This window comes from Trichosurus vulpecula, chromosome 2 (genome assembly GCF_011100635.1).
Source record: "Trichosurus vulpecula isolate mTriVul1 chromosome 2, mTriVul1.pri, whole genome shotgun sequence".
Taxonomy (NCBI): domain Eukaryota; kingdom Metazoa; phylum Chordata; class Mammalia; order Diprotodontia; family Phalangeridae; genus Trichosurus; species Trichosurus vulpecula.
In genome coordinates this window covers 43,405,063-43,477,151 of record NC_050574.1, presented here as the reverse complement: position 1 = coordinate 43,477,151, position 72,089 = coordinate 43,405,063, and the positions used below count along the sequence as shown (strand labels likewise).

The 72,089-nt window shown below is 41.9% G+C and overlaps 3 protein-coding genes and 1 pseudogene across 3 annotated transcripts; all 4 read left to right on the top strand.

The window, feature by feature from the left end:
- The first annotated feature begins 18,750 nt into the window (after positions 1-18,750).
- On the top strand, positions 18,751-19,728 carry LOC118836392 (olfactory receptor 13H1-like). Its single transcript, XM_036743702.1, has one exon. The coding sequence runs from the start codon at positions 18,751-18,753 to the stop codon at positions 19,726-19,728; it is 978 nt and encodes a 325-aa protein (XP_036599597.1).
- Positions 19,729-28,504: 8,776 nt separating this feature from the next.
- Positions 28,505-29,443, top strand: LOC118835402 (olfactory receptor 13H1-like). The gene has a single exon (XM_036742593.1). The coding sequence runs from the start codon at positions 28,511-28,513 to the stop codon at positions 29,441-29,443; it is 933 nt and encodes a 310-aa protein (XP_036598488.1). The 5' UTR covers positions 28,505-28,510.
- Positions 29,444-48,378: 18,935 nt separating this feature from the next.
- On the top strand, positions 48,379-49,338 carry LOC118836390 (olfactory receptor 2G3-like). The gene has a single exon (XM_036743701.1). It carries the CDS (start codon positions 48,379-48,381, stop codon positions 49,336-49,338), a length of 960 nt encoding a protein of 319 aa, XP_036599596.1.
- Positions 49,339-55,387: 6,049 nt separating this feature from the next.
- On the top strand, positions 55,388-56,324 carry LOC118835595 (annotated as a pseudogene).
- The last annotated feature ends 15,765 nt before the right edge of the window (positions 56,325-72,089 follow it).

Genomic DNA, 72,089 nt, shown 5'->3' with positions numbered 1-72,089 from the left:
TGTAAATAGGTGTAGATTTTGTTTCATATTGGTTTCTTTCTTGCATTGAATTAAAAAATGAATAAAATTGAAGAAACCAGAAAAAAAGTAGTCTTTATCCTCACCTCTACAGGGCCATCCCTGTAAACAGAAAATTGGTAAGAAAAGATTGGGAAGGCTCAATTCCAGCTGGATATATCTCAAACTAAACATGTTCAAAATTGAACTAAATTTAGTTCTTTAAAGACATACACACACACACACACACACACACACACACACACACACACACACACATCCCTCTTTCAAACACCTTTATTCTTTTCCTGTTGATGGCATCACTATCATTCCAGGCACCCACATTCACCACCCGGAGTCCTTGGGTCTTCCTTCTCCATCACGTACCTGTCCTGTCAGCTGCCAAGTCTTGTCAATTCTATCTCCAGAACATGTTTCTCTTCTGTCACCTACCTACACAGCTTCTACTGTAGTTGATCCTCCCTACCTCTCACTTAGATTATTGCAATGGCTTCTTAGTCAGCCTCCTAGATTTCCCTTTCTTCTTTATCACTGAGATCAGAAAAAAAACTTCATATAGGAGATGGCACTGAGCTGATATTCCTGAATCACAGATCTGATCAGGGATCTGCCCTACTTAAAAAAATCCCATTGGCAAAAATCCTCAGCGCCTTTAACAATCTGGATCCCACTTACATTTTCAGTATTATTTCATGTTCCTCTTCTCCACAAACATTACATGTCATAGAACTTCACTTCATAACTCTTTCATCTCTTCCCTCCATGAATTTTCACGGCATTAACCCATGTCTGAAACCCACTCCTGTATCCCTCATGACTCTTGGGATTCTTAGCTCCCTTCAAAGAACACTGTGCTTTCACCTCCTGCATGAAGTTTCTAATTTCTGACTCTCTCAAGATATTAATAATCTGTCCCTCTTGACATTAGTCTATGTCTGGTTGCATTTACTTATTAGTGTAAATGTTGCATCTCAAAATATTTTTATTTTTTTTTATTTTTAGGGGGGAAGGCATGACAATTGGGATTAAGTGACTTGCCCAAGGTCACACAGCTAGTAAGTATGTCAAGTGTCTGAGGCCAGATTTGAACTCAGGTCCTCCTGACTCCAGGGCTGGTGCTCTACTCACTGCACCACCTAGCTGCCCTGCATCTCAAAATAAAATATAAGTTCCATGATGTCAGAAACTATTTTTTTAATACATGTCTCCATCACCTTGCACTGTGCCTTGTGGATATAGAATGTGCTTAGTAAATGTTTACATTGAACTGAATGAGCTGATCAACAAATGTTTGGAGGTGGACAACCGAGGGGCTGTAGCTTCTCTAGTTCCTGCCAAATGACAATTGTCTAAGAGAACTGAGGATGCCTAACCATTAGAAGAACAGATGTTAGGAAAATCTAAGAGTTGTCTTCAGATATGTGAATGTTAATGAGGTGGAAGAGGAGCAGGTTTCTTTTACTTTGCCCAAGCAGAAGAACTAAGACCAATAGGTAGATGTTGCCATTGATTCTGGTAGATTCTGGCTTGATATAAGAAATTTCTAACACAGCTATCCCGGTGGCAGCTTTGAAAAGTAGTGGGTTCCCTATCACAGGAATTCCTAAGGAACAATATTAGCAAAACCATGGTGAATTGAAATTTCAGAAGTGGTCTGGTAAGCCGAATTGACCAGCTTGTCTGGAGCATCTAGTCGTGGTCTCAAAATTGTGTGTGTGTACCCAAGAAGTGCATAAAATAATCCACTGGGGGGCACAAAGAGCCTAAAATGGAGAAGAGCAACAGAGATCTTCAGCATGCTTCTGCCATCACCTCCTTCTGCTGTTCTCCTTCCCCTCCTGTACCTCCCATGTGAGCCACTGAGGCCCAGGAAGTGCTGACCCATGGGCAAGCAAGCAAGCAAGCATTCAAACCTGACCCCAGTGCCATCTCTCTGCCTGTGCTTGATGCAGGCTATGCTGGGTGGTGAGTTAAGTGCACTACATCCCAGCTAGCCAGGCAGGCAGAAATGCAGTGACTACCACAGGGAGAGGCTTTTCCTTGAGTGCAGATCTAGGGCCCCACCCTTAGGGTCAGAGGTCGCTGATGGGATGTGAGCTTGTCTAGTACACAGGTTTAAACCTAGCTCAATTCTCAGCAGAGTGAAGGGAATGCTGCTCAGACATCCAGGGAAACAGGGTACATGAGATAATCATATTGTGATGCTAGGAGAAGGCATCATTCCATGACCTTAGGGGTCTGGAGGATGGATAAGATAGATGTGCCCTTCCTAGCCCCTAGGAGAGTTACAAGGCCCATTTGTTCAGATCCCAGGAGACTCTGATGGCAGCAAATGGTGACAGGAAGATTTGGCTTCTTTCCTGGTAGTCAGGGACTGTCCCAGGGCTTCACTATCAGAAGAGAATGATGGAATGATGGAAGAGACTGGATGGAAAGTGTACTGTGGATGACCCTCTGAGAATTTTGTGTATAGTCTGTATAGAAAAATGCATATATGGGATATCTAAACATACAGACCCAAGTCTTGAGTAGCGTGGATCCATGCTTTAAGGTCCAGCTTATGTTTTAGGTAAGTAGGAAGAGGGCCCTGCCTGGAATCAGCTTCTTGATAATTTGTCAGCTTTTTGCTTCATTAGACTTTGGGGTGTCTTGCCCTTTGGAGTGCCTTCTAGTTGGTGGTATTGTCCTATCCTCTGTTCATCCCTCCCTAGGCTCCACTCCTGGCTCCTTAGTTTTCTTTCTCCAACATTCTCCCATGGAGGTATCTTCTTCCTACTCCTTTCTCAGCTTCCTTAGAGGAGCTGTCTTTACCCGGTAGAATGTAAGCTTCTTGGAGGAAAGAACTGTATATTCTCAGCACTTAGCACAGTGTCTGGAACACAGTAGGTGCTCAGTATCAGTAAATGTTCATTATTGTGCATAATGGGCAGATAGGTGCAGTGGATACAGTGTCAGGCCTAGAGTCAGGAAGACTCATCTTCATGAGTTCAAATCCAGCCTCAGAAACTTACTAGCTCTGACAAGTCACTTACCCCTGTTTGCTTCAGTTTCTTAATCTGTCAAATGAGCTGGAAAAGGAAATGGCAAACCACTCCAGTATCTTTGCCAAGAAAATTCCAAATGAAGTCACAAAGACTCAGACACAACTGGAAAACAACAATATTATGGAAACCGCTGCAATATCTCTTGGGCATAATTCTTATGTTGGACAGTTTTGAGAGTTCTTAAGTATTAGAGAAAAACTTTGTTCTCCATCTTATTAGTCATGTGACCTAGTAATCAGGAATGACTTTTTTATACATCACATGCAAATTTTATACTTTCTTGTGATATCTATAGCCTTCTTGCACTAATAATTTTTTTTCTTATCATCTCCCGGACCTTTTCTTAACTCATACGCCCAAGGCCATCAAGGTATTGATATATATTGGGCACATGCTCTGGGTAAAACCAGCTGTTTCCTGTTTCCATGCTTTGGAACAAGGCATTCCAGCTCTCAGCTTTGGGCATTCTGTGGCTGACCCCCATGACTGAAATGCTCCTCTCCTCATCTCTGCTTCCTTCAAGTCACAGGTAAAATTCAACCTTCTATGGGAAGCCCTTTCCCAATCCTTCTCAATTCCAGTGCTATTGCTCTGTTGATTATCTCCTATTTATCCTGTACGTAGCTTTTTTTGTATATAGTTGTTCACACGTTGTGCCCCCCCCTCCCCCCCGCTTTAAGTTGTGAACTCCTCCTGGGCAGACACTGTCTTTATATCCCTTTATGCCCCCAAATACCTTTCTTTGAATCTCCAGCACTTGGCACAGTGTCTGGCACATAGAAAGTATTTAATAATTTCCTGCTGACTAACTACCCTATTCCACTGTATAGCTCCACCTTTTGCCATTGTCATGGAATGGAGGTGTTGTCCTGCTGACAATTTCAGATTCTGAGAATTGCTCCTTTCTGTGTTTTGTTTTGGCTTCTATTACTTGTTGTCATCCCTTATCAGTTACCTGTTCTCACTGCCTGTTATCTGCAAACAACTGTGACAATAAGGTTGGTCCAATGAAACAAACTTTGTCATTTGTCATCCTATCTGGTGTAAGTCCCAGACTCTTTGGGTGTCCTCCCACCTTATTCTGATTTCACCACAGCTCTCATTTTAGGTGATGTTTCAGACAAGGCATCCTCAACCACATCAGTCTTGCTAGGCCAGTAGAAAGACCTGAAATCCTGATTTGCCAGTGTTACCACTCAGCATCAAAGTTGGCACTGGTCAGAATATGTCAATGGATTATTGCCCTCCATACTTGGTGTTTGGATCCTTAAACATAGTCTTAGAACTCTCAGTGATAGCTTACTTCAAAGCCAAGAACTCAAGCTTGTGGACAAGATGATGAGATTCATGGCAGTCAAGCTTGTGCCTCAGCATACAAATTGGGTCTGTTGATCAATATGCTTTTGATATGGGACATCCCTCAAACTTTCCAGGATGGAGTCTGTGTGGAGAACAAAAGGTCTGCTTGTTTCTGTTTAAGCCAATACGGATGCATAGGTAAGCCAGCTGATTGATATTTCCCTGCCCATCTACCTCCAAAAGACCTTCTGGGTCTTACAACAATATTGGATAGTAATTGACAAACATAACAATAATCATCAAATCCCAGAAAATTTCTTGATTCTAGGATTTTGTAGGCTTACCAACTCATAAGCTTTTCTTGTGGGCAGCTATGTAGCACAGTCAACAGAGCGCCCAGCCTGGAATCAGGAAAACCCGAGTTCAAATCCAGCTTCAGTCACTTAACCCTGTTTGCCTCTTTTCCTTAACCGTAAAATGAGCTGGAGAAGGAAATAGCAAACCACTCTATTATCTTTGCCAAGAAAACCCGAAAAAGAGGTCACGAAGAGTCAGACACAATTGGAACAATGAGGTTTTCTACCTTTCTCTGAATCAGTGTTCACATCTTGTTGGGATATAATGTGGCTCATGTACTTAACAGAACCTCTGAAAAATTGGCATTTGTTAATTCAATGCTTTGGGTCACCTTTCCACAGCCAATCCAACACTTTCCTCGGTGTCTCCTCCTGTTCCTCCAGTATCTTATAGATAATGATATCACCAAGGTATATTAACACTTCCAGGTAATTAATATTCCCAACTACTTTCTCCAAGAGCCTTTGGAATGTTACTAGGACCCTCAGGGTCCCGTGCCTTGGAATATTTGCTCAAATTGGTAAAATTCAGCTAGAGCTGTGAAATTAGTATTTGGGCGGGGGGGAGGTCTTCTTCAGAAACAGGAATCAGTTAGTATTCATTACTGAAGCCAAAGATTGAATGCCACTTGCTGACTAGCAGACACTCCAGGGTACCTTGAATCCAAAGCCACAATGTACTTGTTGACTTTATTTCGTTTTCCAAAGTTCAGTCCTCTACACACATCTAGATCTTTCCATTCTTCCTGAATGCCGCCAAAATATGTGATGAATAAAGATGGCTGGATTCTGTGATAATGTCATTTACCAACTTTTCTTTGAGATAGTTCTGAGGGTTTCCATCATAGATACAGGAAGCTTCCCAGATCTTTTGCTGATTTGGTAGGGAATGGGCAAAATGATTCTGTGAGTTGTACCCCCAAGCAGATCCTACAGAGAGGACATTCTTTTCATTTTGCCGAATTTTAGCTCCAACCTATCCTTCCATTCTTCTGGTACTGGACAATTAGCAAAGTCCAATATCTCAGTGTCCATTTCAGGGACTGAATAGTGAAATTCTTTGTGGTGTTCACTGGGTTCTCTTGTCTCTATCATGCATAGTTAAAGTGTGCAGGAATGGGGCCCTGGTTTGTTGCTTAAAATTCTTTCTAGAATTTTGAAAAAAAAAATCTAGAATTTGTTCCAATCAGTGCTGACACTGTAGTGAGTGCTAGAGGGTGTGGACACACCAGAGTCAGTGTCCATTCTCTTGTTGACACCACCAACTTCCCTGGAGAAGCTCAAGCTCACATTTATGTATCTGGAGTATGGATGCTCTTTATAACAAGAGTTGATGAGATCTTCAGCTGGAATGGAGATGAGAACTCATCTGAAACCAGGGTAGATAGAAATATCCCACTCATGGGAGGTCCATTCTCAGTAGTCTCTACAGCTGCCCTCCCTTAAGGTCAAGAAACATGAAACATACAAATCTGTTATTTCTAAGATCTATAATCCACTATTAAAGGTTGCACCATTTAAAAAATCTCTTTTAAATACTTCCCTGGTGATACTCCCTCAGTTTGTCTGCAAGCAAAAGAATTAAGCCCTTTATAGCAAGTATACAACATCTCACTCACCATTCCCACAGTCAATCAGAATTCCTGTCTCCCTGTGTATAAGCAGCATATTGTATAATACTGTTTCTGGACGTGGGGGTGTTACATTTCTGTGTGCCTACTAATTTACATGTTGTTTCTCCCATTAGAATGTGAGATCATTAAAGGCAGGGAATGTTTTTGATCTTTCTTTGTGCCTCAGTATTTAGGACAGTACCTGGCATGTAATAAACACTCAACAAATGCCTGTTGACTGACCAGTTGGTATTCTGGGACAGAATGGGTACACAACATGGAATCATTGGGATGGGGAGCCTCATTGCTCCTTTAAAAATATTGGGAAATGTTTCCTGATGAGCCACCCTGGTTCTCCCCTCCCTCACACTCAAGAGAATAAGGGAAGCTTAGGTCAGACCCAGGAAGATCCAGAGCAAGAAGAACCAAGGAGAAGTCAACACTTCAGTAGCTACAGTGAAGGCAGGAGTGGAAGCAGGGGCAAACAGCAGCTGTGGATGGGGACTCAGGGGAACTGCCAGGACTTGGGACCCAAGTAGCCAGTGACAAAGTTTTGGCAGAACAGCAGCTCTGCTCTGAAGATGGGTCCAAACTCATCTGACATCTTAGAAGTAACTATGAAAGCTATCCATCACCAGGACACCAGGACAGACCTGGCATGCTGCCTTCTGCCCTGCCACTGCCCTCGCTTCCATCCACATCCACCTTAGAGCTTACCCCCAGAAACCTTAGACATCAGGGAAAGCAAGCATTTCCATAGTTGATGAATGGGATTTTAAATGAGTGTCATGAATTGGTGAGTGTGAACAGCAGGTGGCACTAGAGAGCTGATTAGGTAAAGTGATCCAACCTTTGAACCTTAAAATCTGGTGAGTATAATCATACCACCTGTTCCATCATGGGGATGGAGCTTACCCAACGACTCATTGCCCTTCAGGGATGCAGCTGCCCCCTTCCAAGTAACTCACCCCGCTTCCCTTCACAGGATGTGGCTCTATTTTCAAAGCCCAGACTACCAAATAGACCTCAATGGTGAAAATGCCCATGCTTGGCCTGCTTTTCTGATGGATGGCTGTCCTTACAAGCTTGGAATTTTATTTTTAGGGGCATCCAGAATCAGATTCAGTGCCACACTTTTCAGTTATATTCTCCCACTTTACCCAAGAGTGCTAGCTTGTCTCCAAGACCCCTCATACATTCTGAACCAAACTTTTTTTCCCCTAGAGAAAGGAACTTTTATCTCTGCCTAGGAGTCTCTATCTCTGTCTCCCTGGCTCCCTCTGTTTCCCTCTTTCTATTCCCCTCCATCTCCCTTCCTCTCTTCACATCCTTCCCCTCCTCTCTCTCTCTTTTCCTTCCCCTGCTCCTTCTCTCCCTCCATCCCTCTCTCCTCTCCTTCCCCCTCCCCTTCTCCACCTTATCCTCCATCCTTTTCCTCTCCTTCTCTCGTTCCCTGTCTCTCTCCATTTCTCCTTCTCTCCTCCTTTCCTTCCGCTCCCTGCCTCACCCCTCTCTGTCTCTGTCTCTCTCACCATGTTATAATCGCAATTGTTAAATAATGAATACATACAGCTTAGCATGTCTGTTGATCAACAATTAATCATATTTACAAGTTTAAGAAACTAAGTCACCAACTGCCTAGCCAGTGGGAGGGGGGGCAGGGGTAGACATTAAAGTGAGAAAATGAACAACTATCCATTCTACTGTCTCTAGGAAGAAAGAAAGGAAGGTCAGCAGTCTCAGGCTTATATATCCACTTTCCGTGGCTCACCACAAATGTCTCCTTCTTCTGATGGCATTCCTTCCCTCCTCCCCCTGCTTAATTCTTGCTTGATCTCTTGCCCTTGAGGCCCCTCTCTCCAAGATAATTATCAGTAGGACTCCGGGAAATCTTCCAATTCAATTCTGAAATGTGTTCAGAGTTTAGAAGATTCTGGGAATACAATTCTCAGCCAGAAGGAAGTCCCACAGCCCTGTGTTCTCCTTGTTTAATACTTTGGGTCAGTTGTCAAGAGGTGAATTACATTAGTAAAAACTAAAATGAACTTCTCTTATTTAGACTGAGTTGTCTTTCTAAAGTCTGTTTTTCAGCTACGAAATACATTGATACCAAATATCAAAATAAACTGAATTTAAAACCAGACCTTCAAGTCAAAATAGCACACAGCTTTCAGCCAAAATTTTCAAAGAGAATGAAGCATATTCAATCACATTCCAACCACTAAAAATATAATAATTTTAGCAAGGCGAAAATGGGTTTGGAATTGACACTTTGAACTGTGGTGCTAGGGAAGACTTTTGAGACTCCCTTAGACAGTAAGGAGATGAAATCAGTAAATACTTAAAGAAATTAATTGAGGCTATTCACTGGAAGGTCAGATACTGAAGCTGAAGCTTAAATACTTTGGCCACATAATGACAGCATGCGATTCATTGGAAAATACCCTGTTGGGACAGCTAGGTGGCCCAATGAGTTGAGTACTGACCCTGGAATCAGGGTGACCTGAGTTCAAATCTGACCTCAGATACTTGACACACTTATTAGCTGTGTGACCTTGGGCAAGTCATTTAACACCAATTGCCCTGCCTTCCCCCCTCAAAAAAAAAGAAAAAAAGGAAAAGACCCTGATGCTGGGAAAGATTGAAAGCAAAAGGAAAAGGGGATGGTGGAAGATGAGATGGATAGATAATATCATGGGAACAATGGACATGAACTTGGACAGACTTCAGAAGATACTGGAGGGTAGAAGGGCCTGGTGTGCGATGGTCCCTGGCATCACAAAGAATCAGTCATGTCTGAAGAACAACAACAATCCCTTCCTTACTAAAAATCTACAATGACAAAAGTCCAGAAGAGTCAGTATTAGAATAGTTGGCAAGAAATGACAGGATTGGGACACAGTTCCTAACTTCAAGTCTACAGCAGTATGCCATATGGGCAATTTGAGGATGATCATCCTGTCTCACTACAAATGGGAATATCTCATGTAATTTTACTCTCCAAGACATGGGCTTCATGTGTCCCACAGAAATCACAGTGGTTAGTCATTCTGCAGAAGAGTTTCAGAAACTCAAACCTCAGGGGACTTGTGCTTCAGCAAATTCCTACTTCTGGTGTCTTTTATGGGTTAAAATAACCAAGAAGCAAGGTAAAAGTAAAATTAAAAATTGGCAGATCAAAGCTGGGTGACCCTGGGAAAATCTAATTTGTCTCAATTTCTTCATCTTTAAAATGGGGGACATAAGAGCACATCCCAGGGTTGTTGAGAAGATTAAGAGAGATGATGTACATTAAGCACTTTGAAAATCTTAAAATACTATATAAATGCTCATTATTAATTCCAATATTACCAAAACTATTTGAACAAATGAGAAAATAAAGGATCCTATTAAATTCCTTCTTTGTTGCAAACATGATCTTTTTTTGGAGTGGGGAATGCAGGGCCAATTGGGCTTAAATGACTTGCCCAAGGTCACACAGTTAGGAATTGTGTCAAGTGTCTGAGGCTGGATTTGAAATCAGATCCTCCTGACTCCAGAGCCAGTGCTCTATTCACTATGCCGCCTAGCTGCCCCAGCAAACAGGATCTTGATACCTAAGCCAGGGAGACTTAGAGCAGAGAAAGAAAACTACAGATTAATATTTCTCATGAGTATTCACGCAATAATTGTAAATAAAATATTAGCAAAGAGGTTACAGAATCATATTGCAAAGACTATATACACAATCACCAGTTTGGATTAATACCAGCAATGATAGGCTGATCCATTAATAGGAAAACTATAAACATAATTGGACATATTAATAAAAAAACAACAAAAGTGATTCTATTACAGGAAAAACTTTTAACAAAATATCATAACCATTTCTGTTAAAAAAATTATAAAACCTAGGAATAAATGAACTTTTTCTAAACAAAATAAGTATTTATCTAAAACCAAGAGTCATCATTGTACGCAATAGAAATATAATAAAGTCCTCGCCAATAAGACCAGGAGTAAAGAAAAGCTGTCCATTGCCACCACTATCATTTGATATAGTGCTTCAAAATGCTACTTATATCAATAAGGGAAAACAATTGAGGAGACAAGCGTAGGTGTATAGAAAACAAAATTATCACTTTTTCTGAATGACATGGTAGGCTTAGAGAACCCTAAGGTCAATTAATATTAATTAAAACAGTAGCTCCAGAAAAGATGTAAAATTTTAAAAAATCCATAAAATCATTAGCATTTCTATACATTACTAACAAAAGCCAGCAGGAAGAGATAGAAAGAGAATTCACATTTAAAATAATGGCAGAATGTATAAGATACTTGTAAATCTATGGATCAAGACACAGACAAACTATACAAATACAACTAGAAAAAAATTCTTTATACAAATAAAGACAGACCTAAATAATTTGAGAAATAATAATCTTTCATGACCATGCCAAACTAATACATTAAGACTTGCAAACTATCTAAATTAATTTATTTAACCAGTGCTATGCCAAATAAGGCTGCCAAAGAATTCCTTTTTAGACTTAGAAAAAATATTAATGTAATTCATCTGGAGAAACAAAAGACCAAAGGGTCTCAAAGCAAATAATGAAAAAAGTAGAAACAAAGGAGGCCTTGATTTCAAATTGTACTTTTGTTCTTGTTGTTGGTTGTTCAGCCATTTCAGTTGTATCCAACTCTTTGTGACCCCCCCCCCCATTTGGGGTTTTCTTGGCAAAGATCCTGGAGCGGTTTGCCATTCCCTTCTCCAGCTCATTTTACAGATGAGGAAACTTAGGCAAACAGGGTGAAGTGACTTGCCCAGGGTCACACAGCTAGTGAGCAGCTGAGGCTGGATTTGAATTGAGGAACAGGAGTCTTCCTGACATCAGGCCTTGCACTCCATCTACTGCACATAAACTCTATTACCAAGCATCAATCAACAAAATAATATAGTACTTTGGTTTAAACAGATGATCAAATAAAAAGAAAAATAAGTCACGAAAATATACAGCATTCAGTGATCTAATTAGATTAGTGTTTGATAAACTTGAAGACCCCAGGAAAATCAACCCAGAGACCATGAGGAAACTGAGACAAACAGGGTTGAGTGACTTGCCCAGGGTCACCCAGCTAGTAAGTGTATGAGTCTGGACTTGAACTCAGGTATTCCTGATTTCAGGCCTAGCATTTTATCTCAAATGTTGAAAATTACTAGGATTTTTATGTGAATTAAAATGACATATGTTAAGTTTTCCACACTGGAAAGGTCAGTGTGGTACAGAGACAAGAACTCAGGAATCACTGTCAGGAGACCCTGGGTTCTAGGGCAGGCTCTTCCTTTCTGCATTTGCTTCCTCATCTGTAGAATGAGGAGTATAGGAAGGCCTCTCTCAAGTCTGTTTCTTCACATTCTGTGGCTTCTCTCCCTTTGGGAATCTGATGCTTGAAGTTTCCTCCAAACTTGGGCATTTTATATTCCAAGGGCCCTCTGAGCTCCATCATCCCATGTTCTGAGGTCATGCCCAGTTCTGACATTGTATCTTCTAAGGTACCTCCCAAACCTCCCAATCTAACTAACTTACAATTAAGGTTCATCCCAAACCTTAAATTCTATGAACTATGGTCCCTTTGAATGCTAATCCCTTACATCTCTAGGGCCCTTTCAGTCTCTGACATTCTGATTTAGTTTTATCCACAGATAAACTATTACGCTCTTGTAACATTGTCTCTCTGTCTCTTCTTCTCCTTCTTTTCTTCTTTCTCTCTCTTTTCTTCCTCTCTCTCTTTTCTTTTCTTCTTGTTGAGGGGGGAAGGCAGGGCAATTGGGGTTAAGTGACTTGTCAAGTATCTTAGGCCACATTTGAACTCAGGTCCTCCCGACTCCAGGGCCAATGCTCTACTCTGCACCACCTAGCTGCCCCTTCTTTTATTCTTCTTTCTCTCTTCTCTTATCCCCTCTTCTGTCCTCTTTCCTTCCCCAACCCCTCTCTCCGCCCCTCTCCTTAGCTGTCACAGGGTATTTTCTGAGCAGCTGATTTGCTTTTTCTTTGAGGTGATCTGATAACTTCATCTTCCAAAACTTCTCCCCTAATGACTCCAAGTGAGTCAGAAAGTTTACTTCCCCCTCCCAAGCCAAACAAAACAGTCTTGATTTTAATGAGGCCTTGTTCCCTCAGAGGTCTCTCCCACAGTCCCTGGAGAAAGTAAGGAGAAGTGAAGGCCAACTTTGCCTCCTTCCCCAATTATTTTCCTCCTTTCCTTCTGGCTTAATTGAAGTGCTTGCCCCTCTTTACAGAGGGATTCCTTTGCAGATGTTACAGGAAGAGAAACTAAAGGAAAAGAGGGGGCAAGAACTTGGCCTTGGGAATGTATCTAGAGGTTAGGGTCTACTTCATTCACTTTCTTCCCTATGGCAGGCTCTGAGGATGCACCCATGATGCACCGGGGGGAGATGGGTTAGTCATGCTTGAAGGAGAATTTCTGTTGGAGGTGAGTGTCCATGAGAGCCTTGACAAGGAATAGAGCTGTAGACATGTAGACATGTTTCTCTTTGCCTCTTCCTGTGTCTTTTGGACACAGGAAATTAGACATAACACAGAAGGAGTAAGGAGAGAAAGCCTTGGGAAAGAGATGCATGGAGGGCACTGACTGTACATACATGAGAGAAAACTGTGAATCAGCGTGAGAGCAGTACCTTCTTAGAGGGTTCATAGTCATAAAAGAATAAAACATCAGAGGTGGACGGGACTTTAGAACAGTAAGCATTAGAAAATAAAACATAAGATATTAGTATTGAGGGTGATTTTATAACAGAGAACAGAAGAGCTGGGAGTGCTCTTAAAACACAGAACTGTGGAACTGAGTATCTAGAATTGTAATGGACCTCAGAGGCCAATTCATCATCGGATTGGATCTAGAGCTAGAAAATAACTAAAGGCCTTCTTGACAAACGCCAGAATTTTACAGTGAGCAGACAGAGGCTCGGGGGGCTTGAATTGCTGTGAAAGCTCACACAGACAGTAAGCATTAGAGGTACCATAGGATGTGAGAAATCAATGGGACCTTCAAAGAAAGAAAAACAGAAATGGAAGTGATCTTATGACTTAAAAGCTAAGAATGGTCTTAGAAATGATCTTAGAATCTTAAATGATCTTAGAAAATGATCAGAGCTAAGAACGATCTTAGAAAATGCTGAGTTCAATTCCCTACTTTGAAGAAAAATGAAAGAGTCACAGGTAAGATAGATTAAATGCACACACAGCAAGTCAATGACCAAGCTGGGACTCATGCCCTGGCCACTGAAATAATCTCCTTTGAGGCTTACTTAAAACAACAACCCATTATCAACCCATTTTACAGATGAGGAAATTGAGGCTCAGAGAAACCAACTGATTTTCCCATAGGCACACAACTAATAAAAGTCAGAATTTACATCAGAACACAGTTGGTCCTGACTCCAAGTCTAACACTCTAGGAACAAAATTGCACCATGTCTCAAAAACAGTCAGCCTAGGGCTACGGGTCTATGCCCAATTGCTCCCCCCTTTTGGTAAGCACTATATAATTGACATATCTGTCAACCAGTCTAGAGAGGTGATGTCAACTCGAGTCGATGGACTGACTGTAAAGCGTGAGGTGGCTGGTTAGTTTGGCCCGACCTGTTTAGAATGTATTCTTTCCCCAAAGTTGCCTGATCCAATGAAATTAATTGATTCATGACAAGCCCATATAATTCTTTTTGAGGATATTATTCATTGACCTACATAGCTAGAGAGGAATGTTGAAGATGTAGTACATTCATAAGAGGGTCAAGTCATTGAGAATTTATTAAGTGATGATCATGTGCCATTATTATGTGCTAAGCACTGGAAATGGAAGGAAACTCAAGAAGAAAGGCAGCCCTGCCTTAAAGGCCTTACATTCAAAAGGGGAAGGAGGAAGGGATTTTAAGGGGGGAGGGGAGCAGAAAAGTGTCTGGGAAAGATGAGAAATTCTAAACCAAGGCGTTTGGATTGGCTAAAAGATTTGAAGATGTTGAGTCTGGAGAAGAGAAGGTTCAGGGACAGATTCACAGTCTTTCAATATCTAAAAGTCTGTCACATGGAAGACTTGTTTGATTTGTTCTGTGTGGCTCCAATGAAAGGAATAAGGAACTGGTGAAGCGGGAGGATCACTGGACATAGGGACATAAGACCTGCCCTCCTGCTTGGCTCTGACACCGAGCAGTCCCATCGCTGTGGGTTACTATACGCCTCCATTTCTTCATCAGGAAAATTAGGGGGCCACAAAAGAGGGCCCCTCTGCTCCCTTTCAGCTCTTAAAAGTTACAATTCTAGGGCAGCTAGGTGGCACAGTGAGTAGAGCACCAGCCCTGGAGTCAGGAGGACCTAAGTTCAAATCCAGCCTCTGACACTTGACACACTGTGTGACCTTGGGCAAGTCACTTAACTCCAATTGCCCTGCCTTCTCCCCCTCCAAAGGAAAAAAAAAGAATTACAAAATTACAATCCTTTAATTCTGTGTTATTGGGGGAAAAAAAAGAAATTGGCTGATTATTTTAAAAACTCAGACAGACATGCAACCAGCTTCCTCACAATGTGGTGAGCTCTTAGAGGTTTTCAAGAAAATGTTAGATAGCCATGTGCCAGGAATGCTTTTGGTATGACCATCCTGCAATCAGTGGGAAGTTGTACTAATTATGTCTACAGTGATTTCCAATTAAGTGAGAGAAAATGAATGGTCCAAACTTTTAAAGGCAAAAAATTCCAAGTTTGTGATTCTGTAAATTTATGAAGAAAGCAATGTGCACTGGAAAGGGCTCTGGATTTGTAGTCAAAGGCCAAAGAACCAAGATTTGAAACTTGAATCTACTACTTACTAATGTGACCTTGGATAAAGATACTAACATCTCTGAGCTGGGGTTTCCTCATCTAGAAAAGGAAGGAGATGGGTTAGATGAACCCTAATGTCCAGCTCTACATTGTTCCAAAGGTCTTATAATATGCCTTCTGGTGACATCATCTCCTGAGAAGTAGGCCAAGGTTGATAGCATGTGCCCCCTTCTCTGAATAGAATGTCCTCCCTCTCCTGTTTCATATAAGAAATTCCCATGCATCCAGAAATGACTCCTACTCTGAATGTGTGCTACACCTTCTCCAAATCCCTCTTGGCAGAGACCAATGGGAATCAGAAGCCAAATGGCATGGCCTAATCTAAATCAGGCTGCTGGGATGCATTTCTCTTTCTTCTATGCTTGAGCTATCTGAAGATGATTGAATCATGGGACATAATACAGGTAAATGTTTTATTTGTATTCTTTTAAAATGGTTTGTTTGCCTTTCAATGGATCTCATACAACAGCCTTGCTCTTCAAAAGTATCTTTGTTCTGATTAATAGTGCCCAGTTTTAATGATTGCTGGACAGAGAGATACCAACCAGACAGAGCCCTTTGGTCTTTATGAAGGAAGAAACATTCACCGGGCTCAGTCGGCTGGCCACTAAGTGACAGATTTCCTTTGTGTTACTTTGTCCCTCCTGTGTCTTTGGCTAAGCACCATGCAGTTGTAGCCCCCAAACCCTGAGGTATCCTGAAACATCAACGATGCTTCAGAGGATGACCGTGGTATGGGCTGGATTTGCTCTCCCCATTGGGGTGAGGATTAGCACTCCTGGATTTCCTTGAGGAACACAATGGTCTGATCATGATTTCACATTTTTGTGTGTTTTTAAAATGCTGCAAGTTTTTTCCCCTCACAACGAGACAATGAAAAAATTATTGCAATTATAATTGTCTCCATTTTACAGATGAGGCAAATGTTCCTGAAAAAAAAATGAAGAGACTTGCCCAAAGTCACAAAGCTCCTAGAAGGTTGAACTCAGGTCTTTTGGCTCCAGGTGCAATAGTCTTTCTATTTCATAGAATGCTGGATTTAACTAGGACCTTAAGACCAACCAATGCAACTCCTTTGCTTTACAGTTGAGAAATACATGGGTAAGAGAGTCTGAGTGATTAGGCTGCCATCACAAAGCTAAGAAATGGGTGGACCCGGACTCGAATGCTTGAAGTCAAATGCAGTGATGGCTTTCCCACCCCACACCTGTCATACTGCCTGCGCCAATTTTGGTTTCGGAGTTAGAGTGCCCGGATTCCAGGCACAATCCAAGTCTATAGGACCACATGATACAGAATCATTGGCATAGGAATGAGGGCTCTCAACAATCACCTCCTCCAGCCCCTTCATTCTACAAATGAGGAAACAAAGACCCTAGTAAGTTAAATGAGTTAACCCAGGGCCTACTGAGTTTATTGCAGAGTCGGAGCTAAAATCCAACTCTCATGACTTCGAATACAGGTCTCTGCTGACTAACTCCTCCAGGAAAATCCATGCTTATTTCTTGAATTTCTTGTTCCTTTCAGAAACAAACCCTCTGAGTAACACGATCTCAATGACTGTGTCTGAATTATCAACAAGACTTGAAAATCCTACATACGGGTGAAACACTTCCAGACGTAGTCAGATGTCACTAGTCAGTCAATAAACATTTATTAAGCCCTTCCTGTTTTCCAGAAACTGTACTTAGCACTGGGGATACAAAAAGAGATTAGAATCCTTGTGACAGATTTGACCTGACGTTTCATGACCCTCTCCATGACCCCCACTTTGAGTGTTAGTGGCTCTAAGCAACACTGACCCAGAAAAAATATATATAACAATAGATATTTCTATAGATTTTATTTCCCAGTATCTTATTTGAATTTTTAAATGGCCCTATGTAGTAGGACCTACAGAACATATTAGGAATGGCATTGTGATTGTGGTTTTAGAGATAAGGAAACAGGCTCAGAGAGGGTAACTGAGTTCACTCAAGATTATGGAACTAATAACAATGGGGCTGATTGTTTAGCCCCACTTCTAATTCTGTTTCCACTTCACTAGAATAGCCTTGACCTAGGGACAAAGGTCCCAGCTAAGGAGAATTTTTGAGGGTTTTTTTTCTATCTGTAATTTAGGTTGTCTCACCGTAGAAGAAGGTATTATCCTGCATGTTTGTGAATGATGTGGAAAGACGGAAAAGGCAGCAATTGCCCACTGAGGAGGATGCCATTTAAAGTTGGCATCCCAGAAATAAGCAACTCTTTAACTTGGGCCACATAAGAATATTTATAAGATATCCACTTCAAACTCCTCGGGTGCAAAATATATCCTTGCCTTAGGTACCTGACAAAGCTGTTGCAAGGTCCAACAAGATCATTTATATCATAGAATATATGACTTAAAACACACCATTCTCGTTCAACCTTAGCCAGAGAAAGAAATTGCTTTGTGGAGGGTCACAGAGCAAGTTAGTGTCAAGACTAAGATTAGAACCTAGGTGCGTGACTTCCATGCCAGAGATCCTCCTTTCACTCTCTAATGGTTCTACAATCCACTGAGACTGTAAAGGGCAGCTGAATGGGAATTGCCATGGTTATTGTTTTATCATTATTTGTCCCCACCAAATTGATCAAATCAAGGCTTGGAGCTGGAAGGGACTGAAGAGAGCACCTAGTTCAACCTTTTCATTTTGCAGATGAGAAAACTGAGACCTAAGGTGGTAAAACAACTTGCCCAAGGCCTCACATTAAATATTTGTTTTCCCCAGATAAAAATATAAGCTCCTTGAAGACAAGAACTGTTTCATTTCTGTATTTTATATCTCTTCATCCAGTATGGTGCCCGGCAGATAGGAAATACTAAAGAAATATTTATTGAATTGATTGATTGAATCATAGATGCAGTATTTAGAAAGTGGTTATCTGACATCATTGCCAATGTTCTTTATGTGATAACATTCAGCTTCCCCTATTCTTAAGGGAATACCTAATCGTATCACAGACGTCACCACAAACTCTTCACCAATGTATACTTGCAATGCCAAGTCTGGCAGATCCAAAGATATAAAATTCAGTAAAGTAAAAGCTAACGCTACATTGCTAAATCTACTTAGGGATTATCCCCAGGAATTTGGGCAACAGATTATGATTATTTCAGTTCATAACAACTCATAAATACACCCTACTATGGTATGCTGGGGTTCATGCAGTCGTAGAGACATAGGACATAGAACACCAGACTTGGAGTCAGGAAAACCAAAGTTCAAGAACTGTCTTGGTCAATTGCAGGGTGTTCCTGGGCAAATCAATAAAACTCTCTGAGCCTCAGTTTCCTCATCTAAAATTAGGGATAATAATTAGTGCCCACCTTTCACATTGTTTGAAGTATGAAATGAGATAAGTAAAACATTTTTCAAATTTGAAAGTACTATTTAAATACTAAGCTATAGTGATAATACTAGCAATGGAGATTTCTCACTAGATGGTTGAAATGGACAATAAAAACTGATCTGTCATTTAAAATTCAAAATGTCTGTTAGAACCATTTGGTGATTCAATGTTTTTCCCCCTCTTTGGTGATGTAGATAGTGAAGGAAGACTATGGATAGAAAAAAATGACACATCTGTGACCTATTTCATCCTGATTGGGCTCTCAGAGTACCCCAGAGCCCAAGCTGTGTTCTTCTGCCTGCTCCTGATATCCTATCTCATCACTTTGCTGGGAAACAGCCTCATTCTCTTCTTGATTTATTGTGATTCCCACCTCCACACTCCTATGTATTTCTTCATCAGCAACCTATCCTTCTTGGACATCTGTTATACTTCATCTAGTCTCCCTCAAGTACTAATCAATTGCTTAGTCAGGATCCCTGCCATCTCCCTGAGCCAGTGCTTGGCCCAGATGTGTGCTGGCCTCTACTTGGGGGTTGTGGAATGTCTCCTTCTAGCTGTCATGGCCTATGACCGTTGCATCGCCATTGGTGACCCACTACGCTACCCAGTGAGAATGAGTCCCCAGCTCTGTGTCCAGCTTGCAGTCGTATCCTGGGTCTCATCTTTTTTGTTCACCGTCATCCCAACATTGACCACCCCATTAGAGTTCTGTGGCCACAACCTCATCAATCACTTCTCCTGTGAGCTTTTGGCTGTCATTAAGCTTGCTTGCAATGATCTGCATTTGAATGAATTGTTTATGATGGCTAGCAGTTCCCTGACTCTTTTAGCACCCTTTGCCTTCATCCTTGCCTCCTATGGCCGTATCCTGAGAGCTGCGCTGAAAATGCGCTCCGCTGAGGGTCGAAAAAAGGCTTTCTCTACCTGCAGCTCCCATCTGACTGTGGTGATTGTCTTCTATGGTACTGCCATCTCCATGTACATGATGCCACAGGACAAAGCCAGCCGAGATTGGGATAAGATCATTTCTATATTGTATGGTGTCCTTCCACCCATGCTCAACCCCCTCATCTACAGCCTCAGAAACAAGGATGTCAAAGGAGCCTTGAGGAAACTAATGGGGGAGAAAAGTGACTCTTAAGAAGAGATATTGGTTACATTTTGAAAAAATGAGAAATAAAAGGAGTTGTTCCAAAATTTTTTTAAAAAATACTGTGAACATCTTTTTTTTTACAAATTTCTCCAATAACTAGGGTTACAAATGATCAGATAGAGTTGCAGAGAGTTGTTATTTCAGAGCAGTAGCTTAGGCTGTCACAAAAAGTCTATATGTTCTCCTCAGCCACCAGGGCTGTGCCAAACAATCAGGACATATAGGTGCCAATGATGAAGGAAAACCACAAACACAATGCCTACCTGCCCTGGCCTCCTTTCAATGGATCAGAACACTAGGAGAGATATACAGTCAATACCTAGTCAATAAACATTTAATTGCCTGTCCTAAGAATCAGGGATATTTTAAAAAAGGATAAAAGTTAGTTCCTGATCTCAAAGAGCTCACAATCTAGTGGGGGACACAAAATGTGAGGTGATGAGGACCATGCACCATGATGGTGGCAGTGTCAGAGGAAAGTAGAGAGTATATTCAAGAGAGGTGATGAATGTAAAATTGACAGGTTTAGCAACAGATTGGGAAAAAGGGAGAGTTAGAGTAAGGAGTCAAAGGTGACTTCTAAGTTATGAGCCTGGGGAACAGAAGGACCAGTTTCTTTCACAGTAATAGGGAAATTAGGAAAGGTAGAAGGTTTCAGGGGAAGGACAATGCTTTGGATAGGTTGAGTTTAGGATGTCTATATAACATCCAGCTCAACATGTCTAGTAGGCAGTTCAAGATGCAAGACGGGAGGTCAGCAGGGAGGTTAAGGATGGATAAATTGATTTGAGAATGATCAGCATAGATATTCACCTAAGGGCAGCCTTCTACAATGGAATATAACTAGATTGGAATTAGACAACTCAGGACTGAATCCTGTCTCTGTCTGCATGCATTTGGGTTAATCATATATATTCTCTAGGTCTCACTTTCCCAATCTACAAAATCATGGACTGCATTATAATACTTCTTGTAATGCTTTCTCATTTTGTTCCCCACAACAATGCTGTGAGGCACATATGATAGTTATTTTGACTTTTTCCCAGATAAGAAAGCTGAAACTGAACACAGTTAAGTGACTTGGCCATGGCCACAAAGCTGGATAGTCAGAGAGAGGATTTGAACCTGAGGAATTCTTAACTCCAAGTATAGTATTTTATCCACTAGGAAAACCTGCCATTTTAAGGTTCCTTCCATTTTTGAGTTCCTAACCCTATGACTAGAATTATTTTCTATGAAAAAACAAGCAAACATACAACAGCTCAATCTGCCAGGCATTGCCACCACATAGGCATTCTCACAAGTACTGGTCACAGTCACCAGTCTTCCCCAGATTTTGCTGATCTATACCACCCTTGCCTAATGTCATTCAGTGAAACTCATCTGATGCTAGTTAATTGATTTCTCTAGCCACAGCTTTAAAATAATTAACTTCTACTTACTCCACATTTATTCTTTATTATGCTAAAGAATACAAGTAGAAATTACCCCAGCCCTTGCACCACTGACCCCCCCCCCCACATAGTATCTTCCACTATTGTATAAGATTATCTTGTTTTTAGGACCCCCTGAATCAGAGAAAGAGACCTCTCCCAAATTCATCACTTTGGTCACCTCTGGGTAAGAGAAGACTTGTTTCTATGTAATGAAATGTGCACAAGAACTTAAACAATAAAGTCAACACTGGACAGTTCTCCACTTTTAGGATGATCATTCGGTTCTGCTCTTTCTTGATCTCTCTCAAGAATGCTGTTCAGATCATTGGGCATCCATCCCAATATTTGGCTTTTCCCCAAATCTTTTTTATCCCTCTTGGCACACAAAATTATAGACTTCAGAAATCTTCTAAGATGATCGCTATCAGAACACACATCCTCTTTAGAACAGGGTATCATAGTGGAGAGTACTAGACTTGGTGTAAGTAAGACCAGGTTTGAAATCTTGTAGCCACTTAGTATGCTGCGTGATACAGCTCAAGTCAGTTGACATCTCTGACCCTCAGTTTCCTCATCATCAAAATGATTTGTGAATCATTTTAAAAGTGAATTGGACTCAATGACCTTTAGAGCCCCTTTCAGTCCTAATGCTTTTAACAAATATAATGCTGTAATGTTGTGATCACAGCCTTTGCTAACAGGTATCCAAGAATGGAAAAAAAATACTCTCTGCTAAGGAATATTAGCACTTTAGTGTAATTCTATTACTAGGAGTTTGTCCAGTCTATTGAAATCCACCTCTCTACCACTTCCATCCATTTTTCTGAAATCTATTCTACCTTGAGGAAAATCATAAAAAGGCCAAGCACTCTACTATATGATAGCCCTTCAAATATTTGAAAATAATGACCATGACCCCAAGTCTTCTCTTTTCTGGGATAAAGATACCCAGTTGTTTCCACTAATTCTTGTGTAGCTAAACACTGATTCCCTAACCATTATAGTTTATCATCCTCTGGATTGCCTCCTCCATTTTTCAATAACCTTCTTAAAATCCATTCAGGACTGAAATACATGGTCTGATCAGTGTAGATGACAACAGGGTACTCTCATTTCCTGGAGATGCTTATCTTCTGTTCCTTATCCATTTAAATGAAAGGAAAATTGTGTAATGAGATACAGGACCTCTTCAGATTGTCCACGATGGGATACTACTCACTTAAGGCTTCCCTGTGAACATAAAGAAACATTAAGACCAACAAAGGAATCACTAGACTGTTTAAGGACAATCCTGGTGGGATTATTACTGGGTTGCTCTGTCAATAAGAAATGAAGAGCTCACTATACTTGTCACCCCATAGAATGAAGCTGATGTTTCATTTCATTCATGAAGCCATGAAGTCATCTCCATCTACTCCTCCCCGAAATCATCTCTACCTCAGCCAAACTCTTCCATTTACTCATATCCAGGGATTTGTGTGGAGATGATTAGAAAAAATGACAACCTTGCCTCCTTCTTGGAATATCATCCAACACTTTGTTTTCTCAATGAGGGTTCTTCAATAAAGAGCTGCTGAATCAAACTGATGGAAATTTTCCTTTAAAACATTTCTATATTAATCACCTTAGATAGCTTTTCTGATTGGAGATTCATTCTCATCAGTAGTGAGATACAGCCACCAAAAATGCTAATGTATGAGAGAGAGTATGCGGGAACCACACCAAGAGCCATAGTTTCTTGAAGGGGGTGGGGGAGGGGGAGGTTCTTCTTCATAAAAGCATAAAATATAAAAAGTGAAATGGACCTAAGAAAAAGTCAATGTGTATAGAGCAAACAGCATAGAAATGGGTGTCAAGAAACTAATTTAATTTCTCTCTGTCTGTTATTTGTAGTCTGGGGCCAGATTCTTCTTATATAGATCTATTTTCTCATCTAGAGAAAGAGAAGTCCCGACTACATAATCATTAAGGCCCCTCCCAGCTATAACATTCTCAGTCCTAAAAACCCTCAGAGCCCTGACCTTCCCTGTTCTAAGGCCTTTCCCAGCCCTGACCTTCCCTGTTCTAAGGGCCCTCCCAGCTCTGACATTCTAAGTCCTAAGGACCCTCCCAGCCATAACATTCTCTATTCTAAGGGCCCTCCCAACTCTGACATTCTATAATCTCAGGCCCTTTCCAAATCTGACATTCAGTGTTCTATGATAAAATGATTAGACTAAAAATACAAATGTTCTTATGTCATATGCTCCTTCTCTCTTCCTCTCCAGCTATCACAGGGAATTTTCCCAGCATCTGAAATGATTATTTTCTGATTGGATCCAAAAACTACATCTTCACAAACATCTTCTCTAATGACTACAAATGAGTCCAAAAGTTAACTCCAGATTCCCAAGTCACTCTCAGCACTTTGGAATTTAATGAACACTTGGTCCCTCAGGGGTCCCCTGCAAAGCTTCCTGAAGGCAGTGAGGAGGAGAAAAGAAGGCTCATTTTACCTCCTTCCTCAGTTATATTCCTCTTTTTACTTTGGTTCAATCCAAAGGTCAGTCACCCTTTACAAGTGGGTTCCCTATGACTGTGCCAGAGATTAGAAAGTAGACAAACAAAAGGCAGAATTTTAAAGGCTTTAGAGATCAGTCCCAAGGCCTCTATTCACAAACTTTCTTTTATTTGGAAGACTGAACTCACTGATTCCTGATATCTCCCTAAAACCACCCATGATGCATCTGGGGGAGATGAGCTGTACATCCTCAGAGAATGTTTAAGTGTGTCTTCATGGAGACCTGACTGAATAGAGAGAGCTGTGGAAGGGGAGAGGATACGGAAATAGGGACAGCTTCCAATCTGTCTCATCCTTCCTTTTGTCTCCTTCCTTTTGTACAACTGGGTATGTAACAGATGAGTAATGAGAGACAATTGGGGGAGGGGCATGGAGGGAAGCGAAAGGATGTATGAGAGAGAGAGAGAGAGAGTATATATGAGCCAAACTGGGAGCTATAGCTTCTTGGGGGTGGAGAGAGAAGGAACTCTTTTCTCAATCATCAAGTGGATTATCTATCAAAGGTTGGAACCCAGAAAGGTCGGGTCAAATGGTTTTCGAATATACAATGTTAAAGCTTGAAGGACTGTTAGAACACTGAATTGGAGAAACACACATCTAGAGACATTAAGTTACTCTCAAGGTAACACAGGAAGAATTTATCAGGGATGAGATGGCATGGCAGAGGTGTCAGATCTGGAATGGACCTGCGTGATACAGCTGAGAGGGAACTTAGGGAATGATTAATCCAATCCCCTCCTTTCAAATAAACTAAAACATGAGCCCAAAGAGAAGGCACAGATAAACTGACCCCACAGCCAGGAAGCGATCAAGCTGGAAATCATGGTCGGGCCACATACATTGTTTCATCACATCCTCATAATAACACTATGAGGTAAGTCCTACAATTATTATTATTATCTGATTTTACGAAGGAGGGAACCGAAGCCAAGGATCCTAAGTGACTTCTCTTGATCATGCATCCAGTAAGAGTCAGAGGCAAGATTAGAACACACATTTTCCTAACACCAAGTCTAATCTTCAAGCATACTACACTACACTGTCTTTCAGAGATAGTTTCCCTGAGGCTACAGGACTATACTCAACTGCTTTTACTTTTTGAAATCAGCCTAAAATTTCCAGGTCCAATAGATAGTCTGAATATGTGAAGTTGATGGACTGATGACCATTATTGAAAAGGCTGGCTGGCTTGGTCCAACAGTATTACAGTGTATTCTTTTCTCATCCCTTGCCCCATGGAATTATTTATTTGACTGAATCAGATGTTAATAATAATTTGTTTAGAACAAATCCATAAAACTGTTGACCCCTTTTCCTACATATATATGGACAAGGAGAAGAAGTAGTACATTGAAAGGAGGGTGGTCAAGAGGAAGAGGAAATTCTAAACCAGGGCATATTTGGCATAGTGGAAGGAGGCTCTTAGCCCTGTGACTTTTGGTAAGTAGTCAGAATTCTTTAGACTCCAGTTTCCCCTAACTTCCCTTCCAGATCTCAAGGACCACACGTTTGAATAGAGCAGTTATGGCAAAATAAATACTGGCTCAATAGAAAAAATGGACTCTCAAGTAGGTTGCCTTACAAGGAAGCGAATATTCCAACAAGAGTTTTCCAAGAAGATGCTGGATGAGTATATTCCATACATCATATAGGCATGACCAATACACAATCGGTGGAAATTTGGAATATGTGACCTTTAAAGTTCTTTCCAAATGTGTGAGATAAATTAGATATTTCTCTGTAAAGATAAAGTTTCCAATTTGTGCTTCTCTAACTTTCTAGCATAGGGCATAGTATACTAGAAAGGGCTCTGGCTTTGTAATAAGACAATCGGATTGGAACCCTTCACTTTCCACTAAACTATATGACCCTAAATAAATCACTTCCCAACTCTGCATCTCAATCTCTTTACCTGTGAAATGAAAAAGATAGACTAGATAATCTATAAGGTCTGTTCCAGCTCTGATTATGATCCTCTAATCTTTGGTGCTGTGAGGTCATCTCCCGGAAAAGAGAGTCATGCCTGAAACATCTTCCCTCCTCTTTTCCATTTGTGAAACTCCCATACACCCTGAAATCTCTCCAATGGATTGCTATACCCTCTCCAAATTCCTGATAACATAGGGGTAGATTCAGCAAAGAATTCAACTAACAAATCCATTATTATTGTTTTATCATGAGCCAGGCTCCCTAGTCAAATTTCTTCCATCCTGTCCTTCGTAATATATCTTCAGGTGGAGGGATTGTAGGGGTTTCCCAGGGCAAAGTTTCTGAATTTCTTCTTTTGAAGTGATTATTTTTTCTCTTTTCAGTGTTCTAAGGGAATGGCTTCTCTATCCAGGAATATGCAAATTCCAAATGATGGTGACAGTTTACTGACTGCTAAACAAAGAGATGACATCCAAACAATGGCTTTTGGTTCTCAGAAATGAAAAGCAGACCATCAGGTACAATCTGCTGGCCAGTAAATATCCTGCTTCCTTTGCATTTCTTTTCTATACCAATACCTTTGGACAAACACCAGTCAGCTGCAAACCCCAAAGTCTTCAATTTGCTGAAGTACCTCTGATGACTTCATAAGATGTTGAGGGTAGGGACAACCATTGGCCTCTTGGGGCTGGGGCCTAGACCGAGGAATATTGCCCTTGCCTCTAATCTGAGGGCAATGTGGCCCAGTAAAAGCTGCCTCTGTTTTCTGTATATTTTAAAGGCTATGACTTGCTTTCTTCACAACCTACATTTTAGGAATGTAATGCAATGTTACCATATGAGAAGATCTTGCCTTGGAGAGGTACAGAGATTTGCCCAAGTCACAATTACTAAATGGGAGGTTTGGCGCTTGAACCCAAGTTTACTCCAAACGCAATAGCTTTTTTTTCTATTTGATAGAATGGTAGTATTGGAGGAAACTTTACATATCATATAAGTCAAATAATTGGCCTTAAAGATCAGAAAAGTGCGATCCAGAGATGTAAAGCAATTAGGCTGACATCACCTAGCCAATAAACAGTAGTGTCTAAAAATAAACTAATGTCTTTTAAGGCCAAGTCCACTGGCCATTCCATTGTCCCACACTCCGCACACTGCTTTCAGAGCTGGTTTAGTGTCTGTATTTCTATCTCATTTGATTTCACAGGATCAGAGACTACAAGATCTTAGACAAAAGTGAGAGGGTCCTGATCAGTCATCTAGTTCAGCCCCTTTATTGATAGATGAAGAGCTGAGGTCTGGACATGTTATTTCTCCAAAAATCCCACAGAGTTTAAGCTAGAACCCAATTCAAATGACTTCTAGTCCACTGAAGTATTTTAAACCCATGTACTTCTCGTGAATTCCATACTCTTTTCAGAACCAAATTCACTCTAAGCAATGCCGTAGCAGTAACAATATTCTAATATCAATAAGATCTGAAAAATACTGCAGGTGGCTCCTAGAGAGAAATCATACTTAATGTAGCCAGAGACTTCAGTACTAGCAAAAAAAAAATAGGGTCAGGTTTGTCCTGCCAACATATGGCCAAGAGGGCCATGATTTCTCTCTCAGACTAGGGCCATCAGTCATGTTTTTTTTGTTGTTGTTCAGTCATGTCTAACCCTTTGTAGCCCCATTGACTTATCCACAGGGTTTTGTTAGCAGTGGGTCATTTCCTTCTCCAGTGGATCACTTTTTGTGGAACTCTTTTGTCATATAAACAGGGGTCACAGAACCAGGAAGTGTCTGAGGCTGTATTTGAACTCAGGTCATCCTTAGTTCAGGCCCAATGCTCTATCCACCGAGCCACCAGCTGCCTCAGTGAGGTTCAGATAAAATTATTTAAGTAAGAGTTTCAGAACTAAAGTGATAATTGATTCAAACCCCAGACAAGTAATGGAAAGTGTTTTAGCCAAGCCCATACCATACATAAGTCAGTGACAGATCAGGGATTAGAATCTGCCCTTCCCATGATGCCCTGATTTCTCTTAGCTCATTGGCATTGTAAAGACTTGTTTATAAAATGAGCTGTTTTTATTGCCTTATAATTTCTTTTCTCCACTAAATCCATACAACCATAAATTTAGAGCCGGTAGGAACCTGAGAGAATATGTAACTCAACCTCTTTATTATGTGGGTAAGAAAACTGAGGCTACTGGTGGGGGTGGGATGGTTAAGTCACTTGTCCAAGGTCACACGGTCAGGCAATATTTGTCTCCCCTGGGTAGAATAATAAGAAAGTGTTTCATCGCTGTTTTTGTGCCTCAGAACCTAGTAAACCTGACACATAGTAGGCACTTAACAGATGATCATTGATCGATATGTTTCATTTTCAAAGGTCAGAGTTGAAACCAGGTGCTCTACTACCATGGCCCCAGGGATACTTCTGCTATATCATGATGCATTCTTTAATCATGCATGAAGACTTCATCATTTCAAAGGGGTTACCATGAACCATTGACCATGGTGTACTTGCCATACACAGTGTGGCAGAGTCTACCAATACAAAAAATTTCCAAGTAGGTGCCCAACAATGGAGTAGGGATCTGTTATCTCAGGACCAGCTTTGTTAAGTGCAGAGAGGGTCCTCATCAGAAAATGATGAACTGACCTGTTCATCACAACTAGTGAAGACTTAAGTCATGGAAGATTTCTTAAAACCATAGATATTTGGCACTAGAGGACTGAAATGAAAGACTTTTGCAAACATGTCTGACATGAAAAATATAAAATGTTGGTGACTACCACATTGTCACCCCATGTGTTTCTCCTGCTTTGGTGATGCAGATAGAGAAGGAAGGCTATGGATGGAAGAAATAACACAGCCGTGACCTATTTCATCCTGGTTGGGCTCTCACAGTACCCCAGGGCTCAGGTCATCTTCTTCTGCCTGCTCCTGGTGTCCTATCTTGTCACCTTGCTGGGGAATGTCCTTATTCTCTTCTTGATCCACTATGATTCCCGTCTCCACACACCCATGTATTTCTTCCTCAGCAATCTATCCTTCCCGGACATCTGCTACACTTCAGCTAGTGTCCCTCAGATGATCGTTAACTGTTTAGTCAGAATTCCTATCATCTCCCTGGGCCAGTGCTTGGCACAGATGTGTGCTGGCCTCTACTTGGGAGTTGTGGAATGCCTCCTTCTGGCTGTTATGGCCTATGATCGTTGCATAGCTATTGGTGACCCTTTACGCTACTCAGTGAGGATGGGTCCCCAGCTCTGTGCCCAGCTGGCAGGAGCATCCTGGATCTCAGCTTTTCTTCTCACTGTAGTCCCAGTCCTGACCATGCCATTAGAGTTCTGTGGCCAGCATGTCATCAACCACTTCTCTTGTGAACTCCTGGCCATCCTTAAACTTGCTTGCAATGATCTACGGATCTATGAATTGTTGATTATAGTGACCAGTTCCCTGACTCTGCTGGCACCTTTTGCCTTCATCCTCACTTCTTATGGGCACATCCTTGGGGCTGTGCTGAAAATTCACTCAGCTGAGGGCAGAAAGAAAGCTTTCTCTACCTGTAGCTCCCACCTCACTGTGGTAATTATCTTCTATGGTACAGCAATCTCCATGTACATGATGCCCCAGGATAAAGCCAGCAGGAACAGGGACAAGATTATCTCCATGCTCTATGGCGTTGTGACACCCATGCTCAACCCCCTTATCTACAGCCTTCGAAACAAGGATGTGAACTGGGCCTTCAAGAAACTATTAGGAGAGCAGAACATCCCCTAGTAAGAGATCTTTGGATCCCTTTTCTATAGCCCAAAGACGATGAGCTCACTGTTGTTAAAACATAACTGTTGGAAAAGAAAATGACTGTGGTTATCAATACAATCATTGGTATTACACAGATTCCTCCAACAACCAGGATTGTTTTTTTCTGTGGTACTTCCTCTTGGTTTATTTGTTTGGACTGAGTCTCCCCTGTATCACCAAAGCTGAATGTGCAGCAGCCAATCAATGGTCCAATCTGACTATTGACCAGCTTTGTCATGTGCTGTTTGCAACCTCAGCTAGTTCTCTCCTCCTTAAACAGCCTGGTCAGCCCCTGTCTCTGGAGCTCATATGAGTACTGGAATTACTGTGGACACCTTAAGCAGCTTAGTTTACTGCAACTCAGAACTCCCCCAATTATTAGAAGCTGCATTACTACACTCTGCCAATGGCACTTTCAAGCACAACCTAATGTAAATGGGGCAGAGCCTTTGAAATATCAGAGGTATAGCATTAGATGTGTCAGAAAGGTCTTTTATCCCAATGATTGACAACCCCCATACCACTACACAGGTGCCAAGCATTGTCACAGTACCAAGGTGCTTCAGAGAAAGAAAAATCCAGATGTGACATACAATTTCTCCAACCTCCTTCTTATGGACCACAATAAAAAAAGACATCTAGAAGCAATGTCCAAGTTGCAGGTGCTTCCCAATTAATGAAGCCACATCTTTCTCACACATGGCATGGTGGAATTATGGTGGAAATAGCAATGGGTTTTTAATCAGAAGACCTATGGTCTGACCCTGATTATGTCAATTAACTTCTTGATTTTCTCAACCACAAAATGAGAGGTTTGAACTAGTCATCGTTAAAGCCCAAGTTCTTCTAATTCTGAATCTATGACTCTATAAGAATCATTCCCCATGAACAAATAAATACACTCAAAGCTTACACAATTGTGGACACTCTATTTACTATCAACAATAATCACCAATCTTCCTCTGCCTCAAATTAACCTGATTCATTCCACCTCTGCATGCTTATAATTACATCAAAATACCACTGGGTTATAGCCAGGCAGGTACTTTCCTTGTCTAGAGCATGCAAGAGAGGTAGCTACCATTCACTCTACCACCACCCTTGTCCAAAACACTGACAGAAGAAAAGACATCCTCCTTGTCACCACGACCTACCAAACTATTACATAAATAATATTTCCCCCTCAGATAACTTCCTCCACAGTTCTACAATGTTGGTTACTTTTCAAGGAGCTGCCAAAACAACCAGCATCACTTCTCTTAAAATCTGTACTTTATTTTTGCCTTCCCTAGAGTGCCCTCTTGAACCTTGAAGTTTCTCATGTACCGAGTCACAACCCCTGAGCTCAAGCACATCGCATAATTTGGTCAACACATCAGACAGCTCCTCATTCTTAGGGTAGACCCTGACCTTAAAGCATCTGGAAGCCATAGTTTTTCAGGACCATAGGCAGTCTTCCAAACAATAAGCTATTTTTAGAAATCCTCTACATCCCTTAATGCAGAATCATAGAATATCTGAGCTACAAGAAACATCCGAATTATTTTACTCCAACCTTTGCCTGAATGTAAACCATCTCTATGGCATTTCTAGCCACCTAGCCTCTGTTCATAAATCTTCACAAATGTGGGTAGGAGGGTGGGGTGGGGAATTACTTCTTCGCAAGCCAGTTCATTCCAATTTAGGAGAGTATTGATGTTTTAGAAGATCTTGTTACAAATATTAATCTGCATCTCCACAACTTCCACTCAAAACTCTAGTTTTTGAACTCTGGTCACAAACAGAAAATGTCAAATTTTACTTTCTTGTGATAAAGTATCAATTACTTCAACAGTGATGACATTTACCCTGTGTTATCTCTTCTCCATGGTAAATTTTCAGGACCTTCAACTAGTCCTCACGTGGCATAAAAATCTATTTTCTTCAACATTCTGGCTTCCTTCTTCGGGATATGTTCCAATTTGTCAGGACCCCTTCTGAAATAGAGCATTCAGGAGTGAAAACAATGCTCTAGGTGTGGTCTGGCCAGGGTAGAGGAGAACAAGACTATCTCTTTAAGAAGAAAGAGGATCTCTGTTCAAGGTCCATTTTGAAGTAGATGGGTGGGATGTACCATCTGTTCTGATTATTCACAAGATGGGCACTATCCACTTCAAATAAAGTTCCTTACTAAAGGGAGAAAAGTAATATGGAATCCCCCCCCCTCCCAAAATAGACTATAATCTTCAGGCAAGCTCGGTGTCTAATAGTTATAATGGTTCCTAGACATGTTAAATGAGAAATGGGGAGACACACACACACACACACACACACACACACACACACACCCTATTCATTTTCAAAGTTCAGGTCTCACCAGAACCATGAAACTATCCCCAAACATTCCAGACCACACTAATATTTCCTTCTTCTCAATGGCTACATTTACTTTTTAAGTTCTTAAAATTTAATCTTATTTTTCCCACTAACATGGAAAAACAAGTTTTATAACCTTTGCTTATTTACAATTTTGAGTTCCAAATTCTCTCCCACCACCCCTCACCTACCCTCTCACTGAGAATGCAAGGAATTTGGTGAAGGTTATACACATGCAATCATGTAAAATATATTTCCATATCAGCCATATTTTGAAAAAACAGATTTCAAAAAATCAAGAAAAATAAAGTTTAACAAAACACAAGCATTATGCCTTGATCTACATTCAGATTCCATAAGTTCTTTCTCTAGAGGTAGAGAACATGTTTTCATCATAGGTCCTTCAGAATTCTCTGGATTCTTTTTATTGTTGAGAACAACTAAGTCATTTAAGGTGACCATCATACAATATTGCAGTTACTGTATACAATGTTCTCCTGGTTCTGTTCACTTCACTTTGCATCAGTTCATATAAATCTTTCCAGGTTTTAAAAGCATCCTGCTCATCATTTCTTATAACACAACAATATTCCATGACAATCATATGCCACAACTTGTTCAGCCATTCCCCAACTGATGGGCCTTCTCCTCAATTTCTCATTCTTTGCCACCATTCAAAGAGCTGCTATAAATATTTTGTACATGTGGGTCTTTTTGCCTTTTTATGTCTTTGGGATACAGACCTAGTAGTGGTATTGCTGGATCAAAGGGTAAGCACAATTTAATTGTCCTTTGGGACTAGTACCAAATTGCTCTCCAGAATGGTTGATCAGTTCATGACTCCACCAATAATGCATTAGTGTCCCAATTTTCCCACATCTCCTCCAAAGTTTGTTATTTTCCTTTTCTGTCATGTTAGCCAATATGATTGGTACTTCAGAGTTGTTTTCATTTGGATTTCTCCAATCTATAGTGATTTAATGCATTTTGTGTGTGTGTGAAGACATTTTTACCCAAGTACAGGCCTCCACTTTCATCACTGAAACATTTATATTATTCAATGTCTTATCAATCAAAACCATTTTGGATAGTGATTCTGCTGTCCAATGTGTTCATTATTTCTTACAGCTTCATATCATCCACAAATTCAGTAATACCATCTATCACTTTGCCCTTGTAACCCATCAAGGATTTTTTTAATATAAATTTCACATTGCCTTGATTAAATTAAGGGAACATGTAAGGATCAATATTAGATCAAGTTTAAATGCCCTACTATATTTCAAAGCAATCTTATACACATATGTAATTGTGAAAGTTTCCATCCCCTTTCCAATTAATATAATCACAGAAGGCCTAGTTAGCTAGATTGAATTAATCTATCAAAGGTGGGAATTAGATTTGAATAATTCCATAATCATTTTGGTAAAAACCTTTATTATTGCATGAAAACAGATGATCCAATACAAAAAAATCTCTTTTAATTGCAGAAAGATTAAGAATATGGTCCCATATATAACATAGCAAACTAGTTTAAAATCTCACATTCCAGTAGCAAGTCAGTAGAGTTATCGTTGAATTCAATGGTGAAGTCCTCCTCAAAATAAATTGTCACTCACTCCTTCCCCACATTAAAAATTTCATGACCTTGTGAATGTTGATAGGTTAGAAGATCTGGATCTCTTATCATAGTGAATATCAGTGGCCCTGAAACAGCATGGATTGATTGACAGCACAATCATCAGGAGCAAAGAGAAATATCAAGGACAAGGGAGGCACATCGAGGAAATACAGCTTCAGGACTCTACAAAGGCACCAATTCTTGGAACTGAATAGACAGCTACACCTGAAGGAAACTTCATGAAGTACCCAAAAAGAGAGAAAAGGATGGCCAATAACCAGGAGGAGTGGGTAGACCTTTGGTCCAGATATGCCCTTTAAGTTTGAGCCAACTCTATTCAAGGACAATATGTGTGCAAGAGGAGAATGTACCCCATGCTGGAGGCACATTTCTTTAACAACTATCCTTGCTGTACCTGTTTCTCAAATACTGCCCTTTCTAAAAGCCAAATTACTCTGACTGATAATTAATGAAAAGTACACTGGTGGGAAATCAAGAGCAGCAATGCTAGAAAATAACCAAATCATGCAGGGTTATCCATAGAATCCTGGGGAAATTAAGCAGTAATATGTTATTCTTTGTGGATCCCAACTTGTAAGTACAAGATCAAGTTGAGAAAGTGGTCTCGAGGCAGGAAATGCTATATACATCATGAAAAAAAGAACTGGGCTAGTACTTGAAATTCTGTCAAATGAAAGAACCTTTCTGTTGAATGACCAAATTCATATACAATTGGCTGCAATATTATGTCATGAATAATAAATCTCTCCACTCATTCACATGGCCCAATTCTACTTTCCATGCAACTGGATTGTCTCTCCCTTTCTGCTGGTGGATTCCAAGAATCTATCACTAGAATCCACTCCATCTTCTTGCCACCACCTACCTGCCAGTATTCTCCTAAACAAATGTTGCCTTCAACATTGACAATGCTAAAAAAAATAAATGGAAAATTATCTTGTACTGCAGGATCTCCTCTATATTTCCAGCTTCACACTTTCCAGGCATCTTTATTCAATCTAAGCCCAGGAAGTTTTCTGAAAATATAACTTCATATTTCCCAAGTTAAATGAAATAGACATATGAGGCGCTGAAGCACAGTGCCTGGCCCATAGTAGGTGCTTGATAAATGTTTATTGGATTATTGAATTGGGTAGGAAAGTATGGATCTGTGATGGTGGGGTACAGATTTAATCAAATATAGTCAGAGTTAGAATTCACTTGCATGACCAAGTCCTACCAGCAAAATCAGACTCTCTCCCTCCTTCATCATTTCCTCTCCTGCCCTAGACAGTTCTACATTTATTTCACTAAATTCTTTAGCCCTCTTCTTGATATTCCTGGCTGTCTTTTACTCTGCCTGCTAACTTCCAGTTCTCTGAAAATTGATTATATCTTACTGTCCACTCTTTGTCTTCCTCTACCCACTTCCTGTATTCTCCCATCTAGTTCAGATTGTTTCAAGCTTTACTATAGGGAAAGAGATGAAAATATAAAATATGGAGATCTAGAATCCCATTGTTTAAAGAGAGTCATAGTCACAATTAAATATCACATCAAAGTCTTGTCAGCATAGTCTACCCTTTCCCTCTTCCTCTCTCCATCTGCCCACTTCTCTTCCCTGTCCAAATCTACCCCAGTTAATTATGTCTCTTCTATGTGTGATTTCAGTCTTATTTTACCAAATTCCTGTTTTCTCCCCTGACCATTCCATGCCTTTACCTTTTAATTCCCTATTATCACCTGCCCAATTAATTTCTTATCTCTTCTACTTCCTACCCTTCCCACACCCCTCATTTCTATTTCCTGTCCTCACCTGACTACTTTCTATACAAGCTAGTCTTTGGAACTCATGTGTTAAATGGAGACAGAAGCGGGGGCAAGGCCAAGATGGTGGCTAGAAAGCAGGGACTTGTGAGGGCTCCCCTCCAGGTCCCTCCGAACACCTATAAAAAATGACTCTGAACAAATTCTAGAACTGCAGATCCCACAAAATAGCAGAGGGGTCCAGGGCTCCAGCCCAGGACAGCCTGGATGGTCATGGGATAAAGTCTATCACACAGAACTGGGAGCAGAGCACAGCAGAGCCCAGTGTGAGCTGCACCTGGACCAACCAGACCAGGATCCAGGTAGAACAGGCCCTAGCACCCTGAATCAGTGAGGTGTGGCAGTTACCAGACTTCTCAACCCACAAACACCAAAGACAACAGAGAAGGTTAGTGGGAAAAGCTGCTGGGACAGAATGAAAGGAGTTCGCAGTTTGGCCACCACCCTGGGGGCAGCGGAGGTGATGAAGCTCTGAGGTTGCTTACAGAGCTACAGCTGCAGTTTTTTCCAGCCTCAGGCCCACCCGGTGGGAGGAATTAAGTGGCAGATCTGAGCAGGAGTACAGAGCCAGCTTAGATCTGAGTCCGGTCTGCATTGGTGGTTCTTGGGGGAAGAGTAGTGCTGCTGTGGCTGAGCTTGCTGTGTAGAAATAGCTCTGAAAACAACAGCACAGCCCCTCAAGCTTGGGACAACATACTCTATACTCTACAAACAGTCATACCCTGAAGAAAAACTCAAGGGTCAAGTAAGTTGGCTGGGAACACAGCCAGGAAGCGAAAAAGCACCCAGATTCAGTCTCAGACTTTGGAATCTTTCTTTGGTGACAAAGAAGACCAAAACATACAGCCAGAAGAAGTCAACAAAGTCAAAGAGCCTACATCAAAAGCCTCTAAGAAAAACTTGAACTTGTCTCAGGCCATGGAAGAGCTCAAAAAGGATTTGGAAAAGCAAGTTAGAGAAGCAGAGAAAAAATAGGGAAGAGAAATGAGAGTGATGTTAGAAAACCATGAAAAACAAGTCAATGACTGTCTAAAGGATGCCCAAAAAAAATACTGAAGAAAATAACACCTTAAAAATAGACTAACTCAAATGGCAAAAGAGCTCCAAAAAGCCAATGAAGAGAAGAATGCCTTGAAAGACAAAATTAGCCAAATGGAAAAGGAGGTCCAAAAGACCACTGAAGAAAATACTACCTTAAAAATTAGATTGGAACAAGTGGAAGCTAGTGACTTTATGAGAAATAAGATATTATAAAACAGAACCAAAGGAATGAAAAAATGGAAGACAATGTGAAATATCTCATTGGAAAAATCAGTAACCTGGAAAATAGATCCAGGAGAGATAGTTTAAAAATGATTGGACTACCTGAAAGCCGTGATCCAAAAAAGAGCCTAGATATCATCTTTCAAGAAATTATCAGGGAGAACTACCCTGATATTCTAGAACCAGAAGGTAAAATGGAAATTGAAACAATCCACCAATCGCCTCCTGAAAAAGATCCCAAACAGAAAATTCCTAGGAATATTGTCGCCAAATTCCAGAGCTCCCAGATCAAGGAGAAAATACTACAAGTTGCCAAAAAGAAACAATTTGAGTATTGTGGAAACACAATCAGGATAATACAAGATCTAGCAGCTTCTACATTAAGGGACTGAAGGGCTTGGAATACAATATTCCGGAGGTCAGTGGAGCTAGGATTAAAACCAAGAATCACCTACCCAGCAAGACTGAGTATCATGCTCCAAGGCAAAATATGGACTTTCAATAAAATAGAGGACTTTCAAGCTTTCTCAGTGAAAAGACCAGAGCTGAATAGAAAATCTGACTTTCAAACACAAGAATCAAGAGAAGCATGAAAAGGTAATCAAGAAAAAGAAATCACAAGGGACTTACTAAAGTTGAACTGTCTTGTTTACATTCCTACATGGAAAGATGATGTGCATAATTCATGAGACCTCAGTACTAGGGTAGCTGAAGGGAATATACGTATATACATATACATATATATGTATACATACACACACACGCACATATACATATATACATATATATGTATATATAGACAGAGGGCACAGGGCGAGTTGAATATGAAGGGATGATATCTAAAAATATAAAATCAAATTAAGGGATGAGAGAGGAATATATTGAGAGAGGGAGAAAGGGAGACATAGAATGGGGTAAATTATCTTGCATAAAAGTGGCAAGAAAAAGCAGTTCTGTTGGAAGGGAAGAGGGGGCAGGGGAGGGAGAATGAGTGAATCTTGCTCTCATCAGATTTGACCTGAGGAGGGAATACGATACACACTCAGTTGGGTATCTTACCCCACAGGTAAGAAGGAGGAAGGAGATAAAAAAGGGGGGATCATAGAAGGGAGGGCAGATAGGGGGAGGAGGTAATCAGAAGCAAACACTTTTGAAAAGGGACAGGGTCAAGGGAGAAAACTGAATAAAGGGGGATAGGATAGGAAGGATCAAAATATAGTCTTTCGCAACATGAGTATTGTGGAAGGGTTTTACATAATTATACACATGTGGCCTGTGTTGAATTGTTTCCTTCTTAGGGAAGGTGGGTGGGCAGGGAAGAGGAGAGAGAATTTGGAACTCAAAGTTTTAAAAACAGATGTTCAAAAAAAAAAGTTGTTGCATGCAACTAGGAAATAAGATATACAGCAATGGGGCATAGCAATTTATCTTGCCCTACAAGAAAGTAAGGGAAAAGGGGATGGGAGGGGGTGTAATCAGAATGGCCTTTGTTTTCTTTGAATGACTCAGCTTACCTCATTGAGCCTCTGGACCCTGTGGCTTGCTCTTCTGGGGCAGGAAGCCCAAAGAGCATTCCAGGAAGCAGACAACTTCCTGTGTGATGAGTCATGGGGCTGGCTGAGGGGAGCTGTTAGCTCCAGAACCTGGTCTACGCTAGGGGGAGGGGCCAAGTCAAGAACCAATCGGCCCTGGTCATTCAGGCGGTGCTTGATGATGTCAAAAACTCTATAAGAGGGGAGAGGACAGCTTGAAGCTCTCTCTTTCCTTTTCCGGTTGGTGTGGGAAGCAGCGGCAAGTAAGCGTGACTCTGGGCCAGCCCTTGCTCTCGAGCCGAGCCCAGATGTTGGTAACTATGAATTGTATTGGGTCTGTCTGTTGATACTTGTAACTTGTTTGTATTTTGGTTTTGAGGTTCGGGGTGCTGGTTTGTTTTCCCCCAAACTAAATGAATGTTTTGAACCTCAGGGTGCTGGATTTTTTTTTCCCCTGAAGTACGTGAATCTGTATTTGGTATATCTCTTGATGCTTGTCTGTATGCTCCCCTGAACTAACTGAATGCTAACTGAATGCTGGCCTTTTCCCCTGAACTAAATGAATGTTGTCTGTATGCTAACTGAATGCTGGATTAAAGTAAGCTGGTCAACCCCTTCACCGTGCTTTCCTTGTTTAAGCAGATAAAAAGAACCTGTGCTTTTCCAGTGTCCCGGCAGTGTCCTGGGTGCATCTTACGCCCCCACAGAAGCTGCTAGCTGGGTTGTTAAAACAGGGGGGAGTGGGGTGACAGAAGGGAGGGCTAACTGGGGAATGAGACAACCAGAATATATGCCATCTTGGAGTTGGGGGAGGGTATAAATGGGGAGAAAATTTGTAATTCAAACTCTTGTGAAAATCAATGCTGAAAACTAAAAATGTTAAATAAATTAAATTTAAAAAAAAGAAAATTGAAGAAAATAAAGAGAGAGAGAGAGAGAGATAAAGACATTGGCATTGTGCAAAGCACTAGGGATACAAAAAGAGGCAAAAGACAGTCCATGCCCTTCAAGAAGCTCACAATCTAATAGGGGATACAACAAATAACATATATACAAAAGTGTACGTACAAGATTGTATAAGGAGGGCAGAGTTTATAATTCCAAAGAGGATTATATATATATATGTCTGAAAGGTTCAGAACTGCTGGATATAAGAAACTCTCAAAGTAGGAGGCAGAAGAATCAAAGCATATATTTAGGCTTCACAGTAACCAACCCATGAACCAGCATCCCCATTTTGATATATTGATCAAAAGCTTCCAGGCCCAATAAGTACGCCTCACAAGAGTAACCAGGAGGCTACAGAGGAGCATTATGGTGTAAAGCAAAATCATGCTTCCCCCTCTATGGTAAAAAGATTACCCACTGGCCTCAAGTCCTTGTTCAGCTTCCTCCTGTAGGTCAGCTCTGCTACTGGCAGCTCCTGCTTTGGCTGTGGCTGCGGCTGTGGCTGTAGCAGCCTCTGGCTCCAACGGAAGCTGTTTTTAACCATCCGGCTTCTGCGGGGGTGTAAGGTACGCCGGGGAAAGCACAGGTTCTTTCAGTCTGCTTAAGCAAGGTGAAGGGGTTGACCGGGAAAACACAGGTTCTTTCGATCAGCTTAAACAAGGGAAGCAAGGTGAAGGGGCCAACAAGCTTACTCCAACCCAACATACAAACAGCATTCAGTTCAGGGGAAAAAGCCAAACTAGTCAAGGGCACTTGTTGACTAAGTGCTAAGGAGCCCATTTTTGGTTACCAACACAAAGATAAATAGGAAATAATTAAGAGAGGGAAGTCACTAGGATTAAAAGGGCTTGGGAAAGGACTTCTATAGAAGGTGGGATTTTTAAAAATTTAAAAATCAAAGGCTATGCAAGGCATGATGCCACTTTCCCCATGGAGACCTCACTGAGCATGACTTTTTAGAACTTTAGAGACATAGAGACCTCAAAACTGTTCTAGCCAACCCTGTACTGGAATTATGAAACCTAGCCTCCCTACCCACAATACCATTAGGAAATGGCCATCCAGCCTCTATGTGAAGACCTGCAGAGTTGGGGAGCAGAGCACATGCCCAGGAAGTCCATTCCACTTTGGGAGACCTCAGACTATTCAGAAGCTTTTCCTTCTGCTGAACCCAGCTCTTTCTTTCTATAATCTCTCTGATGCCTTCTGGGCCAAGTCAAATAAGTACAACCCCTCTTTGTCTGCATGAAATCTTTGAGATAGTCAAAGATATCTCCCATGTCTGTCCTGGGTCTTCTGTTCTCTGGCCTAAACACCTATATATCCTTCAACTGATTTTCATAAAGCTTAGTTTCTGGTCCTTTTATCAACTTGGTTCCCAGCCTCTTATCTGGACACATCATTTTTGGTCAAGTATGTCCTTGCTAGACTGTGCTTCCCTCTGAAACAAGCACAATATTGTAGATGTGATCTTTTTGACTGACCTCCTGAGCTTACATGGGATAACCACCCTACATATCTTTTTCATACTAAACACTCCTTCCTGGATCTGACCCTCCTGTAGACTCCCATGACAGTAATTGTTGATACCAATCATCTGAGTCGCCACAATGCTTCTTTGCTATACAATGTTACCTTCTATTGTTGACTATTTTTAAATGCCTATATACCAAATTCTGAGCTCCCCAAGGGAGATATCGTATACTTTTGTGCTTTCCATATTTCCTAGTACAGTGCCTTGCTAACAGATGCTAATGCAATGAATTATATCTGGATTGAATAATTGTTGATATGCACTCTTCAGTGCCTGAGAACCTTGAAGAAATCCTGTGGTTTAGACTGATGTGATAAAACTCTACCACTGACCACCTTCTCACTTCCCATCCCCAGAGAAGACATGGATTGGGGCCAAGGTGGCACAGCTCAAGGTCCCACTTTCCCAGCTTCATTAGCAGAGTCTCCAAGGAAGTCCCCAAGGAAGGTGACGGTGACAGCAACATCCTCTGGCCTGGTACCACCAAGGGACAGTGGGAAAGAGAAGACGTACTGCCACCTTCTTGCGTTCTTCCAAGGGAACCTGAACCATCCCTTTATCTCTCCTTTCCCTGGCACTGGGCATTACTCTTCTTTATCTACCCTGGCCTCTCACATGGTTGGAGTCCCAGCATGTAACAAGCTGATGTGGTGGCCACAAGATGCTGAGATGGGAGTTAAGCAGTTAACACTGTTGGCTAAAGAAAAACTGAGGTCTGACCCTTAAGGGCATCAGGAGGAGGTAAGTCCACCTTGGGGATGCAAAGAGACAAGTCTAGTAGGGTCAATTCTGCCAAGATGTGGATGCTATTGATGGATATAAACACAGCATGGAAGAGCTAGGAGAAACCTTAGAATAAAGAACATAGAGGTTTCCAGCTGGAAGCTGTCTTAGAACACAGGCCATAGCTTACAACATTGAGCTGAAAAAGCCCCCAGTGATCACCCAGGCCCACTTGGGCCCCACTGAGGAGGACCATTCATTAGGTCTCCACTAACCACAAATAGTCATTAATCCTCTCCCCCACCAAACAGGGTGAGCAGATACGAGTTCACTGGGACTGAGCAGGGAGCTAGGGCTAAATTGGATTGAATCCACAACAGGATATTTTAATGGGAATAGAAGCAAGGAGAAGGGCAAATCCCAAAGAGCATCCACTTCACCAGGACCTTCAGATACCCGAGGAAGAAAGGAGTAGAGGGATAGTGCATGGAGCTGAGAAAGAGCCTCATATTTGGAGCTGGAAGACTCAGGTTTAAGCCTTGCCCCTTCCCCTAGCTACTTGGGTAACCTTGGATGAATGATTTCCTCCACCCTGCCCTCTAAAACTTGGGAGCTACATTAGATTATCCTAATGGCTCCTATGATGAGCTAAGAGTGGGGAAGGAGGAGAAAAGATGTAGGAACTCTTATCCCAGTGGTAATCAGAGAAGCTACATCCAAGGAAGGGAACGTGTGTGCTCAAGATTTCTGATCTGCTGGAAAACCAGTCACTGTTGGTGACAGGACAGTAGAAGCGTGGGGGTGGAGGGGTGCCACATCTATGGGGATAAAGTATATCCCCAGATTAAAGCTGCTGCTTGGGGCCTGGGGGAGTCTGGAGCTGAGAGGCAGGGAGAAGGATTGCCCTTCTACTATACTAGGCACACTCTAAAGCTTTCACCCTAGGGCAAAGGCACAGTGGCTTCACCCAAGTTTCAGCTCTAATCCCACACATACCATACCCTTCATACCTAAGTATTCACTGTCCCATCATTTTCTCTATCCACTGCCTCCATTCGAATTTAGAGAAAGGTAATGGATACATCCTTGAATTTAGAAGGGGGCTGGGAGAGGGGGCACTGGGAGAGGTCGAATCTTGTCACCACCCAGACATTTGTCCCTACTTTGCCATTCATTCACTATGTGAGCTTCTAAAGAGTTTTTTGAGCTTGAATGTAAATGGCTGATAAATTTGGTCTGTAAGAAATGAGTTCAAGTCCTACCTTGGACACATATTAGTTGGGTGACTGAGCAAATAGCTTAACCTCTTTTACCTCAGAAAATACCCTGAGACTTATTTATAGAGTTGTAAATAGGGTTTTGCTCTGCTTTGATGGAGGGAGGTCCCACACTCAGATCCAGAGATTTCTGAAACCATAAATCCTTCCAAAGCCATCTGTAACAGCCTGCTTTCTTTCAGGCATTCTCTTCTCTGGGTGCTAGGGGTGAGGGTATATACTATGATGTAGCTATTAGGAAAGAGATCACATGGGGATAGGCAAGCTAGGCACGGCCACCACAGAATTCTCTGATGAAATGGCTAAGTCAAAATTCTCATTGCAGCTCTACCTATCAGTTAAGTCAGAGGACCTGAATGGTGAGCAGAGGCAGTCCAGGTAGAAGATGGGTATATACTTAGTATCTGTCTCAAGCTTAGGTGAAAACCAAAAATGATGAGACCAGGCCAACTCTAGCAGGGATCGGGATGGAAGTTGCTCAGATAATAGCGATGCTAGCAGATTCCAATTCTGATTTCATAACATTTAGAGCTATAAAGGACACAGAGGCCAGGTCACAGAGCTCAGGCCCCTTCTTTTATAGACAGAGAAACTGAGCAAATGAGAGAAAGAAAATAATTCACACACAAAATAGTGAATCTAGGATTTGAACTCAGATCTGTTGCTTCCAAATTAAGTGCTCTTTCGCCTGTGCCACTGGTTAGTAACAGCTAAGAAGAGATTCCTTTTATCAAATGGTCTCTGTCTCCACTGAAGTCCCTTCTGATGCTCCATCATGGCATGAAAGAAAGCTGGGCTTCTCAAAGACTGTGCTGGAGAGAACACAATCTGGCACCCCAGCCTGATGGAAGTCCTGTGAGCACAGAGCCAGGGGAAGCTGCATCTCTCATCTCAAGGTCAGCCCAGTGATCTGAGAGGCTTGAGCACCAAAAGTCTGGCCACTGGGCCAAAAAAATGGCCATAGCAACTCATAAAGACCATCAAGTACAGTGTAACTGTAACAATGAAATCAAGGGTTCCTAAGTTCATTTCATTCACAGTACCTAACACACAGTAGGCACTTAACAAATTCTTACAGAATGGATGCATGGACAGATAGGTGGATGGATGGATGGATGGATGGATGGATAGATGGGGGTAGGAGGGTATAGATTAGGGAAATAAAAATTAGAGATCACTTCATTTAATCCTATTATTTCATACATAAGGAAACTGAAGCCCAAGGAGATGAACTGATTGTCCAAGTTGCCACAGGTGTAAATAGCAAAGCCTGTGTCCTAAAACTTGAAATGCAGGGTCCTTTCCATTGCATACCACTGTGTCTCCAGCACTTCATACAATATTTCTCATGTCTTTTTGTTCTTCACTTCTTCCTATTTATGAAGATGCAATGGAATCTGACTGTGTTCACATGCCACAGTTTGTTCAGTCATTTCTCTGCCACGTAAACATGGACCGTCTACAACATTTTGTTGCTATCAAAAGCCAACAATTGTACATGCTATAGACTTCAGCCTTCTCATTATGATTAGTAAATCCTTGCTAAATGTACAACTATGATTCTGTCAGGAAGCATCAGGCTAAGAGATGCCCAACCAAAGAGACATTTAGCGTGTGGCAGAGGAAATCTGGCCATCTAGTGAGGAGTAGAATACTAAAGGGTTGTCAATATACCAGGACAGATCAGTTAAATAAAACCAAGAAGAGTGAGGTAGAGGCCAATTTTCCTGGTAAGAGGAATGAGGAAAGCAAAACAAGACTTCATGGGATTCAGTGGGAAATCAAGTGCTCCCTTATAGATCTTGGGCAACTCCCATCTCTCTGGACTGGTTTCCACTCTTAAAAAAGAGAGTTACACCAAATGAAGGCCCTTACCAGCTCTGACAGGCCACATTCTAAGAACCCTCCAAGCTCTGACATTCTACATTCTAAGGGTGACTCCTAGCTCTGACATTCTCTCTTCTGAGGTCTCTCAGAGCTCCGACCTTCTGCATTCTATTCTTGGGGTCCCCTCTGTTCCAACAGCCCATCTTCCATGTTCCAAGTGGATTTAAAACTCTGACATTCTATATGGTTCTATGGATCACTAAGCTGAGAAATCAATCCATGCTAAGATATGACCGGGCACTAAGGAGTTGATGTGTTCCTTCTCCCAGATAGCATTTGTGACATCTAAAAAAACCCTAAAAGGCTTTATTCAAAGAAGCAAATCATATACCTAGAGCATGTACATGTGTTAGAGTAAATGGTATATTTGGGATCTATGGGGATTTTGAGAAGATTAGGGGCAAGAGAAATGAGATGAGAGTCTTGCCAATTTTATCTCCAAAGTGTATCTCACTTCAAACCTCTGCTCTCCATTCACATTATCCTACTTCAGGTCCTCATTAGTTCTCATCTGGAACATTATAATAGCTTCCTGATTTATCTCCCTGACTCAATCCCTTCTCTAATCTGTCTTCCATAAGCTAGGAAATAATAGTACACAGGTCTAACCAAAGTCACTCCCCTGCCCCAAAATCCATTATCCCAGTTTTTTCTGGGATGAAATACAAACTCCTCATTCTGGCACTGAAAGTTGTCCATAAATTGGTGTCCACCTACCTTCCTAGTCTGATTTCACATTTCCATCTTTCACCCACTCCAACTATAAGCTGGGGCACAATGCTCTCACTATGCCTGCTCCTCCCTGGGCATGGCTACTCAGCTGAGTGCTTGCTATGAAGAGCCCCATGGTGACTAATGGTGATTCCTAGGGACATAGTGTCATTTAGACTTTTTTCCCACAGTCTCCCGATGTTCTCATCCCATGAGTTGCTTTGTTGGCTCCTCCTTGCTATTTAGGTCCACCAGCTTTTCAGTTCCAGTTTACCAGAAATTCTGAAGGTATCTTGGGGTTTGCGGACTAGATTTTTCCCCTACTTATTTATCTTTTTTTTTTTCAAAAAACTGGGATGCTTAACTTTTTTATCTTATGTAGTTTTTATTTTTGATTTCTTGAACTATAGCTCTGGAAAACTAGGCTTTGATAAAGTCCATTAAGATTCAAATGGAGCTACTTGACTACGTCTTTAAGCGCAAATCACTTTGGCTTTCACTGACTGGCTAATAATAGGTTACTGGCCAAGCCTCCCTTGCTCATTCCTTGGGTTTTGATGGCTCAGAATGAGTGTAAGTAGCAATTGCTTTTCTTTTGGTCCCTCCCAGATGATTCTATTTTGAAGACAATTTATTAAGTGCCTACTATGTGTGTCATTTGTCCAGGGTCATGCAGGAAGTATCAAAGGCAGATTTGAATTCAAGACCTCTAGGGACAATACTCTTCCCATTGGACAATGCCCATTAGATCTGTGCATTGGGAAGATTACTTTGGTAGTGTAGCAAGGCAGTGACCTGGACAGGGAAAGACTAAGGGACAGGAGATAATCTCGGAATCAGGAGGGACATGTCAGTGAGCAGTGAGTGCAATAAATACCTGGAAAAAAGGAGCCCATGTAAATATATTGGACAAAGGGTCATCGAGCCTTCAGCCAAATGCCTCGAGTAAGAGGGAACTCATAACACCCAAAGGTTGTAGTGTGTAAGGTGTAAAGCTCATTTTGCTTTTTTTAGAGCTCCAGCTGTTAAAAAGGGTTCTTCCTCTCTTTTTTCCCTTTACATTAAGCCTAAATTTGCCAAGTTACAACATATGCCAACTTCTGCCTAGTGAAGCTAAGGAAAAGTCTTTTCCACATAGCAGCCACTCAAATAAATGCTTGGAAATGTTGTATGATTTCTCCTCCCCCTCAAGAAAGAAAAATCTCCTTTTCTCCAGTCTAAATATCCCAAATCATTCACTCCATTCTCATACATCATGAGTTTGAGACCCTTGGTCACCCCAGATGCCCTCCTCTGCACATTCTTCACATCCTTCCTAAAACATGGCACCTAAACTGAACACAATTCTCCAGGTGGGGACTGATCAAGGAAGGTACAGCAGCAGCAGCAGGAGTACTAGCGTCAACATCTCACCAGTCTTGCATATTCCTCTTAATAAAATCTAAGATTTTTTTTTGACTATATGTCTCATGGTCACCAGGGGCAGCTAGGTGGCACAGTGGATAGAGTACTAGGCTTGGAATCTGGAAGAGTCATCTTTACCAGCTCAAAGCTGACCTCAGACATTTCTTGACTGTGTGACCCTGGTGTCACCATATAACCCCATTTGCCTCAGTTTCCTCATCTGTAAAATGATCTGGAGAAAGAATGGGCAAACCACTCCAACATCTTTGCCCAAAAAAACCCTACCTGGGGTTGTGGAGAGTTGGACACAATTGAAAAGAGACTCAACAACAACAACTTATATCCATCACACATTCAGCTTGTAGTCCACTAAATATCCCAGGGAGTTTTCAGGAAAAAAAAATTCCATTTCTAGTTGTGCCCCTCCCATAATATGCTTCCAAAGCTGATTTTTTAAGCTTTTGTTTGTTTCCTATTAAATTTCATCTTGTTAGTTTCAACCCAACATTTTAAACTTTCAAGATATTTTTTGATCCCTTCTCTTCCATCCCATATGGTAGCTATCCAACCCAACTTTGTGTCATAAGCCTGCCATATACACTTTGATCCAAGTCATTATTAAAATGTTAAACAAAGAGAGTCAAGCACAGCTTTCTCAACCACCCCTCTTCAATCCTCGTAAGCTGACATCAGATCACTAATGACAACACTAGGCCTGGTCAGTTAGAAAATGTCAGAATCCATAGCTGTATTAACATTTAGCTCACATCTGTTTTGTCCATGAAAGAGGTATAAGAGTCTTTTCCAAATGGTTTTCTAAAACAAAGCTAATCCATACCAGTACCACTTCTTTGCTCTACCTGTCTAGCAGGCCTGTCACAAGACTAAATCAGGTTAGTCTGGCACAACCTGTTCAGTCAGCCATGCAGACTTTCTGTCATCATCACTTCCTTTTCCAGGTGTTTGCTCCCCATGCCTTTAATTATAGAGTCAAGAAATTTTGCGACAAATCAAAGTTGAGCCCATAAGCCTAGAGTCTGCTGACTCCCTCCTCTTCCCTCATTTGAAAAAGGGGACAGCGTTTGGCCTTCTCCAGCCTTGCAGCCTCTCTCCCATTCTTCACATTCTTTCCAACACCATGGACAGCGGCTAAGCAGTCACATCTGCTAATATTATTTCCTAGGAATAAAGCTCCTATGGGTGTGAGGGCAGCACAATCTATATACAAAAGTGACTAAATACAGATTCTATACAAGGTACCAAGTATGCTCCACACTAGAGGGGACCAGGGATGCCTACCGCAGCAGGGCTTTGAAAAAAGCTAGGGATTTTAGGAGAGAGAGATGAAGAAGGCCCTCCCTGGTTTGCCTGTCTCCTTTGTTCTCCTCAGGCTTCTTTCTTCCTCCTCCCTCCTCTTCTTCTCTCTCTCTGCTCTCTTCTCCAACCCTATTCTCTTCAGCTCTCTGCTCCCCTTCCTGGGATCACGGGATTCCAGGCCTCTTGTGTCAAGGCCTGATGCTAAGAAGAAAGAAGGTCAGGTAGGAGAAACAGCAATGCAGGTCAGCTTAACTGGAAGAAGGACTGGCTAAAGGGAATATTTTAAACTAAGACTGGAGAGGGAGGTGGGATTCAGATTATAGAGGGCTGTAAGCACTAGGCTAAGGAGTCTCTTGTTGGTTTGGCAGCTGATTAGAGAAGGGAAAAGGGGACAGCAGGGGAAGGGAGAGCAGGGGAGGGGAGGGGAGAGGAAGAGCATGTAAATATTGGATCTCCCCTCCCTCCCCCTGACTCTAATCCCCCTTCTGTCTCCTCATCCTACTCTCCACAGGATGGGCCAAGGGAACAGGACAGCTCTGGCTGAATTTCTCCTCCTGGGCCTCTCAGCCCGCCCTGACCTCCAGCTCCTCCTCTTTGCATCTGTGCTGGCCTCCTACCTGGCCACTCTTCTGGGCAATGCCCTCCTGGTGTCCCTGATCCTCCTTGACAGCCGGCTGCATCGGCCCATGTACCGCCTGCTGACTCACTTGGCTCTGTTGGATGTGTCCTACGTGAGCACCACTCTGCCTCAGGCCCTGGCACACATGCTAGTCCAGAGGCGGTCAATTCCTTTTGCCCGCTGTGGCGCTCAACTTTATGTTGCCCTCTCTCTGGGCAGCACCGAGGCCCTCCTCCTGGCCTCCATGGCTGTTGACCGCTGCCTGGCCATCTGCCGGCCCCTTCACTATGCTGCTATCATGACTCCAGGTCTTTGTGGGGGTCTGGCAGGTGGTGCCTGGGCCCTGGGCTTCTTGCTCTCTGTGCCCAATGCAGCTGCTGCTCTACGCCTGCCTTACTGCATCGGGCACCCACCAATTGACCATTTCTTCTGTGAACTGCCAGCAGTTCTGAGGGTGGCCTGTGCTAACACGACACCAAATCGGGTCCTAGTCTCTGCCATGGGTGTCCCCATCCTTCTGGTGCCCTTTGGCTGCATTCTGGCTTCCTATGGTCTCATCTTGGCCACTGCCCTGCGCCTTCCCTCTGCCCGGAGCCGCCGCAAGGCCCTCTCCACCTGTGGAGCCCACCTGGCTGTGGTTGGCCTTTTCTATGGAACTGTGATGGCCATGTACCTGAGGCCCAAGGGACTCACCCCAGCTGGGCACCACAAGCTCACAGCAGTCTTCTACACAGTGGTCACTCCACTGCTTAACCCACTCATCTACAGTCTGCGGAACAAGGATGTCCACAGTGCTGTCAGGTACACCGTTGCTCGCGTCAAGGGGATGAGGGCAGGAGCCATAGAATCATAGACTATAAGGAAAGAGAAGGTGCCTCAGCAGGGATCTAGTCCCACATCCTTCCTCCTCACAGGAGTCCCTTCCAGGGCAACTCCAGTCTCTGCCTGAAAAAAGGGATCTCAACCTGCCCAAGCAACCCAGCCTGTTTTTGCACAGGAACAGAGGCAGACTGGGAAGCAGGCTCCAAAAGTCACCATAACAGGCACTGAGAAAGTAACATGTTGAGCAGGGTTTTTGAGTCATGGATCCTTCTGGCAGGCCAGTGAAGGGCAGGAGCCACTTTCAGAATAATATTTTTTTAATTCATAATTGAGTGAAAAGCTAAATTTTTGTTATTAGCTATTGAAAATAAAGTTTTGATTTTTCCCATCTAAGTTCATGGACTCCCTGAAACTTCTCTTATGGACCCAGGTTATGCACCCATGGGGTAGAGAAGACTGGACCTGGGTATAGCGAGGAGTCAGTCAACCTGGGTTCAAGTCTACCTCTTCATCATAGAACCAGTCACCACTCTCTGGCCCTTGGTTTCCAAGCTTTGGGAGTGATCCTCTATGTGGACCTCAGCATCAGTGTTTCAAAGACTCTCAGATGATCTAAGTCCAGCCCATACATGAGCTGGAATGGTCTCTCCAACATCCTTCCAAGTGGCCAGCCAGTTTCTGCTTGAAGGCAGAGAGATGAGGAACTCACCACCTGACTCTTTGTGGAACAGCAGAAAGAACATCCCATTTGTCAGAAGACCTGGATGTGAATCCTGGCTCCGTCGCTGACCTACCGTGTGACCTTAGGGCTCTGACACTGTCCCTGTGTGACCTTAGGGAAGTCAAGTCATGTCTTTGGGGCTTATCTGGAAAATGAGGGATTTGGCTTAGATACCTTCTAAGGTGCTTCCAGCATATATCTAGGATCCTTGGAAACTGCAAAGCAGGCCCTTCCCCATCTGGATAGTCCTCATCGTTAGAAGGTTTAGTTTGGTTTATTCCCAGAAATCAAGTTGAAATCTGCCTCTACAATTTCCACCACCTGCTCCTGCTTCTTGCCCTCTGGAGCCACGTAGAAATCTAAAATCTGTTCTACACAACGGCCTTTCCAATGCTAGAAGACAGTTATTATGTCCTCAGGAAGTCTTCTTTTCTTCAGTCTTAAATATCCCCAGTTTCTGAAGCCAGGCCTCATAGAGAATGGTCTCATATCCCCTCAACATCCTGGCTGCTAGGTTTGGAAGCACTCCTGCCCAAAAACATTGTTTGTGTAGCAAAGAATATGTGTGCATGCTCTAAGGACCAAAAGGAGACAAGGATGTCTGAAACCAGGCAGGGGGTGTCCATGCCTGCTCCTAGAACTCAAACCAAGCAGAGATGTCCATGCCTACTCCTAGGCCTGAAACCTGGCCGGGAGTGTCCATGTTCACTCCTAAGACTGAAACCAAGCAGGGGGTTTCTGTGCCCACTCCTAGAACTGAAACCAGGCAGGGATGTCCGCGTCTACTCCCTGGACTGAAACCTGGCAGGGGGTGTCTGTTCTGGCTCCTAGGCCTGAAACCTGGCAGGGGGTGTCTGTGCCTGCTCCTAGGCCTGAAACCAGGCAGGAATGTCTGTGCCTGCTCCTAGGACTGCCCTCCCCACCATCACATCGCTAAAATGATGCATCCAGCACTAAATACATGGAGGCCTGATGCTGAACCTCAAAAAGAGACCTCAGCATATCATCACAGGAAGGGCTGCAAATGTAAATGTGCTCTCTCCTCCTGGGCAGTCCCTTGGAGACGGTGCCTTGGCACCAACACGGAAGATTCACAGCATTGCTCCCCACAGACATAACCGAGATCCTTCATGCCTCAGTCACCTTTACCATATCCACCAAAGTCCTGTGGAGCTGCTCTGAGCACCATCTACTCTCTGATCCCGCTTTTGCTTTACTAGGGCAAACCTCCCCAGTTCTTTTCATGGGATGTTTCTATGGTCCCCTTTCTGGCGCCTCACATTGCTGCCTGTCCTCTTCTGGACAAACCTCAAACTAGCTATAATGCTCCAGACGGGATGTGATGGGGGCTAAAGGTGATCCCTCTTGCAGCAAATGAAGACACCAACAGACACAGCTCAGTAGACCATTTCTGCATTCCATGGTTGCAGCGCCCTCCGGCGCCCTCCGACTGAACAACCTCATAGGTCACCCAGTCCAGCTCCCAAATTTTTTTAACTTGATGAGGAAAGTGAGATCCAGAGAGGGCATGTGACTTGTTCTAGGTCACACAGTAAGTGGCAGAGCCAGGCCTCAGACCCACGTCCTCTTGACTCTTCTCACTATTCTCAAGCCCTGGGTTTGTCGTTGTCATTTAGTCATGTCTGACTCTTCGTGACCCCATTTGAGGTTTTCTTGACAGAGATGCTAGAGTGGTTTGCCATTTTCTGCTCCAGCTCATTTTACAGATGAGGAAACTGAGGCCAATAGGGTAAAGTGACTTAGCCAGGGTCACATACCTAGCAAGTATCTGAGTCTGGATTTGAATTCAGGTCATCCTGACTCCAAGCCTGGCATTTTATCTACTGCACCACCTAGCAGCCCAAGTCCTGGGTACTTTCTACCATTACCAATCTTTTCTTGAGGAATAAACAAAACCCAGATCCTGAGACTGAGGTAGACTAAGCAGGAACAGATACTCAGGCAGAAGATGAGATACCTCCAGTTTTGAAGTTCAAGATGAAAAAGAGGAGGGACAGACAGGGGCGTCTATTAGGGGCCTACTATATGCCAGTCACAGTGCTAAGCACTAGGAGTAGTTCTTGAGAGGATTCCTTTTCAGTGTGAGCATTTGCCCTTTCAAATCTGGACTTGATTTACTGTTTGGTTGATTTCTGGACTTGAAAAAACATTGATCATTCAACTTTAAATTGTGCTGTGCTTTTTAGAGACCCAGTTGTTAAACATTTAACAGCACACTCCTAGGGCCACAAAAGGCCAAAGCATAGCCCAAATATGAAGAGAGTAGATTTCAGAGAAGCAATAGTTAGCATCTTTTAGCCTAAGATTCTTCAGGGAAAGTTGTTGAAAGAGGACCTGGAGGCACTCAGGAATGAAATTCGTGACACAAAATAAGCATTCCTCTTGAGGAAGAAAAGGGGAAGCTGGCTTAAGCCCTGTTCAGCGAATCAGAGAGCTTACTGGCCAACACAGATCTTTAAGAGAAGCTTGAAGAAGTCAGAACTAAGAAATGGTATCTGAGGACAATTACAAAGGATTGATCTGGTTCTTAACTGATATGGGGACCCACGAACCCAGAATGCTAAGGGCAATCTACAAAACTTTTTGGGCTATCCTCAAAGAAAAGAGATGCCCAAGGAAGGGGTTAGTGCTCTGCTGGGTTAGAGAGGATGGTGATAACTCATGACAAAGAGTACTCAAATCCAGCATAAATTTGTTTGCTTTCAATTTCTCCACCAAAAGTCCTCACACTAAAAAATAGGACATAGCATACATTTATCAAGCCCCTCTTGGGTGCATCACATTCACAGTTATGATCCCAAGCTAACATTTGATTGCCAGGGAGATAGAATGCAGAATTTAGATAGAACATAGTCTTTTCCCAAATGAGCCTAGAGTCTAATAAGCAGCACCAACACATATCCTAAATGAGCAATATTACATACATGTGTTAGATGGGTTGTCAAGGGTTGTCATTTGGAAGGACCAGGGAAAGTTTCTAAAAGAAGCCTCTACTTGGAGGTTGTAGAATGCCACCTTCTGGCCATCATGGCCTATGACTGGTACATGGCCACTGGTGATCCACTGTGCTCCTGACTGGAAATGCCATCCTTTTACAGGAATTCCACACACCTTTCAGAACCAAGCTTACTCTCAGTCAGTTAGCCAGTCAATAAACATTTATTAAATGCTTACTATGTGTCAGACACTGTGCTAAGTGATGGGGAGACAAATAAAGGTAAAGAACAATTCCTGACCTCGGCTCATGGTCTCATAGGGGAGACAACATTCAATGGCCATGTACAAACAAGCTAAAGAAAGGACAAAATGGTGGCAAACAGCAGAGGGAAGGCAGGAGAATTAAGAGGGATGGGGAAACTCTTCCTGTGGAAGGTGGGCTTCTAGCTGGGCATTGAAGGAAGCCAGGGAAGCCGGGAGGCAAAGATGAGGAGTCCCATCTCAATGGTCCAGCTTGGGGAGAGTTAAGATCTTTAAGACTTGGGGATGGCCCACCCACCAGGTGAAATCACTTGTAAGGAACAGAGAGGGTGCAGAGATCCTGGGGACAGGTTTGCCCCACTCCATGGACTTCTTGATGACCCACCCCAACTATAAAGGTAAGGGGCCATGAGTGAGATTACACCAAATAAAAATCATTCTTCATATTTCTATAGCATGAGATGCTAAGGATAAGATGTATTTCATTGCATGGGGTTGAGATGGGGTAGGAGGTTCTGCTACCCCCATTTCCTCACAGAAGTAAAGAAACTGAGGCACAGAATGAGTTGGCTACTTGACTAAAGGTCATTCAATCAGCAACTACCAGACCTAAGTCTCCACCTCAGATCCTACAGCTCTAGTCCTGGGAGTGGCCCTGACCTTGGAGCAAAGATATGTGACTGGGGGATTATTTAGTTTCTTCCTATTTAGATTTTAAGGTATCTCAAGATGGAGGAGGGACTTGACCTGTACATATGTGAGTTAAGTGGAAAGGGTAAAAAGGAAACAATAGCCAGAGACAGAGGCCTGAGAAGAAAGATAGACACCAAGACTTGCTTTCCAGTACAGAATGACTCTCTAATTTAGTTCACATGAACACATGCGCAAAATGTCAACCTCAGTCTTCCCATCTGCAAAAGGGGTATAACATTTGTATTGCCTACCTGACAAGGCTATTGGAAGGATAAATAAAATCTTTTGTAGGATTATAGGAATATATATGTATATATACACATGTGTATATATACATATATATATATGTTTAATCATTCAGGGGCAGCTGGGTTGCTCAGTGGATAGAACAATGGACCTAGAGTCAGGGAGACTCAGGCACTTAATAGCTGAGTGACCCTGGATGAGTCACTTTAACCCCTATTTGGCAAAGTACCCCATCTGCAAAATGGGGACACACTGAAGAAGGAAGTGACAAACCACTCCAGTATCTTTGCCAAGAAACCCCATGGACATAGTCTATGGGGTCGTGAGGAGCTGGACACAACCGAATGACCAAACAACAAAGAGACAATAAACCATATGTGGTAATAAAGTGGCACCTGAATGGTGCAGTGGATAGAGAGCTAGGCTTGGACTCAGGAAGACCCGAGTTCAAATCCAACCTCAGACACGTATTAGCTGTATGACCCTGGGTGAATCACTTAACCCTGTTTGCCTCAGTTTCCTTATCTGTAAAAGGAGCTGAAGAAGGAGTAGCAAACTGATCCAGTGTCTTCACTAAGAAAACCCCAGACCGTGACGGAGACTCGGACACGACTGAAATGACTGATCAAAAACTAGGATCACAGCCTTGGAGCTGGCAGGGATCTTAGAAACAACCACACACATTTTACAAATGAGAACACTAAGACCCAAGGAGGCTAAGGGACTTGCCCAGAGACACACCACCAGTAACAGGCAGGATTGGAAACTGGGTCTTTCTGAGTCCCTGATGAATGCCCTATCCACTGGGTCACCTCATGGACTCCAAACAGCACCAATATAGACAAAATAATTCAAAAAATGCCATAGAAACCAAAGCAAGTCCAGAAGCGCATAATAGAGAAAGGAGTCCCAAGAGTCAGAAGCAAGACCAGAAGGGACAAAAGGAGGAGACTTGGCTGACCTGGGCCATCACTTAAAATGACCAATCAACCAAGGAACTGACCAATCAAAGGAAAGTGCTCAGAGAGACAGGGACCTTCCAGGAGGGGATCTAAAGATTTAGCACTAGATGGTTCAAACAGCCCATGTAAGCTTGCCAATCAGGAGGAATGTAAAAGTCCACTTTATGACTCTGTGTGTGTGTGTGTGTGTGTGTGTGTGTGTGTGTGTGTTAATTTTCCTCCTTAGGAGTTGAAGACAGTGAAGGAAAGCTATGGATGGAAGGAACAACAGAGCCGTGATTTGTTTCATCCTGGTTGGGCTCTCACAGCACCCCAAGGTTCAGGTCATTTTCTTCTGCCTGTTCCTGGTGTCCTATCTTGTCATATTGCTTGGAAACAGCCTCATCCTCATCTTGATTCACTATGATTCCAGGCTCCACACACCCATGTATTTCTTTCTCAGCAATCTGTCCTTCCTGGACATCTGCTACACTTCATCAAGTGTGCCCCAGATGATCATCAACCACTTAGCAAAAATTCCCACCATCTCCCTGGGTGAATGCCTGGCCCTGTACTGGCCTTTACTTGAGGGTTGTGGAATGCCTCCTGCTGTCCATCATGGCCTGTGACTAGTGTGTGGCCATCGGTGACCCACTGTGCTACCCGGTGAGGATGCGTCCCCAGCTCTGTGCTTTGTTGGCAGTAGGTACCTGGGTTACAGCTTTTCTGCTTACCGTAGTACCAACCATGACTTTACCCCTGGAGTTCTGTGGCCATCACATCATCAACCACTTCTTCTGTGAGGTCCTTGCCATCATCAAGTTTGCCTGCAATGATCTACAATTCAATAAATTACTGATGATGGCCACCAGCTCCCTGACTCTCCTGGCAACCTTCACCTTCATCCTTGCCTCCTATGGGGTCATCCTTGGGGCTGTGTTGAAAACTTGCTCAACTGAGGGCAGAAAGAAGACTTGTCCACCTGTAGCTCCCACCTCACTGTGATAGTCACCTTCTATGGCACAGCTATTACCATGTACATGATCCCCCAGGACAAGGCCAGTGGGGAGGTGACCAAGTTTGCCTCCCTCTTATATGGTGACATGACCCCCATGCTTAATCCCCTCATCTAGTCATTGGAACAAGGACGTGAAGGGGGCCTTACAAAAACTCTACGGGGAGAAGAATGCTTCCTAGGCATCTTTTGATGCCTTTTCCCATGTCCAAAGGAGAGAAGATAGCTAACGCACACCACTAGCCTTTAACAAGACAGAACCAGGCACAGCTAGGTCATGCAGTGAGTAGAGCACCGACGCTGGAGTCAGAAGGACCTGAGTTCAAATCCGGCCTCAGACACTTGACACATGTACTAGCTGTGTGACCTTGGGCAAGTCACTTAACCCCAATTGCCCTGCCAAAAAATAAAAACAAGATAGAACCAACTTCAACAAAACACAAAGGAAATGTTTTTGCTTTCTCCCTTTATATTCTTGCCTGGAAATTTCTCCATCTTCACCTGTGTTTTCCTTCTTTTCATGTAGTTGTAGGCACTGCGGGTACAGTTGTAGTTCTAGTCATTCTGATCTGCATTATATCACATCTACTTCAATAGCCTCTCCCACACAGACATGAGATACTGTCACCGTATCATAAAGAGGGAATGAGGGACAGCAGGAAGATTGTGACATTCTAGGACATAGAGGATCCCAAATCCTCTCCAAACACTACAATTCTGGTTTTAAAATGCACCAAGTTTTTTTAATTAAAAGAACCAGCTATAAATCTCTGTACCACATAAAGGTTGCACAAAAGGACAATCCCTGTGACCCTGAACATAATCAAGTCTCAGTATGAGGAAGGTGTGGCCTGAAGTAGACCTCTGAAATGGGAGAGAGTCTTCCATCAAGGTCTTGTGGCAGAGTGGCCCTGGAGCCTTGACCACAGCTGAAGAAAGGCCCTAAGCAGAATCCAGGCAGCCCCAACACCATTTAGGACCCAAACAACCTAGGCCTGAGGCAGAGCAGGAGCAAAGCCAGACAATTTCTGTGGGGAGCACAGGATTAGCCATCACACTTAGTACCTGGAAAGGCCAGACCAAAATATCCAGCAACAGAGGAGCAGAGTTTGGCCCAAGAACAAGTCTCTCCCCCCCACCCAATATACAGGAAACAATGAAATTCCCAATGTGAGAAAACCAAAGAAAACACCAAATACTGTGAATACCTTAGTTTAAGAGATGCCCAGGGGTTCTCAAAGAAGACTCAAGAGAATAGCCCTACAACAAATCCAAGTAAACCTCAAAAGAAAAAATATTCTGGCCACAACGATTACAAAAGCACCCAGCGGAAATGAAATACATAATACAAACTGGAATAACTCACGAAGAAAGACTAGAAAGGAGAACTGATACCTTAGGATGGATGGTAGAAAAACTTATGCAAGAACAGATTGCCTTTCAGATTAGAATTTGCCTAAGAAAAAAAAAACCTAAATGTGACAACTAGAAATGGCAAAACTATGAAGATAATTTTGATACCCCTACAGAATTTAACAAGTATATATGTGATTTAATGGATGTCAGTGGTTGCACTAGGAAGTGGAGGAAAATAAAATTAAGCTTGAAATTTTACATTGGTTTAATTCTGTAAAGATGAGAGTTATGACTAATTAACCCACCATGTGCTGATGATTCTATTACTTGGGATTCACTCATAAGATAGATTTATATTGTATTAGGCCTGTTAGAATAACTTATATTAACTTGTGACAGGAAATTAGCATTCCCCCCACTCACTCTTAAGTTATCTTTGCTTGAAAACCATGACTTCCTAAGGACCTCCATCACAGTGCTCTTGAAACCCAGAATGTCAGGGACCAAACCCCTGCTGAGGTGCCCAAATGGCCTGTGAAGGGCCCAAGATCTTGCTGACAGGGTCTGCTGACCTGTGGAAGGCCCCCGCTGCTAAAGTACATGAGTAGATGGCCATTGCAGTAATGGCCTATGCTTGCTGACCTGTGGAAGACCTCATGACAGAGTAGCCGTGGTTGATGGACATTGCCCTTAGCTAATCATGGGAACTACCCCACTTGCGAAGGTCAGCCAATCATAGAAGTTTCTATACTTCTGAAGGAACCTCCCAAGGAATACAGGACCTCTCAGGTATTCCCCAAGGTCTATAAAATCCCCAGCCCCTGAGCACTGGGGTCTTTGACTGTGTGGAAGGTCTTGAATCCCATTGCTTCAGGACCAACCACCATTCTCCCTAATAAATTGATTGATCTTGCTCAGAGCTCTGTCTCAGTGACTTTTGTTGCAGATTGGAATGAAAACAAAATGAAAATATTGAAAAAATATTAAAAACATGTAAGATATGTGACATCAAAAAATGACGTGGAAAACAGATGAGGAAAAAATCTAAGAGATTATTGAAATATCTGATAATCTTGGTCAAAAAACAATTTTGCATATGATATTTCAAGAAATCATAAATAAAAACTGCCAGATCTCTTGAAGCCAGAGGGAAACATGAAGATAAAAAGATTCTACCAATCACTAGCTCCTTAAAGATATACCAATATCATTGCCAGGAAGCTCATAGCCAAACTACAGAATATTCAGGTCTAAGAAAAAATACTACAAACCACCAAAAAGGAAAACTCTCCTATTTCTTTCTGACATTCCGTATTCTAAGGACGGTTCCTACTCTGTAATTCAATATTCCACAATTGAACTCATCACACTGATGAACTAAGTATTCTCCTATGGTGTGGCCTCTCTGTGTGTGTGTGTCTCTCTGTCTCTCTCTCTCTCTGTCTCTCTCTCTCTCTCTCTCTCTCACACACACACACACACACACACACACTTCAGCTGTCATAAGGTGTTCCCAGTAGTTAAATCATTTAATTATCTGAGTGGATTCAATAACTACATCTTGACAAACTCCCCATTAATGACTCTGAGTCAGAAAGTTTACTTCTGATTCCCAAGTCATTTTCCACACTTCCCATTTTAATGAGCACTCTGTCCCATGGAGGACCCTTTCTGTGGCCCCTGGAGGAAATAAAAAGAAGAGGTAAGGGCCAATTTTTCTTCCTCCAATTACTATCCTCCTTTCTTTTAAACTCATTCCCTTTGCCAGCCCTCCATTGCAAGGGGATTCCCCTGTGATTGTGTCAGGGATCAGAAAAGAGTTTCTAGAGAGAAAGGAGAAGTGGCTGGCCTTGGGGAAGTTGGGAAATCCAGCTTTCCAAGATTCTTTACATTTGGAAGACTGAGTCTCACTTGTTCCTGCTATTTCCCTGAAGCCACCTGTTATGCTACTGGGAAAGATGGGCTGGGCATCCTTGGAGAAGACTTTCTGTTCTGGGTGCATGTACATGGGGACTTGGTAAAGAACATATTTACGGATCATGGGTAAGGGGAAAGGGATGGAAACAGGGCCAGCTTTCAGAATCTCTCCCCCAAATTTCCATCTCCTTCTTCCCCCAAATTTGGGCAAACCAGAGGAGTAAGGAGATGCTAGAAGTGGAGAAGGATATAAAGGGCTATGGATGGACATAAGATGGCAGTTGTGAAACAGACAGATATTCTGGGGGATTTATCTTCATGAAATAATATCACAGGTGAAAGGTATCTTAGAACATAAAATGTTGGGGAAAAAGTAGCAGAGTTGTAAGTTATTTTAGAATAGGAAGAGGAAGAATGCAGCTAATATTTATACAGCACCTAAGCACTTTGCATCCATCATTTCATTTTATCCTCATATGATCCTGGGAGGTAGATGCTATGATTATGCCCATTCTACAGATGAGAAAACTGAGGACCAGAGAGATTGAATGACTTGTCCAGGGTCACACATCCAGTAAATGTCTGAATCAGCACACAAACTCAGGTCCTCCTGGCTTCAAGTCAAGAGCTCCATTCACTGTCACCTAGAAGCCTCTAGAACATAGAATGTCAAAGCTGGGAATATATATTAAATAATTAAATTAATTAAAATTATATATTCAAATAAGCTCATTTCCAGATGAGGGAACTGAGTCTCAGAGAGATTAGGTGATTAGTACAAGGTCATGCAGATGGAGGGACTCAGAGGCATGATAGCCTGGTAGAGTCAGAATGTCAGAGCTGGAAGAAACCTAAAAATGTAGGACAGAGGAGGTCAGCCCTGGGCTGCATCTTTGGAAGATGCCTACTTCAGTCCTCCTGTCAAAGAAACTAGAGAGGTGAAATGGTTTAACTTTGGTCACACAACAAGACAGTGGCCAACCTAGGACTTATGGCCTGGCCATACTGACTGCTTCATTTGAGCCTCCTGGTAACCCTATTATGGCAATTTTATAGATGAGAAAAATTAAGGCTCAGAGTCGTTAAATTTCCTAATGACACATAACTAGTAAAAGTGGAACACAAATATTCCTAATATCAAATCTAACATTCTAAGACCCACTGACTCTCAAATTAAAATCAGACTGGGGCTACAGGTCTAAAGCCTGACTACTTCCACTTTTTTTACAGGAAGCCATAATTACTAGGTCTGTCAAACAATCTGAGGAGGTAGAGTCAAATCCAGGAATGACAAACTGATGACAATCAGTCAACTCTTTTGGTCCAATCTGATTTAAATGTGTTTGGTTTTCCCCACCATGGAATCAGTTGTTTGATTCAATCAAATTAAATGATTCATGATGATCCTATAGAATTGTTTGGTGAATGTGATTCATTGTCACACCTGATCAGAGGGCCTTGAAGAGGTTTTCTTACATCCAGAAGAGTGGGCAGGAAGATGAGGGAGCTCTAAACCAAACACTAGCAGGATTTTGAGCATGGAGAAGAAAAGACTGAGGAGCACATGATCTCAGAGAGTGGCCTATTTCCTGAAGGGCTGTCACATGGAAGAGGAATTAGGATAATTCTGCACAGCTCTAACAAGGGGAATTCAGAACTGATGCAGTGGAAGGAATAGTGGGTATGAAGAACAAAGACCCAGGCTCATGTCCTTCCTTTGATCTCCACCATTTCTACAACTTTGGGCAAATTACCTGTAGTCTCTTCACCTTAGTCTCCATATCTGTAAAATGAGGAGATGACATAAGACCTCTGTTTCCTTTCAACAATCTAGAACCTTGATACTTTGATTCTCTGTTACAGGGAAGCAGATACTGCCTCAGTGGAAAAGTTCTGAAAGAAGCAGAGCTGAGGAACAACCTTCCTCATAAGGGAGTGTCCTGAGTGGTTTTCAAGAAGGTGCAAGGAGTCGTATAGGCTTCGGTGGATCAGTGGAGGTTAAGAGAGATCGGATCTCTAAAATCCTTTCCAGTTTGGTGAGATAATAGAAACTTCCAAATTTCCAAGGGAAAAGTTTCAATTTTATGATTCCATAAATTACAGTTAGGGTTATGATGTATTAGAAAAGGTCCTGGATTTATTGTCAATGGATGTCAGTGTGAATGTTAGATCTGGCACTTACCTGTGTGACCTTGGGTAACTTAAGTAACTTCTCTGGGCCTCAGTTTCCTCATGCAAATGAAATATCCTCTAATAATGAGCATGGGCTGGATGAACTATAGGGTCCCTAAATCTCTACCTCTAAATCTCTAGCGCTCTTATCTGTGATCCTGTGATATCATCTGCTGGGAGAGAGACCAAGGCCAAGAGCCAATACCCTCAGACCTGCCTGGGACATCTGAGTTCAAATTAGTAACTACATGACCCTGCACAAGTTATTTCATTGGTCTGTCTCAGTTTCTACATTTATAAAATAGAGGTAAGGAAAGCACCTATCTCACGATGTTGTGAGCATCCCATGAGATCAACATGTAAGACACTTTGCAGACATTAATGTGTATATATTATTGTTATTATTATTAATTTCTTGAATTTCATACTCCTTTCAAAACCAAACTCCCTCTGAGCAACATCTTTAAGATACATGTGTAAGCAATATTGAAACTCCTGACAATTTTTCATTAGGGTGTAACCAGACTGGACACAGTCGAATTTGTACCTTTAAAGAACCAAGACAGGAATGTGGATTCCAGGTGAGTGATTCACTCTGACATCTGATGAACCTCAACCCCTCACTGTCTTTGAACCTCAGGGGACAGTGCTGCCCTGGCTAAAAATCCAAGTCCACATTTCTGAAGTATTTTCTACTTGGGGCTGTTATCTGAGTTTCAAAAGAGAACTCTTAAGACACGTATGAAAATCTTACTGGACTATTCCCACTTAACAAATGAGGAAAGTGAGGCTCTGAAGGAAGGTTCTAGACCTAACAAGTAATGGGGCTGAGTCTAGAACCTCAATCCTGCTCTAAGGCCAATGTTCTCTCCACTTTGCCAGGAGCGGTTTGGACTCTGGGGCAAAATGTTCCACTTAAGGGACAGCTTCTTCCACTCTAGATTGGGAGTGGTGTCAAGGTGGACAAAGGTCTTTACCAACATGTAGGTGAGAAAGTAGAACAGAGGGAAAAGGAGCAAAGCTCCAATATGTAGGACATGCACTTAAGTGCTGAACTACTGGCATGATCACACTGGCAAGATTTCTGCTTCAGTTTTCTCATCCCCACAGTGCTGAAGATAACATGTGTGCTCCTTCCCTACAAAGGCTGTGGTGCAGCTCAGATATAATAACATTGTCATAGAGCATCAGAGCAAAAGTGACCACCTAGTAAAACCCTAGCCCAGAGAGCTGGGATGCCTTTCCCAAAGCCACAGGGCAAATTAGTGATGGGAATAAATTTAGAAGCTGGGGCTCCTGACTTGTATTCCAGGGTTTTCCTCATGATGCCCTGCTGTCTCCAGCTGGGCTGAAATTGTACAGGGCAAGGTACAAATGAATAGCTCTTTGATAGTCACCACAATTTCGGATCTTCATCAAAATCACAGGCTCATAGATTCAGAGCAGAAAGAGTCTTCAGAGAGCAGCCAGTCCAACACCCTCATTTTACAGATGAGGAAACTGAGGCCCAGGGCGATCTGTACAAGATCACAAAGTATTAAGCAATTTGTCTTTCCTGAGTAAATATGATCTCCTTGAAGGCAGAAATGATTTTATTTTGTCTTTGCATCCCCAGCATCTCTACAGAGAAGCATCCGAGACTAGTAGGTAGAAAGCTGGCCTGACCCAAGAAGACTTTAGGTCAAGCCTTGTCTCTAATACATACTAGCTATCAGTATTAAACAAATCGCTAAACCTCTTGGATTGCAGAAAAGGTGCTGACCTGTCATGTAGAAGATGTTTACTCATCTGGGAGATCCCTGTACCAATAAAATCACCAGTCCAATCCCCAACCATGTTCCTATATTATACACCATCCTTAACACAATACCCCTCACAAAACATGTACAAACAATTCTCATTGATTATTGACTGAAGTGGCAAAGGTGGAATTTGAAACCAAGACATTTGACGCTTGGGGAGACTAGCTGGTGCAGTGGATAGAGCACTGGGCTTAGAATCAGGAAAACCCATCTCCCCAAGGTCAAATCTAGCCACAGACACCTTCTAGCTGTGAGTCCCTGGGCAAATCACTTAACCCTACTCGCCTAAGTTTGCTCATCTGTAAAATGAGCTGGAGAAGGAAATGGCAAACTACTCCAATGTTTTTGCCAAATGGAGTCATGAAAGAGTAGGACATGACTGAAACAGTTTAATAACAACAATTTAACACTACAGCCAGTACTCTCTACTGTACCATTATGATTTCCTTAATTTTTTATGAAGAACTCATCATTATGGAGGTTATCATAAGACTGCAGTCTTTAAAATACAAGATCTTTCAGGCCCTACTAAGGTAGAATATTTCCAATTAGAGACTCAGCAATGAAATAGGCATCTATCATTAGATTCGTTCCATGGTACTTTCTTATTGTTTGTTTGTTTGGACTGAGTCTGCGTATATCACCAAAGCTAAATGTGCACCAATCCCACTACTGACCAGCATGGGAGCTTTGCTGTGTGCTGTTTGCAACCTCGGCTAGTTCTCTCCTCCTTAAACAGCCTGGTTACTCCCTGTCACTGGGGGATCACCATATTAGTACTGGAGTTACTGTGGACATCTAAGCAGTTTAGATTACTGCAGCTCAGAATTCCCCAAATTCTGAGATTGGAGGCTGCATTACTACACTCTGCCCATGGCACTTTCAAACACACCTTAATGTAAATGGGGCAGAGCCTTTGAAATATCAGAGATGTAACATTAGATGTGTCAGAAAGGTCTTTTATCCCAGTGATTGCTAACCCTCATGCCACCACAGAGGTGCCAAGCATTGTCACAGCACCAAGGTACTTCAGAGAAAGAGAAATCCAGATGTGACATACAATTCCTCTAACCTCCTTCTTATGGACCCCTATAAAAAGGAGATATAGAAGAAATGTCCAAGTTGCAGATGCTTCCCAATTAATGAAGCTACATCTATCCCACACATGGCATGGTGGAATTATGGTAGAAATAGCAATTGGTTTTTATTTATGAGATGTATGGTCTGACTGTCATTTGCCACCTACAGGACCCTGATTATGTCAATTAACCTCTTGATTTTCTCAACCACAAAATGAGAGGTAGAACTAGATATTGTTAAAGCCCAAGTTCTTCGAACTCTGAATTTATGACTCCATAAGAATCACTCCCCATGAACAAATAAATACACTCAAAGCCTACACAATTGTGGACACTCTATTTACTATCAATAACAATCACCAATCTTCCTCTGCCTCAAATTAACCTGATTCACTTCAACTCCGCATGCTTATAATTACATCAAAATACCACTGGGTTATAGCCAGCTAGGTACTTTCCTTGTCTAGAGCATGCAAGAGAGCTAGCTACCATTCACTCTACCACCACCCTTGTCCAAAACACTGACACAAGAAAAGACATCCTCCTTGTCACCATGACCTACCAAACTATTACATAAATATTTTCCCCTCAGATAACTTCCTCCACAGTTCTACAACATTGGTTACTTTACAAGGAGCTGCCAAAACAACCAGCATCACTTCTCTTAAAATCTGTACCTTATTTTTGCCTTCTCTGGAGTGCCCTCTCAAAACTTGAAGGTTCTCATGTACCTAGGCACAACCCCTGAGCACAAGCACATTGGACAATTTGGTCAACATGTTGGACAGCTCCTTATCCTTAGGTTAGATCCTGACCTTAAAGCATATGGAAGCCATAATTCTTCAGAACCATAGGCAGTCTTCCAAACATTAAGCTATTTCTAGAAGTCCTCTATATCCCCCCATGCAGAATCATAGAATATCTGAGCTACAAGAAATATCAGAGTTCTTTTACTCCAACCTTTGCCACCTAGCCTCTGCTCATAAATTCCACAAATGGGGTGGGGTGGGGGTGGGGGGCAGGAATTACTTCTTCCTAAGACAATCCCTTCCGATTTAGGAGAGTATTGATGTTTTAGAAGATCTTGTTACAAAGTATTAATCTGTATCTCCACAGCTTCCACCCAAAACTCTAGTTTTTAACCTCTGGTCAAAAAGGGAATATGTCTAATTTTTCTTTCTCATGTTAAAGTATCAATTATTTCGACAATGATGACATTTACTCTGTGTTATCTCTTCTCCAGGATAAATTTTCAGGACCTCCAACTAGTGCTCAAATGGCATAAAATCTATTTTCTTCACCATTCTGGCTTCCGTCTTCAGGATATGTGTTCCCATTTGTCAGGGTTCCTTCTGAAGCAGAGCATTCAGAAGTGAATACAATGCTCTAGGTGTGGTCTGGTCATGGTAGAGGAGAACAAGACTCTATCTCTTTAAGAAGAAAAAGGATTTCTGTTCAAGGTCCATTTTGAAGTAGATGGGTGGGATCTACCATCTACTCTGATTATTCACAAGATGGGCAATATCCACTTCAAATAAAGTTCCTTTTCTTTTTAATTTAATTTATTTAATATATTTAGTTTTCAGCATTGATTTTCACAAGAGTTTGAATTACAAATTTTCTCCCCATTTCTACCCTCCCAGCCACTCCAAGATGGCGTATATTCTGGTTGCCCTGTTCCCCCAGTCAGCCCTCCCTTCTGTCACCCCACTCCCCTCCCATCCACTTTTCCCTTCATTTCTTGTAGAGTAAGATAAATTTCTATGCCCCATTGCCTGTGTATCTTATTTTCTAATTGCATGCAAAAACTTTTTGTTGTTTTTGAACATCTGTTTTTAAAACTTTGAGTTTCAAATTCTCTCCCCTCTTCCCTTCCCACCCACCCTCCCTAAGAAGTCAAGCAATTCAACTTAGGCCACATGCATATCATCATGTATAACCCTTCCACAATACTCATGTTGTGAAAGACTAACTATATTTTGCTCCTTCCTAACCTATCCCCCTTTATCCAGTTTTCTCCCTTGACCCTGTTCCTTTTCGAAAGTGTTTGTTTTTGATTACCTCCTCCCCCATCTGCCTTCCCTTCTATCATCCCCCCTTTTTTATCTTCTTCCTCCTTCTTTCCTGTGGGGTAATATACACAATTGAGTGTGTATGGTATTCTCTCCTCAGGTCAAATCTGATGAGAGCAAGATTCACTCATTCCCCCTCACCTGCCTTCTCTTCTCTTCCTATAGAACTGCTTTTTCTTGCCACTTTTATGAGAGATAATTTATCTCATTCTATCTCTCCCTTTCTCCCTCTCTCAATATATTCCTCTCTCATCCCTTAATTTGATTTTATTTCTTTTAGTTATCATCCCTTCATCTTCCACTCACCCTGTGCCCTTTCTCTCTCTCTCTCTCTCTCTCTCTCTCTCTCTCATATATATATATATATATATATATATATATATATATATATACACACACATATATATATATACACATACATATATATACACATACATATATATACACATACACATACACCCACATATATACATATATATACATACACACATACATATATATATATATATATATATATATGCATATTCCCTTCAGCTACCCTAGTACTGAGGTCTCATGAATCATACACATCATCTTTCCATGTAGGAATGTAAACAAAACAGTTCAACTTTAGTAAGTCCCTTGTGATTTCTTTTTCTTGATTACCTTTTCATGCTTCTCTTGATTCTTGTGTTTGAAAGTCAGATTTTCTATTCAGCTCTGGTCTTTTCACTGAGAAAGCTTGAAAGTCCCCTATTTTATTGAAAATCCATATTTTGCCTTGGAGCATGATACTCAGTTTTGCTGGGTAGGTGATTCTTGATTTTAATCCTACTTCCACTGACCTCCAGAATATCGTATTCCAAACCCATCGATCTTTTAATGTAGAAGTTGCTAGATCTTGGATTATTCTGATTGTGTTCCCACAATACTCAAATTGTTTCTTTCTGGCTACTTGCAGTATTTCCTCCTTGATGTGGGAGCTCTGGAATTTGGTGACAATATCCCTAGGAGATTTCTTTTTGGGATCTATTTGAGGAGGCGATCAATGGATTCTTTCCATTTCTATTTTGCCCTGTGGCTCTAGAATATCAGGGCAGTTCTCCTTGATGATTTCTTGAAAGATGATATCTGGGCTCTTTTTTTGATCATGGCTTTCAGGGAGTCCAATAATTTTTAAATTATCTCTCCTGGATCTATTTTCCAGGTCAGTGGTTTTTCCAATGAGATATTTCACATTTTCTTCCAGTTTTTCATTCCTTTGATTCTGTTTTATAATATCTTGATTTCTCATCAAGTCACTAGCTTCCACTTGCTCCAATCTAATTTTTAAAGTAGTATTTTCTTCAGTGGTCTTTTGGACCTCCTTTTCCATTTGGCTAATTCTGACGTTCAAGGCATTCTTCTCCTCATTGGCTTTTGGAGCTCTTTGGCCATTTGAGTTAGTCTGTTTTTTAAAGTGTTGTTTTCTTCAGTATATTCTTCAGTATTTTGGGAGGGTATCCTTTAGCAAGTCATTGACTTGTTTTTCATGGTTTTCTCCCATCCTTCTCATTTCTCTTCCCAATTTTTCCTCTACTTCTCTAACCTGCTTTTCCAAATCCTTTTTGACCTCTTCCATGGCCTAAAACCAGTCCATGTTTTTCTTGGAGGCTTTTGTTGTAGGCTCTTTGACTTTGTTGACTTCTTCTGGCTGTATGTTTTGGTCTTCTTTGTCACCAAAGAAAGATTCCAAAGTCTGAGACTGAATCTAGGTGCTTTTTCGCTACCTGGCCATGTTCCCAGTCAACTTACTTGACCCTTGAGTTTTCCAGCAGGATATGACTGCTTGTAGAGTAAAGAGTACTATGTTCCAAGCTTGAGGGGATGCACTGCCACACCAGCACTTCCCCAAGAACCCCCAACCCGGACTGGACTCAGATCTTCAGCAGGCTCTGCACTCCTGCTCTGATCTGCAACTTAATTCCTCCCACCATGTGGGCCTGGGGCCAGAAGCAACTGCAGCTGCAGTTCTGTAGCTGCCCCACCTCCACTGCCCCTGGGGTGGTGGCCAAACTGCAAACTCCTTCTTTCACTCTGTCCCTAGCAGCTTTTCCCACTAACCTTCTCTGTTGTCTTTGGTTTTTGTGGGTTGAGAAGTCTGGTAACTGCTGCAGCTCACTGATTCAGGGCGCTAGGGCACGCTCCACCCAGCTCCTTGTCTGGTTGGTCCATGCGGGCCATGCTGGGCTCTGCTCTGCTCCCAGCTAAGTGCATGAAAGACCTCACCCAGCAACCACCCAGGCTGTCCTGTGCTGGAGCCCTGCTTCCCTCTGCTATTTTGCGGGTTCTGCAGTTCTAGAATTGGTTCAGAGCCTTTTTTATAGGTTTTTGGAGGGACTTGGCAGGGAGCTCACGCTAGTCCCTGCTTTCTAGTCACCATCTTGGCTCCACCTCTCAAATAAAGTTCCTTAGTAAAGGGAGAAAAGTAACATGGAATCCCACCTCCAAAAAAATGGACTATAATCTTTAGACAAGCTTGGTGTTATAATGGTTCCTAGACATGTTAAATGAGAAATGGGGATACACACACACACACACACACACACACACACACACACACCCTATTAATTTTCAAAGTTCAAGTCTCACCAAAACTATGAAACTATCCCCAAACATTTCAGACCACACTAATATTTCTTTCCTCTCAATGGCTACATTTACTTCTTATGTTATTAAATTTCAATATTGTATTTTTCCACTAACATAAAAAAACAAGTTTTATGACCTTTGCTTCTTTTTCACAATTTTGAGTCCTAAATTGTCTCCCATCATCCCTCACCTACTTTCTCATTGAGAATGCAAAGAATTTGGTGAAGGTCATACATGTGCAATCATGTAAAACATATTTCCATATTAACCATATTTTGAAAGAAAACAGATTTTAAAAAACCAAGAAAAATAAAGTTAAAAAAAAAACACAAACAGCATGCCTTGATCTGCGTTCAGATTCATAAGTTCTTTCTCTAGAGGTAGAGAGCATTTTTTTCATCATAGGTCCTTCAGAATTCTCTGGAATCTTTCTATTGTTGAGAATAGCTAAGTCATTTAAGTTCATCATCAAATATTGCAGTTACTGTATACAATGTTCTCCTGGTTCTGTTCACTTCACTTTGCATCAGTTTATGTAAGTCTCTCCAGGTTTTCCTGAAAGCATCTGGCTCATTGTTTCTTAAAGCACAACAGTATTCCATCACAATCTTATACCATAATTTGTTTAGCCATTCAATTGATGGGCCTTCTCCTCAATTTCCAATTCTTTTCCACCATACAAACTGCTGCTACATATTTTTTGTATGTATGGGTCTTTTTACCTTTTTATGTCTTTGGGATACAAACCTGGTAGTGGTAGTGCTGGATCAAAGGGTATACACAATTTAATTGTCCTTTGGGGATAGTTCCAAATTGCTCTCCAGAATGGTTGATCAGTTCACAACTCTACCAATAATGCATTAATGTCCCTATTTTCCCACATCCCCTCCAACATTTGTCATTTTCCTTTTCTGTCATGTTATCCAACCTGATAGTTGTCATTTGGATTTCTCCAGTCTATAGTGATTTAGTGCATTTGGCGTGTCAAGACATTTTTACTCAAGTATAGGCCTCCACTTTCCTCACTGTAACATTTATATTATTCAATGTCTTGTCAACAAAAACTATTTTGGATAGTGATTCTGCTGTCCAATGTGTTCATTATTTCTTACAGCTTCATATCATCCACAAATTCAGTAATACCATCTATCACTTTGCCCTTGTAAACCAGCAAGGTTGTTTTTTTTTTAATATAAATTTCACATTGCTTTGATTAAATTAAGGGAATATATAAGGATCGATATTAGATCAAGTTTAAACGCCTTACTATATTTCAAAGCAATCTTATACACATGTAATTGTGAAAGTTTCCATCCCCATTGCAATTAATATAATCACAGAAGGCCTAGTTAGCTAGATTGAATTAATCTATCAAAGGTGGGAATTAGATTTGAATAATTCCATAATCACTTCAGTAAGATCCTTTATTACTGCATGAAGACAAATGATCCAATACAAAAAAAATCTCTTTTGATTGCTGAAAGATTAATCATATGGTCCCATATACAACACAGCAAACTAGTTTGAAATCTCACATTCCAGTACCAAGTCAGTAGAGTGGTGGTTGAATTCAATGGTGAAGTCCTCCTGAAAAGAAATTGTCACTCACTCCCTCCCCACATTTAAAGGGTCATGACCTTGTGGATTTTGATAGGTTAGAAGATCTGGATCTCTTATCACAGTGGATAGCAGTGGCCCTGAAACAGCATGGACTGATTGACAGCACATATATCAGGAGCTCAGAGAAATATCAAAGAAAAGTGAGGCACATCAAAGAAATACAGCTTCAGGACTCTACAAAGGCACCAACTCTTGGAACTGAATAGACAGCTACACCTGAAGGAAACTTCATGAAAATCCCAAGAGAGAATAGGATGGCCAATAACCAGAAGTAGTATGTAGACTTTTGCTCCAGATAGGCCCTCTAAGTTTGAGCGAATTCTATTCAAGGACAATATGTGTGCAAGAGGAGAATGTACCCCATGCTGGAGGCACATTTCTTTAACAACTATCCTTGCTATACCTGTTTCTCAAATACTGCCCTTGTTAAAGGCAAAATTACTCTGGCATATAATTAATGGAGAGTACATTCATGGGGGCTCATAAGAAACAATGCTAGAAAATAACCCAATCATGCAGGGTTATCCATAGAATCCTGGGGAAATTAAGCAGTAATGTGCTATTAAGTATATGATTAACTTGAAAAAGAGGTCTCAAGGGGGGAAATGTTATACATTGTGAAAAAAAGAACTGGGCAAGTACTTGAAATTCTGTTAAATGAAGGAACCTGTCAGTTGAATGACAAAATTCATATACAGTTGGCTCCAGCATTATGTCATGAATAATAAATCACTCCACTCAATCATATGGCCCAATACTACTTTCCACGTAATTAAATTGTCTCTCCCTTCCTGCTGGTAGATTCTGACCTCAACACTAGATTCCACTCCATCTTCTTGCCACCACCTACCTCCCAGTATTCTCCTGAACAGATGCTGCCTTCAACATTGACAATGCTAAGAAAATAAATGGAAAATTATCTTGTACTGCAGGAGCTCCTCCATATTTCCAGCTTTATGCTTTCCAGGCAATCTAATCCCAGGAAGTTTTCTGAAAATATGAAGTTCATATTTCCAAAATTAAATGAAATAGAGATATGAGGGGATGGGACATAGTGCCTGGCCCATAGTAGGTGCTTGAAAAATGCTTATTGGATTATTGAATTGAGTAGGAAAGTAGGGATCTGTGATAGTGGGATCTAGATTTAATCAAATACAGTCAGAGTTAGAATTCACTTGCATGACCAAGTCCTACCAGCAAAATCAGACTCTCTCTCTCCTTCATCATTCCCTCTCCTCTCCTAGACAGTTCCACATTTATTTCACTAAATTCTTTAGTCCTCTTCTGGATACTCCTGGCTGGCTTTTATTCTGCCTGCT

Bases quoted from the DNA above. Each gene is read 5' to 3' on its own strand.
- LOC118836390 (XM_036743701.1), top strand. From the start codon at position 48,379: ATGGGCCAAGGGAACAGGACAGCTCTGGCTGAATTTCTCCTCCTGGGC.
- LOC118836392 (XM_036743702.1), top strand. From the start codon at position 18,751: ATGTTTTTCCCCCTCTTTGGTGATGTAGATAGTGAAGGAAGACTATGG.
- LOC118835402 (XM_036742593.1), top strand. From the start codon at position 28,511: ATGGATGGAAGAAATAACACAGCCGTGACCTATTTCATCCTGGTTGGG.